Raw genomic sequence first — 72,089 nt, forward strand, 5'->3', positions numbered from 1 at the left:
CTGTTCAGTTGAGAATAATTATTTTTACAACTGGCTTCTGGCGACCTCTCGTGGATATAAATGTATGTCACACTTGTTTATATGCTCTGAAACACCGCTTTAGTCTCTGGAGACAGTGTTTTCAAATTTGGTCAACGTATACCGATTTCGGCTAAAGAAAAATCGGCACACGCTTGCCGAACTTTATGTGAGATCAGGCTGCTCACAACAACTCTCTCTCTCAGTAATGGTGGAGCAACCCCCCTAACGTAGCAGCCTGGACCCTGCTTTGTAACAACCAGAGCCCTTTAACCAAGGCGAGCCTACAAAGTTTGCAAAAAAAGCATAACGCAGTGATACCGTAGATCTTTTTATGGTGGTTCACTGGATAGGAGACAAGAGACAAGAATAATAATCTGTTTTTGTGAGGGAACAGCACATAACTTAATGAATTGGCTGCCTGTCCGCTAATGTTCAACATGTTTTACAATCAACAACCCTATTGGAGTGAACATAGTGTGGAGATTACTACGATTAAAAATGGCTGTTTTTAAGAGAAGTCACGGACGATTTTGCAACATGTTTACGGCTCTCCCCGTTCATATGGTGACGGAGATATTTTGAACCAAACCTGCAAATGCATCCTTCATTTGACAGCGATGAATAATGTCTTTATTAAGTTCAACACCTGCTGTGCAGCTTTTAAACAACTCAAGGTAAAGCCATTTTTCCAATCAAACAGGTATCAAAAAGTATCATTGCATGTTTTTTACATGTACATTGGAGTACTATGTAAATACCTTGGTGTACATCAATGCCACAGTAATACCATCTGATACCAGTGGTCCTGCCACAGCAGGCTATTTTTTTTAAAGGTAGCCGATTTTGAGAAACTTTAACTAGTGTATCTCTCTTGTATCAATACTTTGTAACCCATAGTTACATTAATTGCTACACAAGATATATACTTGTGAAAAGGTAAAAACGCTGCTCCTAAAGTCACCAGAATTAAAAGGTTACACTGTTTTGCTGTATCTGTGCTTCAGACAGTACTGTAAAAAGCTGAAAACAACCCTGAAAGTGTGTTGCCTGTTTTAATGAGGCTGCAGCATAGAGATTTAACTTCTGTTGCTCCCTCGTCAGTAATTAAGCACATCTTCAGCACCAGCAATCAAAATTCACTGGCGCTGCCCCTGGCAACTTGTGCTACCGGAAATTTAAATATTGTTTTAAAAAACCTTTATTTTTCAATCTAAAAAGTAGCCCATTAGCATTGTATTTTGAGGCAATCAACAAAACGAGTGGCCTTTTATTATAATCTTGAGCATGGCATCAATAATGCAACTAGTCTGACAGGACTTCTACGTTCACACCGCAGCTGACTGTGGCTCAAATCTGATTTTCTGGTCAAATCACATTTTTTTGTTAGGTTGTTCACACAACATTTTAAATGTAAGATCATACCAAACACTGGTCTGAACAGCCGACACTGGTTAACTGACCCGTATGCGTATAACAAACCCAAACATGTAACATATGTATAATTAACTATCAAATAAAATATCAGCAAGAGATGGTAGACCAGAAAAATAAAGTCATAAAGTAATTTTAAATAGTTATTTGCAGTCATGTGGTGGAATTGAATAACCAGTTGAAGCTCAAGCATGTAATATTATAAGCGAGACATCGTAAAATCGAAGGACAGCAGGAAAAATTGCATTATAGATGTGTAAGTTAAGAGTTATCTGTAAATATTTCATTGACGTGCTTGCATTTGTGTTTTGAAACAGTTTGAGAAATATGAAAGCTGTTTTCTACTCGAGTGACATGAGCAAAGAGTGGCGTTACATAGGCCAAATCTACCTCTGCATTAACTAGAAAAGATTTAACTTGCAATTAATCTTTTTAAACCACAACAGGCATATTACGCTGTAAATCAAGCATGAAAGAGACGAATATTGAGTTAATACATTCACATCAAATCTGACCTGGCTGTTCAGACTGAAGGCAGGCGCATCGAGAAAAAAACCAGATACGTATCCGATTTATTTCCACATATGAAGGTGGCCCAGATCAGATTTGAAAATGTCAGAATCAAAGAATTTGTGGCTGTTCACACTCTCATCCAATGAACAGATCTGTGTCACATGTGAGTGAAAAAATCAGATTTGGGCCACATTCAGCTGCGGTGTGAATGTGAACCAAGGGTCTCTAGACCGTTTTAAGATAAGTGTTAAGGCTATTTTGCTCCAATTTCCCAACTTTTTTTTAAATAATAGCATGTTTGAATTGTTTTGCAAAACTTCTAGATATTACTTTAAGTGTGTGTGTTTATATTAGATGCTGCTCTGATAGGGTTCTTCAACAGATTACACACACACACCATCAAAATTATCTTTAAGATTAGGATGAGACGTCCGTCCTTCGGATGAGATGTTAAACCGAGGTCCTGACTCTCTGTGGTCATTAAAAATCCCAAAGAGTAGGGGTGTAACCCCGGTGTCCTGGCCAAATTCCCCCCATTGGCCCTTGTCAATCATGGCCTCCTAATAATCCCCATCCATTAACTGGCTCTATGACTCTACTCTCTCCTCCACCAATAGCTGGTGTGTGGTGAGCGTACAGGTGCACTATGGCTGCTGTCACATCATCCAGGTTGATGCTGCACACTGGTGGTGGTTGAGGAGAGTCCCCTGTTCACTGTGTAAAGCGCTTTGAGTGTAGTGTCTGAAAAGAGCTATATAAATGTAACATTCATTCATTCATTCATTCATTCATTTAATTGACAAAAATAAATGTAGTTTTATGAAGAATATACTGTACATCTAATTGTATGAATGTGTGTGAGCAGTGCTGGGAAGTTTACTTTGGAATTGTAATCTGGTACTGTAGAATGTAATCAGTTATGTAATCTCTTGAATTACTAATCTAATCTGATTACTTTCAGATTACCTCTGACCTAATTTTTGTTCATTTGAAGTCACATGCATTTGAGTAGGATAATCTGGTACCATTTTTGCAATGTTGCTAAAATGCATTTAAGAAAACTTAATTAATGAATCAAAATATGAGTATTGATATGATTTTTGTCTGTGTTTTACTAGATGTTTTCTTGTAATGAGTGAAAAAGCAAAAGCACTTAAAGGGTCATGAAACAAAAAATAACACATTTTAACTGATAAGAATAATTCACACCATCAACATATCTATTTAGAAGAAGATTAACATGCGTTTCATCTGAAGAGTTTCTAGAATTATGGACTAGGTTATCCAGGGCTCGTTTAACAAATGTGGTCTTACTCCAGCATTTTGGGTTTGGGAATGCCATCCATGTGAGGTAACACATGTGAGGTTATCCATTCTGCATAATGTGGCGGCCCATTTCAGCTTATGCCCATTCGGCCCAATTTTGTGGCCAGCCCTTCGGGAAAAGTCCCGGTTCTCCCGATGGCCAGTCCGCCCTTGACTTGGTGGTATTTGGATGTTCTGATTTGATCAAAGGTGGTGCTTGGCCTGAAAAGTTTGAGAACCCCTGATGGTTCTCCAACCATAACACTGGCAGTTTTTCACTACATGTACCACACTGATGTAGAGAACAATACAAATAAACTAATCAGTTATTAAATCTACAGCAGATAAATGGTGAGGTGTCCAAAACCACTCTATCCATGAAAGTGGAGGGTAACTGATCCACGATAATCCATCTCATTGATATGAGTTGGTTACATGATCAAATTAAGACCATCTCATCCATAGAGTGCATGGGTTACATGTCCCCAGTTGGTATTGATTGATAACCCTGCAATTAAAAAGGGAAATTGTGAAATAAACATTAATTTGCATTTCACTGTAAATTTGCATGTGCCAAATCATATACCCGCTCAACTACTCATTTGTTAAGCACATTTCAAGTCCAAAGGGAAACATTGGCCTAATTTTTTTAAATACAGCTGCCAAGCATGGCAATCAATTTCCCTGTTATCCTCATGAGGTTCCATCATTATTACAGCCTTGAGTATAAATCAGTTTAATAAAGAACATATATATTATGATTAATAATTAGAGCATAAAAATATCTAATACAATTACAGGCCTGCTTTTATTCTCTTCCTCTGTCCCTAGAATTCATTTTATAAACTTCCATAAGCCGCCTCATTTTGTACATTTATTGCGACTTACAGATATTTTATTATTCATAGCTGTGAAATAAAAATGTTAAGGAATATTCCGGGTTCAATACAAGTTAAGATCAATCGACAGCATTTGTAGCATAATGTTGACTACCACAAAAAACTCATTTCGACTCATCCCTCACTGTCTTTAAAAAAAAGCAAAAATCGAGGTTCCAGTGAGGCACTTACAATGGAAGTGAATGGGGCCAATTTTTGGAAGGTTTACAGGCAGAAATGTGAATCTTATCATTTTATTAAAGCATTTACATTAATATTTCTGTTAAAACTTGTGTATTATTTCAGCTGTAAAGTTGTTTAAATTGTAATTTTTACAGTCATTTTAGGGTTTACGGTTTGTTGACATTACATCGTCACGGCAATGAAGTAGTAAAATTGTCTATAACTTACCACAGATGCTGTTAGTAAGTGATTTTATCACACTAAAATCATGTTAACACATATTGTTTATGTCTTGTGTTTATATTTTTGAAACAGTGAATTTGTTTATGGATTGGCCCCATTGACTCCCATTGTAAATGCCTCACTGTAACCCAGATTTTTACTTTTAAAGAAAGGAGGGGCGAGTCAAAATGCATGTTTGTGGTAATCAACATTATGCCACAAATGCTGTTGGTTGAGCTTGAACCAGGAATATTCCTTGAAAGTATTGATTACAAGTGCTTTAAAAACATGGTGATGCCTCATGTCCAACAGATGGAGCTATTTCCTAATCCCATCACACCTAAGCAGGTCACATGTCTAGACACTCCTGATATGAATATGACACTTTAGTGTAACCATATGTTGTCTACAAAGAACAGCACTAACTCATTTTCTGTGATGGCACAGATCTAATATCTTAGTACAATATTGATGTAGGACAGTAATATTAAATAGATTCAACATTTTCCTGATTTTTAACACTTACCTGTCTCTTCATCCATATTTGATTCCACAGTGCTGTTAGAGGTGAGATTACCCACTCTTCCTCTCCAGATATCTTTCAGTTCCTCTTCCTCCTGTTGGAAAAGCCAGTGACCCGGCTGAAGGACCGCCTCCAGGTTGATGTCAGGCTTCTCTGCACAGGTTACTCTCATCTCTTCATTCTCTTTCACTGTGTCATTGAAACACACTGCACAGTCTCTCACACCACAGTTTATGACTCGGACGCTCTTACGATAGCCAGAGGCCTCCTGACCATTTGACAAGGTGTGCGACGGGGAGCTCATCTTCTTGTGTTTGAATGCATGGTATAAGTGACCATTCAGGTCGTGTATTTTTGTGTAAACACTGAGGCATTTATGACCACAGGTTGATGAAGAAGGGCTGGCAGCAGTGTTGACTTTGTGATGGCTGGAGGAATCATTACAGCTGTTCAGAGCTGGTTTCTGGTTGTCAGGCCCACTGTGTTGCAACGGGGGGTGTTCAACTGGTGTGGCGACCCTCGCTTGCATCAACACAGGTTCTGTTTTTTCACAAGTTCGGTTATGTACATCCTCAACATCATTGATTGTTTCTTCCAAGTCTTCCAAAGTCAAGTCTTCACAAACCTCATTAGGGTGCAGTTCAGTTTGTTTAGTGTAAATCACTGGTTCTAGCTCCACTGGAGTTTGAGATGAGCACAATGGTTGATTCTTTGAGTCAGATGGGTTGTCATAAATAAGGGCAGGTCCAATATTCTCTTTGTTCTCCAAGTCTGAGACTCTGTTGTGAAATCTCTTGGGAAGACTGAAGCTAAGTGTGGATCCCAGAGACAGATAAGAGCAGATGTTTTTAACTGGTCTGCTTGGAGTCTTGATAGTTTTAGGCAAATTGTCACCTGGAAAAGTGGTAGGCTTGTCATAATTGACAGAATACACCGGTAGCATACTCTCTTTAATGAGCACCTGAGGTCTGGAGTTCACTTGACTTTCCTGACTTCTCCTCTCCCCTTCTGGCCAAGTGTTACACCTCTGCCTGAAAATGTTTGAAGGTTCGCCAGATCTTTCCGATCTTATGTTGCCAAGCGTGGAGTGCCTTCGACGCTCACCCTTCTTGCTTCTGATCGGCTCTTTCAGCGAGAACACAGAACTGGCCTTGAATCTCTTGTGGTTGCAGACAGTCCCTCCGTCAGTTGTGACATTTTGCGAGTGTAAGGAGGACGAATGAGTGGAAGAAAGGGACACTGATGGAGAACATAAGGCAGAGGTTGTTATACCCTCCCCGGCAGCATGTGATGGGGATTTGTAATTGTCTGAGACATGCAAATACGTGAACACCTGCCAGAGACAGAGACAAACGCAAACATTTAGCTAGATAGGTCAAGCGTTCCTGCTGGGATGCAACTTACAGTCTCATAAAAACAAACCCATATTGCATAGCCAGCTAATAAAGGCCCACACACATTCTGAGGACTTTAAAATAACGTATGGATCTCGAATGCATACGTAACCAGCAGCTGTGATGGCAATAGCCGAAGCACGACTAATTTGATTGCATGCCAAGTTAATAAATCCCATGCTTTGGGATTGGCGGGCTTAACAGTGCATTCTTACACTTGCACACCACCAGGGGGCATTTCAAAGTGGGAGACGCCATGGAAACTTAATCATGAGATCATTCTTATACCATATGGGACAGGATGTACAGAGCAGGGAGAATAATAAGCACATGCATGCCTGGTTTGTTAGCAATCTTTGAGCTAAGTTTGGTATGAGCTTGAAACTGTACACACTGTTTTTTGGGCTGTCAGTCGATTAAAATGTTTTAGTACAACACAAATGTGTTAACGCATTCAGTTCCGAGAAAACTAACAAAATTAGGCCAGTGTTAAATTATTTGGTGCGTCAATTTGTGTGGATGCTGCACATAACGTTGATTTGTGCAACAGCGCTCTTTAGGCCAGAGACCTACTTTACGCAAGTACGCATATGCAGATTTAAGCACTTGGCCAACGCATTGCATTGATAGAGTTACCTTCAAAAGTCTGTGCCATTTAACTGGATGTGTTATGATTGAGGTAGGTTGCTATAAATATATTAACTTTAACTTAATTGCTCAGCAATATTCTTGACAAACTGTTGCTTCACTGTGACTGTAGCTGGCTTGAAAGAGAAAACTCACTGTAGAATTGGACAGTTCACACTAACGTCTCCAATAGCGCCCCTTGTGGGAACGTTGAGAATGCAGTACATACTTGTGTTGTGAAAAGCGGTCCAACACATTTTAGATCACAAAAACGCACTAAATTGAGCTGGCATAGCTAAAAGCGTATGAGAGTATGTTTCGACATTTACTTGTTTCACTTTCACTAGGTTGCAACAACTTAATACACGGTTCTCTTAAATACTCGATTCTGATTGGTCAATGGCACCATCCAGCGGTCCGACATTGCTCTGGACAATCGCACATCCACGTATCAGACGGCTCATCTGGGTACTGTGAGCCATGTCTCCTGCTTCTCGATTTCCAAGTAAGCTAATAAAATAATTTCAACTCAAATCAATGTTTCATGTACATTTATTTGATTATTTGGCAAGTAGTCTTGTAATAAGCTGAATAATGCACAGTCAAGTGGTTATCGCAAAATAAACCCCTTCAGGGTGATACGAGAGTCCTCCGCTGTGCGTCAGGACTCTCAGACAGAGGACTTGGCTCACTTAAAGTCATTATGCATTTCTATGAATGGTGATGTTTCGCTCGTGGGTGATATTTTACTTCTTAAGCTTCTTGATGATTAAATTCCACCATACAAGAATGCACGACCTTATTTTTATTAAACGTCACATCTAAGATGATTTATTAATAAATGACCCGTAAAGAGGGTGAGGATTTAGAAATCGCAAAATTTTAGCATGTTTACATGGACAGTCTTACACGAATTTGCTAAATATGCCGACAACGTGTGTAGTCATGAAAACGACTTATACGGTTTTCCTTTAATCGGTGTACGGTCATAAACGGTTTAAGCATAAACCAATTGACACAGGTCAATTTTTGGCCATTACCTCGATTTAGCGCTGCATGTAAACACCTATAAAGGCATTATTTCTAGCTTATTCAATGTGCGCAAGAGTTGTGCACATGTCTGTTTATGTTTTGATGTTAAGAGAATAACCCAATGATTTCAAATCTCATGTAGACGCGGTTTTCATGCATTGTTGCATTTTTTGAATAAACTGATTTTTGGTAGTAATCAGCGTACTGCTGTGCATGAAAATGAGCTAACTTATGCTTAATAAACTGACAACGAATAAGGTCATACAAACACCTTCAACAGTTTTCCCTTATCAGGGTATGGTCATAAACTGTTTAAGCATAAACCGATTGACACGGGTAGATTTTTGCCCATTACCCTGATTTGGCTCTTCATTTAAACACCTGAACAGCAATTGAACCGGCATATTCATAATGTTGTGAGCATGCCTGTTTATGTTTTGACTTCAAAATTAGACAATAATCAGATGATTTCAAATCTAATGTAAAGACGTTTCCTTGCGTTGTCAGATTTTTTGGAAAAAAATATTTATGGTAGTTATCAGTATTGCTGTGCATGTAAACATACTCGGTGACACAGTATGAAACTGTTATAATGTCAAAATTAATAAATGTGTTAACAGCGTGAAATATTGAATCATTTGCTTGCGTTAGAGCATTAAATTCGACTTGTAATTTGAAGTCATACTTACTCTATGAGTGACTTCAGCTGGCTCTTCCTGATGCAGGAGGTCATTGCTATGGTTCTCTAAGACTTGAAGTTTATCTGATGGCGTTTTGTTTGTTGCTCGATCGCTGTGCGATTGTTTTGTCCACTCTTTGTTGTATCTTGGTAACTGTTGGTTTTGCACTTGATGCATGACTGATAGCTCTGGATTTTGTATCTGATCCATGCTTGGTGAGAGTTGCAAGGGCATTTGGTTATTGACAGGTGATCGCAGATCTTCTGCAAGAGGGTTGCAAAAGGATGGTTGAATATTACATGGGGACGATTGGCTTGGTGACTGGACTGGTTGCCCTTGATTGGTGTTGTTTGTTGACTTATGCTCCTGTGCTATAAATCCACAAGATGACTTGTGCTCTGTCTCTTCACTGATGCTTGATACATTTGGAAGCATCTCTAGTGTCTGTTGCATTTGCATTGGGTTGTTGTCTTGTAACTGCTGTGTGTGCACATGAATGTTGCTTGTGGACTCTTCTATTTGTTCCTTTTTCGGGGTTGATAATGTAATGTCATTTGTGATGCAGTGTACTTCATTATTGTTAGGTGACCATTGCTTTGTCACTTGGTTGATCTCTGAGGACTGCTCATCAAAGCTCAAAATGAGACAGATGCTTGAGCCAAGGGATGTCTTTGCAAGGCAGGACTCCTGACTTACAACACTGGACACATCTTGACTCCCAGTCTTTTGTTTGCAGTTGTTTTGAGAGGGTTCTGTTTTAATAGTGCCTCCTATTCCCTCTCTGTTTACAATGCACAGACTATCTGACGGCATTTTTTTGAGAAGCATAGTCTACACAAGGAAAAATATAAGCAATCATTTAGACATGAAAGATGCATGCTGCATTATTTCAAATTATTATTTGGCTCTCTGGAATGCTTGATTCTGATTGCATTGTTAGTTGTACTATCCAGTCAAATATTTCTGAATAATGAATGCACGTTCAGGGATTAAGTGATATCAGATCAGTCATCCAGGTATTGCAAGTTCATGTCCATTTATTTATTTGGCAAGTAGTCGTGTAAAAAGCAGAACAATGAGCAGTCAGACGTAATTTTGGAAAAATAAAACGCCAACAGAACTCTTGACGCAAACCAGACTTGGAATTCAGCTGTTTCTGGAGACTCTATGGTCTCTTTCTTCTCACATAAAGACAATATTTAATCTCAAATCATTATTTAGTGACTATTAAAGGAAAATCAGTGTTCAGTATGAGTTAAGCTCAATCGACAGCAATTGTTGCATAATGTTGATTACCACAAAATCATTTCAAATCGCCCCTCCTTTAAAAAAAATAAAAATCTGGGTTACAGTGAGGCACTTACAATGGAAGTGAATGGGGGCCAATCCGTATACATTAAAATACTCACTGTTTCAAAAGTATAGCCACAAGACATAAACAATATGTGTGTAAACATGATTTTAGTGTGATAAAATCACTTACTAAATTTTCTGTGTAAAATTCTATCCAACACCGTTGCCATGATGACGTAACACTGTAAACCCAAAAACGACTGTAAAAACGATGATTTAAACAACTTTACAAATCAAATAATACATCAAATGTTATTAACAGAAGAATAAAATTAAGTGCTTTTATAAAATTATACGCTTCACATTTCTGCCTTTAAACACTCCAAAAATTGGCCCCATTCACTTCCATTTTAAGTGCCTCACTGTAACCTAAATTTTTGCTATTTTTTTCTTTATTCTTTTTTTGGAAGAAAAGGAGGGATGAGTCGAAATTTGTTTTTGTGGTAATCAACACTATGGCACAAATGCTGTCGACTGAGCCTGACTTGTATTGAACCCTTTAAAATATTTATTTGGTAAGTAACCAGATAATTAGTGGAATAATGTACAGTCAGCCAGTCATTATCTCAAAATAAACCCATTCAGAGTGATAAAAGACCCCTTCGATTCATGTCGGGGTCCTGACCACTCAGTCAGCGTTTATTTTGAGATAATGACATACTGACTGTACATTATTTTCATTATTTTGTTATTATTAGTAATGTGAGTCATGTAAAAAATAAAATCTAAAAACCTTCTGTTGGACAAGATCATTTGTTCTCTCTGGTCTCTCATTCTGTTCCCCTTTAAGTTGCTCTCTTTGAGTCCGCCAATTGACCTGGATCCATCTTAGCATGCTTTGCAACTCATCTGTCCTCTCCTTGATCTGGAGGCAGAACAATTATTATCAAAAACACATCACAATGGACATCCTGCCGATGGACACATATGGACACCATATATTTAGTGAGTAAATCTAGCACAAACTCACAATGTCTTTAAACTGAGTCTCCTCTTGTATAAGTGTTTGTCCAGCTGCAGCCAGTTTGTTAAACTCATCCAGCTTTGTTTCAATCCTGCAATGCATTTCTGCAACTTCACTCTCTCTCCGGGCAGCAGTGCCATGGAGGACATACGTTCTTGTGTTTTCTGTCCACGTACTACAGTAAACAAGCAGGGAGACAGTGTCGAAATATCAAATAAGTTAATTAATATAACATATTTTATTAATGATGCAAATAAAAACTGTGCAGGCTACAAGCTTTCACTACTTACATCATGGCAAGATGGTTTTTGAAAAAGTCCTGAATGTGGTGGAACTTCAGGAAAAACAGGCGGCCTCTGTTTTCGGCCATGTTGCGGCCTACTTCCTCCCAAGCCTGCAGAATCGCCTGAACCTCTTCCCTGAGCAGGTCTCTCTGTTCTGGGGGAGGAACCTGCAGTTGACTGGCTAGTCTCTCCATGTCCCGTACCTCTTCCTCAATGTTGTGATAGTGAGCCTTTATGAGAAAGAATTGTTGTTAAACAACATGACAACACTACTGTAAAGACCAGCTCAGACCTGCATTCCAATGCAGGTCCAGGCTGGTTTATTCTGGTTTGGTGCTGGCGGACCAGCAGGCTACAGCTATGCTGTTCATTAGTAGAACTTTGCTGGTGAAGCTGGTCGGCCAGCATGGACTTTCTAATGATGCTGGTTAACCAAGGACGTCTTGCTGGTTAATAAGTTAGTCAAGAAGCCTTGCTGGGACACAAGCACACCAGCGTTCCATAGACCATATTCACGTTAGCGTCATCTTTGATTTTTTAATGGGAATGACAACGAGGCTGTGAGGGATAGACTTACCATCTCTTCAATGGCATGATTGGAATAAAGTTGTATAAAGCTCTTAGATCACATCTGATTTTCCACAACTCATGTTGTCTGGAGTTTTGTGTCCACTGAATGTTCTCAGAAAGATATTTTTTTAAATGTTTTGTCCACGGAACAATCCAAAAACACTTTAAACTGCAGTACAGCCCATTGAAGAGACTGTAAGTCTATCCCTACCATTCACATTCTCATTGTCATTCCCATTAAAAATCAAAGATGGCGCTGCTGTGAATAAGGTCTATGCAGGGGCCAGCATCCAAAACACAATAAATGCTGGTCTTTTCAACAGGGAACCCACTAACAACTGGGTCAAAATGTTGGGTTTATTACCTTAAAATAAAAGTGAAATATCTTTTTAATTGAACCCAATTTAGGCTGTATTGGGAAGAATCGAAATCCAAAAATCCCTTTTAAGGCAAACTAAAAATATTTTAATATTGCGTTTAAACTCAGCAAGTATTTAAAAGTGAAGAATTCGGGGGGCCTGGGTAGCTCAGTGAGTATTGACACTGACTACCACCCCTGGAGTCATGCGTTCGAAGCCAGGGTGTGCTGAGTGACTCCAGCCAGGTCTCCTTAGCAACCATATTGGCCCGGTTGCTAGGGAGGGTAGAGTCACATGGGGTAACCTCCTCGTGGTCGTGATTAGTGGTTCTCGCTCTCAATGGGGCACGTGATGAGGGGGTGGATTGCGGAGAGTAGCATGAGCCTCCACGTGCTGTGAGTCTCTGCGGTGTCATGCACAACGAGCCACGTGATAAGATGCGCGGATTGACGATCTCAGAAGCAGAGGCAACTGAGACTTGTCCTCCGCCACCCGGATTGAGGTGAGTAACCGCGGCACCACGAGGACCTACTAAGTAGTGGGAATTGGGCATTCCAAATTGGGATTAAAAAAAAAAAAAGAAAAAAAAAGGTGAAGAAGTCCCATCATGAAACTACTACAAATATAGGTTAGTTACTGTTCTGAGGTTATTCAATTAGTGATTAACATTAGGGCTGCAACTAATTTATTTTGATAATCGATTAATCATCGATTATTTCTTCGATTAATCGTATAAAAAACAGCAAATTTCCTATATTTTGTTAAAAAGCATATGATTGTATCAACCTAGTCTCATAGAATGAACGTTACTTTAAGGACATTTTTGAAAACCGAGCTTTACGTGCCGCGCTCTGTTTCGCTGCAGTTTCCTGGTGAAATGAACACTAGAGGTGCTACAGCAACTGTGCGTTTAATTCACTTTCACTCAAATCATGAGTACAACAGCTGATTATGAATTTATAAACACTAATTTTTCACACTATTACTCACACACTGCTATGTTATAATATCGAAACACTTTTACTATAACGCATCAGTTGAAAAACAATACATTTTAATGCTTGTATTACAGACTCACCTGCATTTACACACTTATTCCAATGTGATTAGCTTCTGCGGTAGCTCACCTAATAGAGTGTTAGATTTTGGATTCTGAAGTATGCGGTTCAAGTCCAGGCAAGCACGCAAGTTGTCATGAGAGACGAAGTGCTATAGAAGCCACACGAAATGATGTAGTTGCTTCAAAAAATTTGCTTTTTATGTCGCATTTCCTTTTCTTGGCAGCAATCAGTTAAGGTTTAGGTGTTGATTAAGGGTAAGAAAGTCTGTTTTCTTCACCTCTCCTTTATCTTTTAGGACACTTTTGGTCAGGTTTAGGTTTAAGTTTTTGGTTAGGGAGGTACGTTTTACTCATTAAAACCTCCATCTAATATTCACCCTAAAAACCTTATCTGATTACGACACCATCATTTTTAGCGCCCCCTGCTGGACATTTCATTGGGAAACTGCGGCAAAATGTGTCTTGAGGCACATAATTTAATTTGCAAAAATGTTGCTATGGTAGCATAATTTTCATGAGATCAGGCTGGATTGTTTGCTATATGTTGTGTAAAGAAAGGTTTAAAATGTACATGTTACAATATAATGTACATGTAGTTAACCTTTTTGTCCTTAGTTTGGAAGCAGCAGAACATTTTAAACTACTCAATTAAAAATGCTAATAAAGAAAAAAAATAGCACAATCTAAGTGTTAGCTGGTAAGAGGTAGAATGTTGTAATGTCTTCATTTTAGATATACTGTATAAGGGACTCTTTAAAGTTACTGTACTTCTAAAATATTATTTATTGCACTATATACTGAATAGGATTTCGATTACGGTAATTTTTTTTCTCCCCTTTTCTTCCCAATTTGGAATGCCCAATTCCCAATGCACTCTAAGTCCTTGTGGTGGCGTAGTGACTCGCCTCAATCCGGGTGGCGGAGGACGAATCTCAGTTGCCTCCGCGTCTGAGACCATAAATCCGCGCATCTTATCACGTGGCTTGTTGAGCGCGTTACCGCAGAGATGTAGCGCGTGTGGAGGCTTCACGTTATTCTCCACAGCATCCATGCACAACTCACCACGAGCCCCACCGAGAGCAAGAACCACATTATAGCGACCACGAGGAGGTTACCCCATGTGACTCTACCCTCCCTTAGCAACCGGGCCAATTTGGTTGATTAGGAGACCTGGCTGGAGTCACTCAGCACACCCTGGATGCGAACTCACGACTCCAGTTGTTGTAGTCAGCGTTAATACTCGCTGAGCTACCCACGCCCCTAATTACAGTTAAATTGAAACCTAAATGTGATGTCCAAATCCAGTGTTTATCAAACAGCACATTTTGATCAGAATGATTGTGCACCCTGTCTCTGTTGCAGTTGTTTTGATTGACACAGTCAGTTTTGCGAAATGGAAATACGTGTCTAATTTCGAATTTTCATTTATACATTATAAAATGTGGAAAATAAAAGTTAAATACAAGTTATGGACAACTCTCAAGTGCATCAAATGGCGCAATCACCGGCAGCTGGCCCACATTAAACTGTATGCTTTAAGTGTTTAACGTAAAGTGCTCCAGTGCACAACTTGCATTGTTGTTGGGTTTTTTTTTAAGCAACAACTTGTCTACGCCATTTTTCAAACAAGTTTTATCATGCAAATGCATTATTCACTACTGTAAAGTGACGTTACTGATGGAGTTTCTCTGTGCATGCCACATATTTCAGAATAATCAATAATTAAACTTGTTGCCGATTAATTTCTTTAGCAATTATTATTGATTTTATCGATAAGTTGTTGCAGCACTAATTAACATCTATTAACATTTATTTAGTGATCTGATCATCTGACCTCTAGGTCATCTTGCTGCTCTCGTAGCCCCTCCAGTCCACTGAGGTCAGAGTCACAGAGCACAGCCATGTCTGTCTCAATGTCCAGGAGGTCCATACTGAGTTCAGCACAGCGGGAGAGATGCTGGTTGATCCGTAATGTTAAAGTAGACAGCTAAGAAAACAAACATTTACTTTAAACATCACCTGATATGTGGTTGAAATAGTGTCATAGTGTCCCTAAAAACATAGCGTCCCTAAAAAGTATTTGGACATGTACACACAACTTCACATTTCTGAGCCACTTTTAATTTACCAACTGGCATTAAATGTGATTTTTAGTGGATGTATGAAGTCAGTTCCACTCAAATTCACACAGGTGTCTTAAAAGAGTGACAGGGCCGTTTCTAGCTATAAGTGGTATAAGCGGCAGCTTAGGGCCCCCTGAGCCACCAGTTTTTTTAATTAATTGATTTATTTTTTTCTAAATATACGAAAAGCTGCGACTAAGACCTAGGCAGCTGTTATGGCTCAATTAGACAGTTATAGGGGGCCCCCTTGTGGCCCGATAGGGAAGAGAGAATGTAACTGCAAGGAGAGAGTTGTAGCTAGATGTGACAGGGGTCTCCAAGTAGAATTTCACTTAGGGCCCCCATATGCTCAGAAACACATTAACTGTGAACAACATGTTCGGCAACCAAAAAAAATTTTTTTTTTGCTTGTAGAATCACGTTACTATACCTACATTTTTGCAGAATAATTTTTACGTGGCTTGTTGTACGCATTGCAGCAGTTTCCTGGTGAAATGAACACTAGATTCCCTTTTATTTTCTCTCACACAAATCATGAGTAAAATGTCAGGTTATTGGTTCATAATTCTAACTCTAACTCTTTGCATTTTAACATTTGCATTACATAACTGACTACATTTACAAGCTATGAATAAATTGCACAGTAGCTCGACTGATGGAGCATTGCACTTGCGATGCAAAGGACCAGGGTACGAGTTCTGAAGAGCAAGCAAGTCGATATGTGAGCCGTAAGTGTCATCGAAGCACCACAAAATGACGAGGTTTTGTTTTTGATCTCACATATATATTTTTTTGACACTTTCGGTAAGGTTTAGGTTTAAGGTTTAGGAAAGGGAGGTCGGTTTTGTTGATTTAAAACTCGATAGAATATTAACCTTAAAAACCTCATCTGTTTAGGAGAACAGTTCACTCACTTTTAGCGCCACACAGTGGACATTTCACCTCGAAACTGTCACAATACAGGTAATGAACCACGTAATATCATTTTGCTACAAAGTGACATGCATGTGCTGTCTTTCATTCAAGAAATGGCACTTGTTTTGATATTTTGTTACCTACTCAATGACTACCATACATTTTTACATGTCTTAAGTGTCCAAAAAATATTTGGGGGTCAATCTATACATATAGATCAAGAAAAGTCCATTAGCAGCGTTCAAAGCCTTGTAATGGCCTTCGCTATTAGTGAAATATCATGCATTTCATTCATTCATCTCAAGAAATCAGGTAGATGTTGGACGCAACCAACAGAGCTTTACCGAGCTCTGTAGCTCCTCTGTGGTTTGGTCATGCTTCTGTAAGCTCTTCTGATCAGTTCGATCTCCTTGTAGATCCAGTGATATTTCTCCAGCCTCAGCCATTTCTGGGCTATTCTGAAGTCCAGGAACATCCTAAAGCAGATTCACAACTGTGTAAGTGGTATTGTGTCCTTTAATTTGTGTCCTAATTTGCTAAAATTGTGCACAAATGCAGCATGACTCTTCTACATTTCTCCTTTTTTTCTTTGGCAATCATGTTTGTGAATGATTAAACAGATCTATCATAAACTATACTCACTTAAAACTAAAACGGAGGTCATGATATTTGCTCTACCTGACTCATTTTGTCATAACCCCTGGGATCCAGAAGTTCAAGAAATTTTGCAAGCATTCCAGAACCGCCCTCCTCTGCGTTTTGTGGGAGATGGTTAGAAAGTGGGAGTTCTGGCATCATCTGTGCAGCTTTATCTCCAGATAGTTCTTTTTCAGTCGGTTTGGTCTCATCGTTCTCTCCATATTTCTTCTGCAGAGCATCCCAAAGCACCTCCACCTGGCTTAGGAGTTCTTCTATTTTGAGGTCTTGATTTGGCTTTAAGCAGTCATGCTCTTCTGTAATGGTCAGATTTGTGTTGTCCTTCAACCACAGTGGAGTCTTTGTTCATTTCCAAAGAGAGATGAAAAGAGACAAGAGATGTGTAAGACTGAGCTGTCATTCAGACATCAGATTATTGAGCAGAATGATGACATAAACTGAAATTGTATTACCACTTCAATGGATGTCAATGACTCCTTCAACAGCTTATTAGGAATGAGACATTCTTGAGAGGGAATATCAGTTGTTTGAACCATCTGGCCGATACAGCTGGGAAACATAAATGGTTATTCAAACTTTACACAACAACTTTCCATTGAATTAAACCACAAACATTAATGCATTATTTAGTTCAGCAGTCTTCCATAGATTTATTGTGAAGTGAAGACTTTCTGCACCTCTTCCTATACATGTCTTGCTTCTCAGAGATGTTGTCCTGGTTGGAGCAGCTGCTTTCCGATAGTGAGCCTTGACTCCCTGCAGAACATTCCTCAACCGGACTCCACATCCTCCACAGGCCTTGAGAGCACTGCAGAAAAGTTTAGGTGAATTTGCAGGCATAGATTAAGTTTAATCATGGACTGTTCTCAATGTAAGTCAAGAGTAATTTCCTTTTTAGATTGGCCCATCAAAAAAACACAACATTGAATGCGGCAATCTCAGATAGTGATTGTTCTACACTGCAATGCTGAATTAACTGTATTGGGTTTATTAGTACTGTAGTGCTTCATCAGGAAAGGATAACTATTAATATTGCTAGGGTTAGGGATTTGGTAATAACTTCGGCACATACTCGTCCTGCATCATTGACACCATAGGTATACTATCACTTTTTAAAGTGATCAGACTTGGCGGACGATAAAATGGATGAAAAAATCCTATAGACATACATTGATGAAGGGTCCCAAGTCATGTCTACAGACCAGGGAATGGGTGCACCAGCTGTGCATAAGGTCTAACTTAAAGGGATAGTTCACCCAAAAATGAAAATGCTCTCATTATTTACTCACGCTCATGATATCCCAGGTGTGTATGACTTTCTTTCTTCAGCAGAACACATTTGAAGAAAAATAGAAAAATATCTCAGCTCAGTCGGTCCTTAAAATGCAAGTGAATGGTGATCAGACTTTTGAAGCTCCAAAAATCACAGACAGTCAGCATAAACGTCATCCATACAACTGTAGCGTTTAAATGAATGTCTTCTAAAGCGATATGATCCCTTTTGGTGCGAAAAAGATCAATATTGATGTACTTTTTAACTATAACCCATTGTTTCCGGTCAGCAGCAGCATGCGCATGCTAAGTGATTCATATATGCGGGGAATGGCAGCCGGTGGAGTTATTAATAATAATAATAATAATGACCCATGACTTATAAAAAATATAATTATTTTTATTTCTTCGGTTATTTATGAATTTATGATAATCTTAAAGGAAATTTCTTTGATTTTTGTTTGTAATTAGATATTTATGCGGTATATTCCAAATTTTCTTCTAAATAACACCATCAACTCGACTATTCCAAAAGGTTAACACAGCTGGACTAGAAACAATATCTTTCTTTAAAAGGGCCCGAACACATCTATTATTACTCTTATTAGAGCAAGAAGAAACAGATCCGACCAACTGGTGTTTTAAAAGGATCTAACGGGTGTAAAGAAAGCGGAGAAAAGACATTATTTCTAAGAAGCATTTTAATCCAAGAAGGGATTATTTCTTTGATTATTTATCTTTATCTTATTTATGTATACATCTGTGTTGGATTATATGTATTTTTTATTTTTATTATTATTATTATTATTTACTTTATTTTAATTATTTATTTATTTTCCTATCCACAGTTTCAGCACAATGTGTGGACTTTTCAGACGGTCCCTTACCACACCATCCACAGTATTAGCATGTTTCAGCACAATGTGTGGACTTTTCAGACAGTCCCTTACCACACCATCCACAGTATTAGCATGTTTCAGCACAATGTGTGGACTTTTCAGATGGTCCCTTACCACACCATCCACAGTATTCGCATGTTTCGGCACAATGTGTGGACTTTTCAGACGGTCCCTTACCACACCATCCACAGTATTAGCATGTTTCGGCACAATGTGTGGACTTTTCAGACGGTCCCTTACCACACCATCCACAGTATTACCACGTTTCAGCACAATGTGTGGACTTTTCAGACGGTCCCTTACCACACCATCCACAGTATTAGCTGTTTCAGCACAATGTGTGGACTTTTCAGACGGTCCCTTACCACACCATCCACAGTATTCGCATGTTTCGGCACAATGTGTGGACTTTTCAGACGGTCCCTTACCACACCATCCACAGTATTCGCATGTTTCAGCACAATGTGTGGACTTTTCAGATGGTCCCTTACCACACCATCCACAGTATTACCACGTTTCAGCACAATGTGTGGACTTTTCAGACGGTCCCTTACCACACCATCCACAGTATTAGCACGTTTCAGCACAATGTGTGGACTTTTCAGATGGTCCCTTACCACACCATCCACAGTATTCGCATGTTTCGGCACAATGTGTGGACTTTTGAGACGACCCCTTACCCACCGTATGAAAAATGTCCAACTTATATTAACATTAAATTAACAATCTGGAACGATTTCGCAGTGTTGTCATCTGACCAGTTTACGGGACAAATCGCGCCCCGTATTGGTTCGATACGTGTTGCATCATTTCATAGTTAAATACGGGACGATCCCGTATGCAAAGTGTGGATGTGGACAATCGTGAGTTTATCAAGAGAAATTGTAAATCGCGAGTACAGCGGGAGGAGGGGTGGAAAAACGGTAACCTGATAAAATCGCCAGTGTTGGCAGGTATGTATAAGTCAGCATAAAAGTAATCCATAAGATTCCAGTGGTTAAATCTATATATTCAGAAGTGATTTGACAGGTGTGGGTGAGAAACAGATTACTTTCACATTCTTCTTCTTGTATTTTTGGTGATTCACATTCTTCATGCATATCGCCCCCACTGGGCAGGGAGGAGAACGTCTAGCAAAAAAAGGACTTAAACATTGATCTCTTTCTTGCCCACACCTATCATATCACTTCTGAAAATATGGATTAAAACACATGAGTCATCTGAATTATGACATTTTATGCTGCCTGTATGTGCTTTTTGGAGCATCATCATTTTGGCACCCATTTACTTGCAGTGTATGGATCTACAGAGCTGAAATATTCTAAAAATCATAATTTCTGTTCTGCAGAAGAAAGAAAGTCATCAAAATTAAAGTTTCAGTAAAAATGAAAGTGAATGGGCCCAATTTTTGGAGGGTTTAAAGGCCGAAATGAAAAGCTTACAATTGTATAAATTCACATTGTTTCTTCTGTTAAAACTTGTGTATTATTTGAGCTGTAAAGTTGTTTAAACCAGGGGTTTTCAAACTGGGGTCTGTGGAAAATGTCAGAGAAGAAAATGTATACAAATTTAAGGATTGGGGCCTGGGTAGCTCAGCGAGTATTGATGCTGTCTACCACCCCTGGAGTCGCGAGTTCGAATCCAGGGTGTGCTGAGTGACTCCAGCCAGGTCTCCTAAGCAACCAAATTGGCCTGGTTGCTAGGGAGGGTAGAGTCACATGGGGTAACCTCCTCGTGGTCGCGATTAGGGGTTCTCGCTCTCAATAGGCCGCGTGGTAAGTTGTGCGTGGATCGTGGAGAGTAGCATGAGCCTCCACATGCTGTGAGTCTCCGCAGTGTCATGCACAACGAGTCACGTGATAAGATGTGTGGATTGACGGTCTCAGAAGCGGAGGCAACTGAGACTTGTCCTCCACCACCCAGACTGAGGTGAGTAACCGCGTCACCACGAGGACCTACTAAGTAGTCGGAATCAGGCATTCCAAATTGAAAGAAAAGGGGATAAAAAGAAAAAATATCTAAAAATACTAAATTTGACATTCTGTTTTCTCAATTTAATTGAAATCCAATAATTTTATAAGATACAATAATAATTTTTTTTCAGAACAACATATTGTCTTTATAATAGGGTACAATGGGGCTGAAGGCACCTCTTAAAGATTTTTGTTTCTGGATGCATAGTGTATCAAGATTGAAAAATAAATGTCTTTTTATAATATAGATAACTGCTTATTGGATAATTAAAGGTAAACGTCATGCAACTATGCATTTCTTTAGGAAGAGCTTGGGACCTACTAGTTTGGTTTTGCGTTAAGAACAGGTGGTGCAACCAAATTAAACACTGACAATCTAGTAGTTACGTCCCAAGTTAAGTGAGAACTTACGCATTGCTGGTGCAGTACCCAGCATATTTAGGGATTTTTTTGAATCGGGCAAGCAAGCAACCAACTAGCAATACCCTAGCAACCATCCAAAACACATTTACAACTGCATGGCAACCACCCACAACACACTAGCATTGAGGCCGTGAGTTTTGCAAAGGCAAGCACCGCTCATATTTCCTTCAGAAAAAAGCCTTGAGAGCACTGCTCACAGATGTACGTTTTCTTCAATGCTTTAATGCATTGCTTGGGTCTTGATATTTTGAGTTATTCACATATTTTCATGAATCAACATTTTCAGTTGGATTTGCTGGATGTCATCGTTTTCATGCATAATTTAAACTTTCCCCTCCCAATTATCAGCGTCCAAAGAAGGCTGTCCATCCAGTGAGATACTAAGTTTAAGCCAAATCCGCTGTTATATGTGGTCATGTCTGGCCATCACATGCTTACAGATGTTTTTTGTCGGCAGTACTGCTAACCTCAAATCCTCGGAGACGATTTTGCTCTTCCTTGACATCTTTTCCCATTACATTGTGACCCTCGTTTCTAGCAAAGCTGTGTGAGTCAGGGCATGTGGTTAGAGGATCTGCTGCTGAAGTTGACTGGCATTTTGAAGGCACATCTGTCTTCTGGTTCCTGTAGTAGTGGAACAAAATGATACCCTTAATGTCACCATCAGGGCGTCATTACTTCAGATGTCCACAAACATGTTTGCCAAGTTTCAAATGTATCGTGCAGTTTACACCACTAAGTCATTAGACTCTTGAAGATAAATCATTAATGCTAACAGCTTGCTGATTGGGAATTCAAATGCACAAATATTGAAACCCACAGATCAGTAACGTAATATCTTGAGTTGAGAACATATTACTTTTGGCAGGATATGCAGGCAGTGATATCACCTCCCTTTTGTCTGGTTAGCTCATGGTGTCAGGAAAGGTGTGTTTGCAGAGCTGGTGATAGAGGACTCATTGAGAGAACCAAAAAGAAGTGTCGGCCTACGATGTGAGTTTTCAACCAGCTTTGTGTACAAAGAAGACAAGGCCATGATTGGCCGCACCTCACCAAACTGATCATTATCTTCAAGAACAGCGCCTTTCTGAAAATGAAACATGCTGACATTGGTCCTTAGATCTAAAAGGACGCATATGATGATCATTTAATCACCTTAGTTGTTATTTCTTTGTTAAACCTCAATGAATCTGAATAGGCTGCATTAGAAGTGAGAGTTATGGCAGCTAGCAGACATTGTTCTTTATCAGTTTCTCCCTCACTGTATGTGCACATTCCACAGACATGTTTTTAGAGAGTACCTGTCTCCCATCATATCCTCATACCATTCGCATGAGCTATTCCCGCTCACATCTGCACCAGAGTAGAGGCTATTTCAGATCTCTTTTCAAATGGTCTGCCTTTTTTCATCAATAACCACTGTGTACTTTTTTTGCTATTCCTTTCTCTCATGCATTCCCTCTCTGTCTCTCTGTTCCAACTATTTCACAACTCAAACAACTGCATGGAGGTCATGCTTAAATCAGAGAAGTTCCATAATGCTGCGAGTATTCGTGGAATTTGGCGTCTGAAGCGGTTGTAGCTGCTCCATGATGTTTTGCATAATATAACTTCATTTAATGGCATGGCCAGTGCATTACACTATTAAATAGTAAGGGTGTAATGATTCACTTATATCACGATTCGGTTCAGTTCACAATAAAAAAAAGAAAGAAAAAGTCCCATCTCCACTCTGTACACCGTCTCATTTTTGAACCACGATTTATTGTGCCACGATAAACCGTTACACCCCTATTAAATAGTGCACGTTTTATTAATCTAAAATTATATGAATTATATGTCACTAGTATGCCATAGAATATTTTGATTAGCCTTTCAGAAAAACATAATTTTTGGCGAGTAACTAACTAGAAGTAGCGATGCTACAACAGGCAACTTCACTATATTTTCAGTAGCGTGACCGTTGCTCAGCTGTCATCACAATAGTGTATATTTTCAGTAACAAGCAACATTTTCCAGTGAGTAGTGGTATCCACCCTTTTCCTGAATGCTGAAATGTTCCATGATTCATAACGGAAGCCTGTTGTTGATTCGCATCATCTTTATTTCTGGCTAATTTGATGTTTAGTGTATTAAATTTGTTAAAAATGGTCAAAAAGGGGGCCTGGGCAGCTCAGTGAGTAAAGACACTGACTACCATCCCTGGAGTTGCGAGTTTGAATCCAGGGCGTGCTGAGTGACTCCAGCCAGGTCTCCTAAGCAACCAAATTGTCCTGGTTGCTAGGGAGGGTAGAGTCACACGGGGTAACCTCCTCGTGGTCGCTATAATGTGGTTCTCGCTCTCGGTGGGGAGCGTGGTGAGTTGTGCGTAGATGTCGCGGAGAATAGCGTGAAACCTCCACACGCACTACGTCTCTGCGGTAACACGCTCAGCAAGCCACGTGATAAGATGCGTGGATTGACGGCTCAGATGCGGAGGCAACTGAGATTCGTCCTCCGCCACCCAGATTGAGGCGAGTCATTACGCCACCACGAGGACCTAGAGCGCATTGGGAATTGGGCATTCCAAATTGGGGAGTAAAAAAACTCCTTGTGGCTCCGTATTGCCGATAGTTTAGAGAGTCGAGATCAGTAAAACTGTGGAGCAATGAGGGAGTAATGAAACACGCTTACCTAAATGGTTCTCATGTAACGCTTGAAAATCGGAATCATTTAAGTGAATCGTTTTTTTCAGATAGTTACTGGTTCAAATAAACAATTTTTATATTGAGTTTTGGGAACGCCTATTCATTTTAGCATGTCGGTTCAGTCAGATGGTTCATGTACAGTAAATAAACTAGTTCATACAAATGATTCACTGATTCACTTGAGCCCCGCACAGTCTTTGAGTGACTTTGCTTTCTTTTTTTAAGCGAAATATTTAGTAAATTGTAATGCTGATATATCAATATATATCTATAAAACCATAACATGACATCACCTGTCCACAAGTCTATTCAACGCTTGCATGTTTACAATAATAACTCCAGTTAAGTATTATGTAATATTCTAAACCAACCACAAAACTGTACTACTTGCAACTTCTTTGTCTGCTAGATTTTTGTTCACATGAGGGCAGCAGGAGTAAGGAGACCCTCATTTACCGGAAAAGCTCCTGGAAAAGTGCCCAGTTCTCCTTCACCTCGGCCTGTTTGCACGAAACTCTTCTGGCCAGGGTTGGGTGGAGATTTGACAGGCGAGACGCAGACTCATGCAGCATCTGGAAAGAGAGTTGTCCAGGGAGGGGTGGGGTCGTGGAAGGAAATGACATCATTCATTTGGAGTTCATTTGCTACAGTCCGAAGAAAAAGAAATGTGCATGAGACTAATACAAGTGGCCAGTGTTTGGTTTGGTGGAACATTGTGATATGGTGCTCTTCTAGTGTCTGAAGGGAAAATGGCAATTATATACTTCCTGAGTGGGATGATGGATTTAAAGACTTACATTGATCTGGAAGGAAATTTCTCTTGTCTCTTTGTCTTGATTACTTTTTTGCAAGTCGGTCACCAATACACGGTTCATCTGCAATGGAATAAATACTGCATCAGGACTTGTAGACATATACATCATTTAAAAAGCCTTCTCTAAATGCCAAAACCATGCAAAACCTGTTTTCTCAACCTTGCAGTTAATGGCGCTGATGATGTTGTCAGCTTGTTGGTAAAACGATGACACGTCCAGAGCCAACATGAGATCCTGATGATAGTCTCTCAGGAGCAACCTCAATTTCAACCACCTACAATTTGAAATGCAAAGAAAATGTAACTGTAACAGAAGTAAAAATAATCTGGTTAAAAATAAAAAAGTTGCATTTTCCATAGTTTTTGACTAAATGAATACATGGAAGAATTATATATTTAATCATTTTAATTTATATGCACCAATATACAACAATATATTATGCATTGTAATAAAAACAAGCCTACATTTGGGTGTGCAAAATCTATAACTTCACTCAATTATTTTTTGGAACCCAGTTGAATAATATTATGATGCATAATTACTAGTGTGGGACTCATTTTGAGGATTAGATTTGTCTTATAGAATAGTGATATATTTCTGACATATTTAATTCACCTTCACTGAAAGTGCGTATGTGTTTGACAGTTTAATGTGTAGTGTTTGACGATGCCATCTCCTGCTTTTCTGTGATATCATGTTGTGTTTTTAGATTTGTATAATAACTTATAGCAGTTACAAGTGTTTGGAATTGTGCGAATGAGTGAATTTGCTGCACTTTGCTTTCACAATGCTCTCTAACTGCTCTAAAAATGCTAAAAACAGTATATCATGAGCCCTGCACATGCACATGGAACAGTGGGTCACCCCTTCACACGGAAGCACACACAAACCATGTATTAATTGAATTCAATAACAGACGTTTGCAGTTTAATAATCCCATATGACCATATCACCATTCTGTGATATTGATTAGTTGTGCAGCCCTGAAGGATGGTGAAATTAGTCTAATGATGCACTCTCTAGGAAATGTATTGACCAAATAAAAAGTGCATTAAAACCATTGTGATTGAATAATTGATGTATAGCCCAGCCATAGCTTATATTGCTTACAAAAGCACATTTAAACCCCGTTACGTGCTGTTCTGTTGAAATGTGCCAGCGAATCTTACGATTTGTCAGTGTGGTCCCCTGGACTTCTTCTAAGCATCTCCAGTCCTAGATCTACAGCGTATGTGTTCTTCTGATGAGGACTTTCTGGTTTATCCTGGTTCAGGAGATGCATTGAGAGCTAATGAGGTAATGTTTCAATAAGAAATGTTAATAAAACTGTAACCACTTAACAATAGGATCTTTTTGTCTGTCAGGATGTTGGATGAGTCAGAGTCACCTGTGTCAAGTCCAGACTTGTTGTCAGTTGGATGAGAGAGTTCTCAAAGTCTTTGAGGTCTCTCCTCTGGCTGTGAGACGCGTCCTCTGGTTCATCATGTGGGAATTCTGGCATGTTAAAATCATAATGGTTCTTTAACTTCCATCCTTTCTTCAATGGCTTAGACTGTAAAGAAAAAGAGCAATAAGATACATTCAGGACTTTGTGCATTCTAGAATGTATTTTTAAATACTAGCTTAAGCTGATTTGCTGGTCTCAGCTGATTTAGTATGATATAGCTGGCCAGCCTGGGCAGCTGAAAAGTGCCCAGAACGACGGTCAAATTATGGTCAGCAATGACCTCAGACTATTGACTGACAGATGAATTTGTAATGTATCTCTTCCAAAATCTATTACATCATTCTTAAGACTTCGTCTTACGAGCCAAGTTCTGTTTGTTTTGCCATGTCTTAGTTGTTAGGTAATAAAACCACATTGTTTGTTTGGGTACATGAAGTACAGATTAAAGACTAAATCCATTTTTAGGACTGCTTAAGAGTATATGCCCAAACATTAATTGAAAACAAGCTTTTTCTGCAAACACATTAACCTTCTTCTGAGGTATCAGATGTCTTCATAATAAACTCCTTGTGAGTATGCACCTGTGTTTAGTACACACAGGAGGTTTAAATTATGTGTTTTGGAATGTAAAGCACAATAATATCAGGATTTGTGCCTGTTGGCCTTGCAGCAAGAAGTGGTGCTGCCAAATAATGATTTCATTCTGTATGAGTTGTGCTTTATGTTGCAGAGCTTGTGTTCCTGCTCTTGCCCTTCTGCACCCTCAGTGCTTGCTCTTAAGACTTTTTAACAATGGGCAATCCACTCGTCCTCCCCTATGTTATTTATAGTGTGGTGCAAGTAGATTTTACAACTCACATTTAGGGATGCCGGGGCAAGCTGTCACAGCGTTATCTCAGTAACTATGAGATTTTGTCTCAGAAGTACGCTTGTTCTTTGTAGCAGCGGTGGATGTTGGTTTCACTAATTCAAAACTCTCTTAAAGAAGAATATTTTATGTGAATTTTGCTTTAGCTATTGGGTAAACATGTGAACACAATGAAACCACACTGACATACAGGTATGTTAAGGCAAGGGACAGTAATGTATAAGGTAGATTTTAGGCTCAATGACGTACCGCTTGTTTTTTGTCCAGATCTATTGAATAATTCAAAAACACATTACAAATGCAATGAACACAAAACTATTACTTGAACACACCTCTTCTGTGATGAACATGTTTTCAAGTACTGAGTCAATTTGATAATTTTTCTAGGGCTTAAAGTCAAAAATGTCATGTGGTGTACCCGTCCAGAGATGGAGGAGGGGTCTTGTTAAAAGCTTAAAGATGAGATGTGCAGAATAATATTACTGTATTATTGGTTCGTCGTCTGTTGTTTTACCTTTTTTGTTTTTTGTTTTTTACATAATTGCATTTTGCATAAATGGCAGGTTCCATTGTGCCTTATCAGGTGCCTGTCTATAGAGAATTTGGCTTTCAAAAAAACAAAAAAGAAAAGAAACTACCCTGAGAAATATTCACTAGAATAAAAAGTGTGACAACTTGCCCCGGTCTCCCCTATATATAATAATCCAGCATTAAGGAATGCATCATCTGGCACCTCTTTAGACATAATCAACCAACAGTTCAACCCGTTTTCCTAAATGATGATACATTAAAACTCTCTCTGGCATCATTAGTGCCGATGTGCCATGTTTGATTACCAGTTTGATCTTAGATCTTTCCTTCTGCGTTTGCTGTTTGGATCTAGTTCCTGCTTCTTCTTCTTTCTTTTTTTTTTTTGGTGGAAATTACCAGTTCATCTCGGCTGTGGGTTTGTGTAATGAGGGGGCTGGTTATGATCTCATACCAATGAGCACAGTGTGCAAAACTGTAATAATCCACACAGGTCTTTTTTTCAATGTTCTTGTTGTTATCATTCGTGGCTGTTTAAAGAAATTGCATTTGTAGTTTTGCAGTAGGAAAAACTGGTGGAAAACGTTGGTCTGTGAAGCCTGAATGTCATATGTTGTTATGAACTAACTATGTAAATACCATTGTTGTTAAGTTTAGTTTTTCTTTATATTATGAGTCTAATATTTCATTCAGTATGTGTGACACAGAAAATTTAAGTGGGTTCTTACAACATAACATATATCCAGCTAAGACCAACACATAGTGTCCAACACATATCCAAAGAAAATAAGTCTCGCTCACCTCCAGCTGTGAAGCAGACCAGTCACTCAACCTTTCCTCGACAGGTAACAACATTTCCGACGAGGTGTTTGTCTTGGTTGTCGTTTTAAAGTTAGTAACATGACAGTTCTTCTGGCTCTCAGAGTTCCCACACATAGCAATCTTCCTGATAGATCTGGAGGACGCTGGTGGAGACACAGAGTCCCTGTCTTCTTCCTCTTTAATGTCTTCATTAACGTCATCTGAATGTCCCTCCGCAGGTGCAGAATAGTGAGATGTGGACACTCTGTCTTGATGGAAAGGAGAAATGTCATCGCTTGGGTCATTTCTGAGTTCACAGCAGTCCAGAGCCAGGACAGGAAGGATGGTGCCTACATAATGCGGACATTTCGTCTCAGAGGGGACTGACAACTTGGTCCCGATGGTGAATGGTTGGATCCTTTTCATTGCTCTTCTTGCTTTAATCATCTGAAGAGGAACATGCAAACCTAACAACCCTAAAAAACAAAGTACATGTTGTTTAAATCCTTCTTCTGGTGAAACCTGAAGTCAAGAAAACCCTGAAAACCAGGCTGCAGGATCTGTGGATAACGTGACTCTTGCACAGACTGTGAGAAAGCGAGAGGGATAGAGGAAAGGAGAGTTGAGTAGAAACAGGGTGAGGTCATCACACTCAGTCACAGCCCCGTCTGGAGGCAAGTAAAGGCAAGATGTAAAAGCGTCCTCCCAAATAAGAAGTTGTGGGCAGATAAGCACCAGAAACGCAGAGTTTATCCCTCTATGAGGCCTTGCGCTGCATTCAGATGGGCAATGATGTAATGCTTTTACAGCACACATACAAAACTTCTCCTCAGCTCTTCTCTTTCTCCTTCTTTCTCTTTTTTTCAGACTTTTTGTCTGTCATATCAGATCTTACCTCAAAGAGACCCAACAGCAAGAACCATTACAAATGAGACCTCTTTAAAATCTCAATTTCTCCTAAACTGCAAAGAGATTAAATGGAGACTTTAGCGGAGGTCTCCTGCTTGTCAGATTTGTCTCCTGAGAAGAAAGAAAAACCCTAGAAACCTTGACACGTGTCTACTCTAGAGTTTCAGAAGAGATCTCAACAAGGTCTCACAGTATGCGTGGATTTACCAAAATACCAACGTCTAAAATTCTCCTCTTCTTCCAAAACCAAATGATGCCATTCACATTTATTTTTAGGAATGGGACATTACTGATTCTTCACCCACATAGAGTCATTCATTCAATATCGGACTACACTGGTCAAGCTGTTCGCACTGAAGATTCAAAAGATCTGACTCATTAGAATCATTCATTTGGGAATCAGTCTACACAGGTCACACTGTATGTTTCGCTCTGTAGATTCAAAAGAGCCAACTCATAAGAATCATTAATTTGGGAAACAGTCTACACAGGTCACGCTGTATGTTACGCGTTGCAGATTCAAAAGAGCCGACTCATTAGAATCATTCATTTGGGAATCAGTCTACACAGGTCACGCTGTATGTTTCGCTCTGTAGATTCAAAAGAGCCGACTCAACTGAATCATTTTTTTGGGAATCAGTCTACACAGGTCACGCTGTATGTTTCACTCTGTAGATTCAAAAGACCCGACTCAATTGAATCATTCATTTGGGAATCAGTCTACTCAGGTCACACTGTATGTTTCACTCTGTAGATTCAAAAGAGCCGACTCAATTGAATCATTTATTTGGGAATCACTCTACACAGGTCACGCTGTATGATTCACTCTGTAGATTCAAAAGAGCCGACTCAATTGAATCATTTATTTGGGAATCAGTCTACACAGGTCACGCTGTATGTTTCACTCTGTAGATTCAAAAGAGCCGACTCATTAGAATCATTCATTTGGAAATCAGTCTACACAGGTCACGCTGTATGTTTCGCTCTGTAGATTCAAAAGAGCCGACTCAATTGAATCATTTATTTGGGAATCACTCTACACAGGTCATGCTGTATGTTTCGCTCTGTAGATTCAAAAGAGCCGACTCAAATGAATCATTTATTTGGGAATCACTCTACACAGGTCATGCTGTATGTTTCGCTCTGTAGATTCAAATGAGCCGACTCAATTGAATCATTTATTTGGGAATCAGTCTACTCAGGTCACACTGTATGTTTCACTCTGTAGATTCAAAAGAGCCGACTCAATTGAATCATTTATTTGGGAATCAGTCTACACAGGTCACGCTGTATGTTTCACTCTGTAGATTCAAAAGAGCCGACTCATTAGAATCATTCATTTGGAAATCAGTCTACACAGGTCATGCTGTATGTTTCGCTCTGTAGATTCAAAAGAGCCGACTCAATTGAATCATTTATTTGGGAATCAGTCTACACAGGTCACGCTGTATGTTTCACTCTGTAGATTCAAAAGAGCCGACTCATTAGAATCATTCATTTGGAAATCAGTCTACACAGGTCACGCTGTATGTTTCGCTCTGTAGATTCAAAAGAGCCGACTCAATTGAATCATTTATTTGGGAATCACTCTACACAGGTCACGCTGTATGTTTCGCTCTGTAGATTCAAAAGAGCCGACTCAATTGAATCATTTATTTGGGAATCAGTCTACACAGGTCACGCTGTATGTTTCACTCTGTAGATTCAAAAGAGCCGACTCATTAGAATCATTCATTTGGAAATCAGTCTACACAGGTCACGCTGTATGTTTCGCTCTGTAGATTAAAAAGAGCCGACTCAATTGAATCATTTATTTGGGAATCACTCTACACAGGTCACGCTGTATGTTTCGCTCTGTAGATTCAAAAGAGCCGACTCAATTGAATCATTTATTTGGGAATCAGTCTACACAGGTCACACTATGTGTTTCAAAAGAACCAACTCATAAGTGTCATTTTTTAGGGAATCGGACTACACTGGTTGCATTATATGTTTCTAATTGCTGAATCATTAGAACCGGTTCTGAATGAGACGCACATTACACTTTGGTATTTTCCACAATTAAATAAACAGATAAGTGAGTGGATTCAGAGAAAGCTGCGAATGGTTGACTTATGTAGTGTTTGTGACTGTGGTAGTCTCATACTATTATCTAAATGTTTACAGAGCAGCAACAGGGGAAAACATTGCACATTCTGGCTGTGGCTCCGCTCTGATTTAAACCAGGTGTTCTGTGCATTGTGTTGGAACAAGCTACTGTATAGCACTCGACTGTAAGGATCAGTGGTATCTCATAATGTTGATTTGATATTCCAAATACTCTAATCAGAGTCTCCCAAAAATGTCAAAACTTAATTCATAGATGGTTATTAAGGAGACCTGTATTTTTCCTCAATTATGTCAGGTGCATAATTAGAAAGAGGAGATTCCCAGCACATCTGGACAATTATTGAGTTCTCATTAAACAGCTTTGCTTTAGTTTTAGTGTCACATGCCTCAGGACAAACATGGTGGCTAAAAAATACCATAAAGTCTACTCCTACAGAGCTACAACAACCCTGTTTCACGCTTTGGTGAAAATCTGTGCAGCAATATGATCTTGGATTCCTCTCGATGTGGCTCATCCTTTCGCTTGTCTTTTCTTGAAGAGGTTAAAAGTGTGAACAAAGACTTTAGTCACAGAGGCTCCCTGTAGATCTCATTTTCTTTGGCTCACACTGGACTATTTTCTGAGTTCTCCTCTCAGTACATAAAGTCAGAGATCCATGGATTATTATGCACACATAACCACAGGAGAGGTCACATGTGAAACTGAATATTTTGATTGGTAAATGTGTTTTCTAATCCTTTGATTGTACAGTAGTTATCTGAAATATGAGATGGTGATGAGTGACTTCTGAAGGTCTGACTGTATAACATCTACAATGATCAGTTGGACCATTTCAGTCGGTTTTAACGGCAGTTTCGTTAGGACTAGTGAATATTATAGTAACATAGTGGAAAGATGGGGTGTGTGTGACTCTTGCAAGCCTGCTAAACAGCAAGTGGGAAGGAGTGTGATAGAGGGAAGGAGAACGGGAGAGTTTAAGTAAATAAAAAAAATAAAAAAGTCGAGGTCATCATGCTCACTCACGGCCCCAGTTGTAAAAAGTCTCCTCCCATAATATAAGTAACACACACTGCATTTTGATACAGCCTATATCAAAATCAACATTGTTTGCAAATGTTTGCACTTTTTAATTAACAATTATATACAGTGTATGGGTCAATGGGTTAATGATGTGATGCTCCTTTTTTTTTTTTTTCATGGATCTTTTAATTTATTCAAAAATGCATGCACAACAATAACTTGAATACACCTCTTTTTTTTTTGATAAACGTTTTTTTTTTTTTTTTTTTTTTTTTTTTTTCAATTTCTGAGTTTAAAGTCATTTTGATATTTTTCTGGGGCTTAAAGTAAAAAAATACAAAAAGTCATCTGGTATAAATGTCTGTAGACAGTAAAAGTCATCAAAGTCTCATTAAAAGCTGATTTAAAAAAAAATAATAATAAAAAAGAAATGTTGGCATGAGTAGTGCAGAATAATGTTTTTTAATTATGTCTTTAAACAAATATTATTAATATTTGAAAAACATTTATCCATCAAATTTTGTTGTCATGCAACAATAAATAAATACATTATTTAATTAATTAATAAACAGAGAGGACCCCTTTAGACCCTCACGACTGTTTAAAAAAAGTAATTAATTAATATCAGATATTTTGAAATGGAGGAACCCTGAGAAAACATATATAAATATATATATATAAATATATATATATATATATATATATATATATATATATATATATATATATGTTCGGGTAACAATGTCGCCTTCTGGTGGATAATAGAGGACATTAAAGAAGTGCAGTTGGGATTGCGGTTTGTTGAAAACATATATTGAAAATTTATTTTAAATATGTAATGAGCTTTTAATTACTCTAATAAAAAAATGGGGGTTAGTGTAATCCTCTCCAGTTCTGTGTGTTGTTGATTCATTTTATGATAAATGACTTTTATAAAGGGACTTTTATTTTGGCAATAAGTCACATGTCATAACACGAACCTCTGAGGTCACGTGATTATAGTTTAATATTCATCATGGCTGATCTCCATCTGTGTCTGCTGCTGTTTATCATTCCCCACAGCTCGAGACTCCATCTGTGGTTATAAGGTGAGTTTACAGTAAATGAGTGAATTTGTCAAATGTCGTATCTGTAAGAGACTCGTAAGAGAGATTTGTTTAAAAATAAATGTTGGTCATAATAAATGTTGGTTGGACATGGTAATACCTTGTTTTGTTAATATATATATAAAATGTGGGTACACTCTTTAAAATAATAATTATAATAATTGTTATAATAATAATAATAATAATAATAATTATTATTATTATTATTATTATAAAGACAGTACCCACATTATTATTATTATTATTATTATCATTATTATTATTATTATTATTATTATTATTATTATAAAGAATGTACCCACATTATTATTATTATAAAGAGTGTACTCACATTATTATTATTATTATTATTATTATAAAGAGTGTACTCACATTATTATTATTATTATTATTATTATTATTATTATTATAAAGAGTGTACCCACATTATTATTATTATTATTATTATTATTATTATTATAAAGAGTGTACCCACATTATTATTATTATTATTATTATTATTATTATTATTATAAAGAGTGTACCCACATTATTATTATTATTATTATTATTATAAAGAGTGTACCCACATTATTATTATTATTATTATTATTATTATTATTATTATTATTATAAAGAGTGTACCCACATTATTATTATTATTATTATTATTATTATTATAAAGAGTGTACCCACATTATTATTATTATTATTATTATTATTATTATTATTATTATTATAAAGAGTGTACCCACATTATTATTATTATTATTATTATTATTATTATAAAGAGTGTACTCACATTATTATTATTATTATTATTATTATTATTATTATAAAGAGTGTACCCACATTATTATTATTATTATTATTATTATTATTATAAAGAGTGTACCCACATTATTATTATTATTATTATTATTATTATTATTATTATTATTATAAGAGTGTACCCACATTATTATTATTATTATTTTATAGTTGTTGTGATAATAATTTAATAATAGCCATACAATAATAATGATAATAGTAATAACTCGGTAAATAAGGAGTAGAAATTCATAGATAAGATTTGAATACAGTATTAAGGTTTTTCAAGTACAGAAATAAATGACACATGTACACATTTTTTTTAACTATTTGTTTTTGAGATTTAACAAGTTAGGACAGTATATTACAGCAACATTATCAATAATCAAATCTCCTTTTTATATACACAAAAATAAATTAAAAGCGCACACAAAAAACTACAATAACCATTGGCACAGGCAAATTTAGCAAAAAGATAAATTACAGTAAAAAGAGTAAGTGATGTAAGTCATGCATACAGAGGGTCTTTCTGCTTTCTTCCAGAACAGAGCTATCAAACGTTTTGCTTTAAGGGTACATGTGTCAATTCCTTTGTGGGTATTGCTTCCCATGACAAAACATCCTCAGGAATGATTCCCAAAATAACAATTTCTGGCTTCATCGGTAGGTTTATACAACTGTACAACTTTCCATTGGAAATGGCTGACGTCCAGTCTGTCGTCTGTTGCATGCAGTGAAAAGGCGGTTAAACTCTGATGCCTCTCCTGTGTTTTGTATTCAGGTGGGTTATGATGATTTCTTCTTCGGCCGTTTGGACTATCAGGACAAGACTCGCCGGAGGAAGACCAAAGAGATGGAGATGCTCTGGAGGGCCAGTGAAAGCCTGACGCCTCCTCTCGCTGATCTATTTACAGGTGCAAATCTGTAAACGTGCTTGACATTAATTATAATCAGACAGCAATAGTTTTCCAAACTGTCCATGTAGTTTTCCAGTGCAGCACAACACTTCTTATGCATTTCTATGACCATGTGTTTTAGATTTTATTCTTCAAGTTGATATCAATATTTATCAGTATCACAGCGTCATGATGCATCCTGCATGAATGCATAATGTTGAATATGTGTATATTTGGTATGTGGAAATGTGAATGTTAATTACTTGCAATGCAATTAAATTATTTGAGCTTTCATTTCTACAGGTGTTCTTGAATGCTTCCCATACGCAGGTAAGTAAACAGCATTGGAGCGATACTCGATATATGTATATTAAGTACACACCTTGATAAGAACCACTGGTTTGTTTCTACTTAACAAGTAGTTCCTAATAATAAAGCAACAACACTCTTAAGGCCTATTCACACTAAATTCATGATGAATTTGCAAGATGAAGAAAATGAAAAACAATTTCACCCCAACAAGTGGCGCTGTTCTACAAAGATACGTATATTCTGATTTACTGCATGGATCTTAGGCATTCAGCTGTCAGTGCATGAGATAATATATTTAATGCTGTTAAGGCATTTATTTATGTTCTTTCTGTATTTTTAATGCATTTAAAGGAATATAGAATCAGTGTTTTTTGTGTGTGAGTGAGATGAGTAAAGAGCGCTGTTGCATACGGCCCCTGTCTGTTGTCTTTACATTTATCCGTGGATTTTCCATTTACAAGTATATTCCAAACGAACCCAGCTTCCCAGCTTTTGAATGCTTGGATAATATAACACAAGATGCAGTGATATAAATACACGTGGAATAATGTACATTAAGTAAAAACGGGTATAGTTAAAAATGTGAAAAAATATATTGAAGAAATTAAAATTTTTAAGCAGTTTTAATTATTGCATATTTGTATTGAATTCAGGGTTTCTTGTGCGTGGTGAGTAAAGGGGCACCATTACAGGAATATTTTATGTGTTATATATTATCCATGCAATAAAAAATACCAGTGAGGTTCTGCAATTCGTTTGTCTTCACTCTAGGTAAAATATTGCATGTAAAGAGTCTTTTTATGTAATATTTTACTACAAGCTTCGTGCAAATAAATTGACGAACCTCACTGGTATTTTTAATGCCATGATGAAATAGCAGGCTTGGTAATGTGCATATTATTGTACATTAAAGAGCATCTATTATGGTTTTTAAACATGCCTAATTTTGTTTTAAAGGTCTCATACAATAGATTTACATGCATCCAAGGTCAAAAAAACACTTTAAATTGCAGCATTATCTTTTTTCCCCAGTGTCAAAAACGACTCGTTCAATGATCCGTTCTAAAGGATTCATTCTAAACTCCTCCTTTCAGACAGCCTACTCTGCTCTGATTGGTCAGATGTCCCAGTCTGTTGTGATTAGTCTAGCTCTTAGTGTAGTGTTTGAGGGCGGGTCAAAGCTGTTCGCGAGCAGCCAATGAAGACCAGAGGCGGGTTTTTTGTTACTAAATTACGTAGGTTTGTACAGGAAGTAAGTCTGGAATTACTAACGACTCGTTTCAGGTGTTCAGAATCGGTTCTTTCTTTTGGGAGTCAATAACTCCATTTGTCGTGCACTTTGATTTTTGAAACTTTGCAGACTTTTTTACATTCACAAACAGCTATATAACACACTACATGAAAGGTAATATTTGAAAAACCATAATAGGTGCTCTTTAAGACAAAAAACAGGTATATTATATAATAAGAAGTATCAGCAGATTACATAAATATTCTTATATTCTTAAAAAATAAAGAATTTATTTACAGCTTCTATATCATTACTGCATATTTGCATTGAATTTAGAGTTTTTGTTTGTGAGACGAGTAAAACAACAGTTCCTGTGTTTGCCAGTTGATTAGCGCCACCAATGCATGGGATTATTACACAGCAGGGTGCATTGGTGGCGTTAATCAACTGGCAAACACAGGTACTGTTGTTTTACTCGTCTCATGCACAAAAACTCTAGATGTTTCAGGGATTGACTTGATTTACATTTGACATTGCTATTTGACGAAGAAGCAACATGGAAGTAAACTATAGCAAATATAACACATGGCTATTGTCATTTGGGTGTACTACTGAAATTCTGAAAGTTGTGTGTCTATTTAATACTTTTGTGTAGCTTAGGTGTGATGTATAGCTCAATGTAAAGTTGCATCATCTTTTTAATATATGGAAAATAAAACATCAGAATGTTACAGAATATACAATATATTACAGTATATATGAGTTCTAATTTTTTTGAAAATGCTTTGAAAATTTTGCACTACCTAAGCATTGTGTAGATCCATTTGTGATATGTGCTGGGTCACTAAAGACCCATGCGTTTACTGTAAGGACTGCTCAAAGCATCAAAATAAAATAAGGTCCCAGTAAACATTCAAGAAGACATGAGCAAACATAAAGGACTCTTTCTCTCTCTCTAGGTTCTGGTTTCAGAATTCTCAGATGTTCTGAAGCTCCACGTGTGTTCTGTGAGAACCTCAACATGAGTGTGTGTCCCCTTACAGAAAGCAGCCTTGAGGTACAACACACACAGACCATGTTTCAATAAATAAACACACATGATACAGCAGGCGCACAAAAACTTACACTCGCTATTGAATCATTTTTCTTATTCTCTCAGTTCTCTATGAATGTATACAATCCTCTGGCCAGGACTGGCCCATTTGTTTGCCCATCAATGGTTCTCTATACAGTGTCACTGATGCAAACGGGAAAGCCGTGGACAGCCAGGTCAGAAAATGTTTTGTGATATGCATTCCCTCCTCGTTCTGTCTCGCCACCTCTCTTGCTGTCTCTCAGGTGGTTGCGCTGTCAACACAGGAAGTGAGGCAGAACAGGGGTTAGGCTAAAGGTGAGCTGGTCTTCCAGGTTGAAGCTCCTCCCCTTGGCTACAGCACGTATGTCATCTCCTTGCTTAGGGATGACCCTCCAGCTGCCAGGCCCAAACCCAGAGCCCCTCGCTCCATTCAGAACAAGGTACACAGAGCATGTTATTTAATTCTGCAAGTTCTGATTGTAGAATTATAGGAATATTCCGGGTTCAATACAAGTTATGACCAATCGACAGCATTTGTGTCATAACGTTGATTACCACAAACATTCATTTCAACTCATCCCTCCTTTTCTTTAAAAAAATAGCAAAAGTTGAGGTTACAATGGAAGTGAATGGGGCCAATGTTTGGAGGGTTTAAAGGTGGAAACATGAAGCTTATGTAAGGGATAATGTACAGTCGGCCGGATGTTATTGCAGATTAAACCCTGATAAGGTGATCAGGACCCCAACACAAAGCCTCTTAAACAAGACTCTTGTTTAACCCTGAAGGGGTTTATTTTGCAATAACAACCGACTAACTGTACATTATCCTGATTATTACACGGCTACTAACCAAATAAATAAATACATGGACATAAAAGATTGATTTGTGTTGAAATGATGTAATTATGTGAGAAATAATTATGGTAGATACTATTTGCGCCCATATTTAAATAGTAATATACAGTATATGGGCATCACTGTGCCATGTTTATTGTTTATGTAGAGTCCCAAAGACACCTTACAACAACCCCTAAACCTAACCTTAACCTTCCCTTGGAAAAAATTATTTTGGTTTTACTACAGTACCCATAGTTTCACCATGGTGTTTTGTAGTCAAATTATAGTCACCACAAAATTAAACATTGTTACTGTATTTCCACCATATTACTGTAGTATCACCATGGTTAATTGCATTAAAACTATTGTTTCTGCCAAAAAACATGTTTACTACAATATTACTATAGTAATACAGTAATGAAATCTATACACAAGAGGAAAGGAACGAGTACGATCGACAGACCCCGCCTCCGGATAAAGGCACCTTTCTCTGCACTCCCCGACATTCACCGTGACCAAATCACTGTGATGACATCAACATTTATATTAATTTGATTTATTATTGTAAGTAGTATTAAAGGAAATATTAAGAGTGGAAACAGGAAATCGGATGGTAAAAAAAATGTGGGACAAAATGCGGATTCGAACCGCGGTCACTAGGACAACAGTACACTTTCACACTGTCTTTACTCCCCACGCCACCGCAGCGGCACCTATTGTCTAGTTTGTCGTATATTTCTGTGGTTTCACTAGACTATTGGGGTGCAAATAGCTGCACTGTGTGGCAGATGCTATTTACACCGGGGTGCAAATAGTCATTCCGAATAATAGATATGTCCCACGTATGCATGCTGCAGAATGAAACTTACAGTAAATAAGCAAATCTGCACGAACCTGGAAAAAATTTTGGTAAGAGAAAATTTAATTTACGTTAAATAAAGCTATTTAGCCTGCTTTGGTCATGACAAATGCTGTTGTCTGATGTACGTTCGTTAATGAGAACAATCACTCCATATTGTCTTCATTGGCTCCTTGTTCAAGTTCATGAGAGTAGCAGCATTTCTCCATGTGTACACGTTCACTACAAAAGAAAGAAAACCAAGCAGCTTTGTAAGGTGAGAACTGAAAAGTGCTTCTATATGAATTTTTCCACAGATGTTGAATTGGAGTGAACATACCTTTCGGAATTTCTTGCAGGGGAAGTTCTTGAGTTGCGAGGAGTCTGTGATCTGATGTTTTCTTTTACCCTGAAACTGTTTTCTTTTGTCCTCCAGCTCAGATGAGATTCCCCCACTAATTATGAGAAAAACAAAATGATATGCAGATTTAAATGAGTTCAAGGATTTGTATGCATTTGTTTTACTGAGAGAACAGAAGTAGTGCGACTCACCCAGCTTTGGCTCATGCTTTGGGTCCCCAGTTGGCCCGTGGTTCTCCTGGAAACATGTGAGGTGGCGTTTCCGTGACTGAAAACAGGCCTGGAGACTCAATGAGATCACATTGAGATATCACAACACTGCACTGGAGACAGAGTTAAAGTATCTACACTAACAAAAAAGTACTATGGTACTACCATGTTTCTGTTTGGTTTTTGGCTGGATAACATAGTAATAGTATGTTTTTTTGTTTTTGTTTTTTGGACAAGAATCAGGTAAAGAAGTACCTTAGAATAACAAATACTGTGGTACACAAATATGGTAATCATTTAGCATCTGGTACCATTACAGGGTACAGCAATATTTTTTGGAGTTTTGATTTTGCAGTCAATATAACACATTAAATGTTAATATAATTTATCACAAATATATAACAAGTTTTCTTCCAGGATAACCTTGTACGTGGCTTGATTTATGCCCTTGATTCATGATTCATGTTGGTGCCAGATCATGCCACGGTCCAAATCACTGAAATCACATTTTGGTTGATGTGAACATTAACTGAAGCTTCTGACCCGTATCTGCATGATTTTATGCACTGCACTGCTGCCACACGATTGGCTGATTAGATAATCGCATGGATGATTGTTGGTGCCAGATGGGCTGGTTTGAGTATTTCTGTAACTGCTGATCTCCTGGGATTTTCACAAACAACAGTCTCTAGAATTTACTCCGAATGGTGCCAAAAACAAAAAACATCCAGTGAGCGGCAGTTCTGTGGACGGAAACGCCTTGTTGATGAGAGAGGTCAACAGAGAATGACCAGACTGTTTCAACCTGACAAAGTCTACGGTAACTCAGATAACCGCTCTGAACAATTGTGGTGAGAAGAATATCATGTCTGAATACTATTCTGAGATGCGGGTTGGCGCTGTTTTGGCTCAAGGGGACCTACACTATATTAGGCAGGTGGTTTTAATGTTGTGGCTGATCAGTGTATATAGCTTAGCTCTCTGGATTTACTATTTATAGGTATGCGTTTTCCAATTAACATTTTTATTGATTCATAAATATATATACATATAAAAAACATATACTGTATACACTGAATCAACATTTAACATTTAACCACCCCTAATACCCCTCCCCAATCACCAAACCCACCCCAACCCCCAACGAACACCCCTGTGGTTACAAATAGATACACACACAAAAAACAACAACAACAACAAAAACATATGAAACACCAAGTAATTACCCCACTTCCTGTCGAACAAATTCTGAACCCCCAGCCTTCTGCTTGCCATCCCTTCAAAAGCAGCCACTCTCCCCATCTCCACACACCACTCCTGAAATGAGGGCGCCCTATCCGACTTCCATCCCCTTAAAATAATTTGCCTGCCCACCATAATGCTGGTCAGAACCCAGTTTTTTATGTGTTTATCCCCAAAATACAGAGTCTGGGGTAGAGAGAAAATCGAGTGCCTAAAACGTCACACTTTCAACCAAAATTCCTGGATCTTAACACACCCCCAAAAAGCATTGGTTGTGTCTCCGTCTTCAGACTGGCATCGCCAATAGGTAGGTGTGTTAAGACCAAGCCTATACAATCTAGAGGGGGTCCAATAGAAACTATTTAAAATCTTAAATTGCATAAGGCGCACCCTTGCATCTCTAGATGCAGACTTGACATTTTTTAGAATCCTAGCCCACACTCCCAAATTTAAATCTTTCTCCCATAATCTCTTGAAAGAAGTTGAAGCTCCGTCCCCCAGACTCTGAATTAGCAGGGAGTAATACACTGATGCCTCATGACCTTTTCCAAAAGCAGTAATCACCTCTCCCAGAGTATCTGCCGCTTTAGGGGTGTGTATGCCACTCCCAAAAACAATACAGAGCAGGTGGCGCAGCTGTAAATACCTATAGAACTTAGATCTGGGAATCCCAAAATGTTGAACCAAATTATCAAAAGATCTCAACACTCCACTCTCATATAGGTCACCGAATGTATTAACCTCTCTCACAATCCACTCTGACCAGCAGAAAGGGGACTTATTAATGTGTCATTTTGGGTTCAGCCATATGCTCAAGGCAACATTTAAATAAATGTCCGAATTAAACACTCTGGACACTTTTGTCCATACCGAGTACAAATGCGAGATAGCAGGGTGTAATTTAACTTTTCTGACTAGTTTGATAGATAGGCTTTGCAATGGCAAAATAGGGGCAAGAACTTCCTGTTCAATACAGAACCAGGGAGGGGCTCTCTCAGGTGGAAGCGACCAGTGAGCCAAATGTCTGAGACTGAATGCATACTAATAAAACAAAATCTTGGGTAGGCCTAGCCCACCTTTGTCAATTGGTTTATGTAATTTATTAAAACGTAATCTAGGACGTTTACCATTCCAAATGAAGGACTTCGCTATGCTATCAAATTGCTTGAAGTAAGAGAGGGGGACATCTACAGGAAGAGACTGTAGCAGGTAGTTAAATTTTGGAATACAATTCGTTTTAATAACATTAACCTTCGCAATCATCGATAAATGTAATGAAGTCCACCTGTCCACATCGGTTGAAAACCTTTTTATTGAGGGGTCAAAATTAACTCTTAACTAAATCAGACAGATTTGCTGGGAATAAAATGCTCAAATACTTAATGCCCTGTTTGGGCCACTGGAAGGCACCTGGCTGGAAAGCCGTTACTGGGCAGTATGCTAAGTATGCTAAATGAGTCAAAGCTTCAGATTTAGACCAATTGACTCCCGAGAATTTAGAAAAGGAATTAATAATTCTTTGGAGGCAAGGCATAGATCTAGTGGGGTTGGAGATGAATAAAAAAAATCATCTGCATAAAGCAAAAGCTTATACGCCACACTTCCCGCCATCACCCCTGGAAAATCATCCTCCTTTCTTATCGTGGCTGCTAATGGTTCCAGGGCAAGACAGAACAATAATGGGGAAAGAGGGAAATCCTGCCGTGTGCCCCTATCCAAAGTAAAATAATCTGAAATTAATCCATTTGTTTGTACCGTCACTACCGGGTGTCTATAAAGTAAATTGATCCATCCAATAAAAGTAATCCCGAACCCATATATTTCCAAAATCTTAAAAAGATAATCCCATTCTACCATATCAAATGCCTTTTCGGCATCAAGTGAGATGGCAGTGACCAGAGTCCGATCATTCGCCACTGACCACATGATATTGATAAAACGCCTAATGTTATCAGAAGAGCTGCGGCTCCGAATAAACCCCACCTGATCTATATGTATAAGAGACGTCATAACTTTACTTAATCGGTCGGCCAGGATTTTTGCCAATATTTTTACGTCTAGCTGGATCAGGGGAATTGGATGGTAACTCTTAGACTCGCTTGGATCTTTATCCTTTTTAAGAATCAGACTGATCCGGGCTTGTGTCATGGTTGGCGGAAGCTTTCCATACTTTAATGATTCCGTATAAACTTGAAAACTGGAGCCAGTTCTGTAGCATAAGATCTAAACAATTCAGCAGCAAAGCCGTCTGGCCCCGGAGACTTGCCTGTAGTCAAGGCCTTAATTACCTCGCCAAGCTCCTCCAAGGTTATCTCAGAATCAAGAGAATTTTTTTGCTCAGTCGTCAGTTTAGGGAGTTCTAATGGTTCCACAAAGTTTCTAATATCTTCATCAGTAAACAAAGACGTGGAACTCTAAAAATCAAGATAGAATTCTTTAAAAGCATTATTAATATCAATGGCCGAAGTAAAAATTTAATCCCAAGCAGATTTCACTGAGGGAATGGTAGAAAAAGACTCTCTCTGCTTTATATATCTAGCCAAAAGCTTCCCTGCTTTGTCCCCCAACTCATAGTATGACTGTCTTGCCTTGAATAGCCAAAACTCCACCTTCCGTGACAAAATAGTATTATATCTGTATTTCAATCATGTCAATTCTCTGAGACCATCAGACGACATTCAGTGCTTCAGCTCTGCCTCTGCACTTTTAATATTCCCTTCCAACTCCATGAGTTCTCGTGCTTTGGATTTTTTGGTGAATGAGGCATACTGTATGATCCAATCCCTAAGAATTGCCTTAACTGCCTCCCAAGCCATGCCCACAGAGGAAACTGTGGACCAGTTAGTCTCCATATAGACATTGATTTCAGCCTTTAACATTTGTTGGAAATCAGGATTTTGCAAAAAGGACACATTAAGGCGCCAACTATATGATTTCTTTTTCTCTATATGTGGCAAACCCTCTAAACTCACCAGGGCGTGATCTGAGACTAAGATGAATCCAATTGAGCAATCAACAACAGATGAAATGAGGGACTTAGATATATATATATATATATATATATATATATATATATATATATATATATATATATATATATAAAATAAAATAAAAAAAAATCTATTCTAGAATAAATCTTATGGACTGATGAAAAAACATTTATAGTCCCTACCAGATGGGTTCAAAAGTCTCCAAATATCTTTAAGACCAAGATTTTTACATATCCTGTGAAGTTTCAACATTGCTCTAGGGGGCTTACACACTTTTGCTTCACTATGATCAAGGACTGAATCCATCAAAAGATTAAAGTCTCCTCCCAATATTATATCATGAGGGGAGCCAACGGCTTACAACATCCCTTCAAGATCTATAAAAAAGGTCAAAGATCAGCGTTAGGTGCATAAATATTAGCCAAAACCAACCTTTACCCCTGAATTTCTGCTAAAACAATAATGACTCTTCCTAATTTATCTTTAATCTGTTTGAGACATTTGAATTGTAGATGTTTACTTATCAATGTAATGACTCCCCTGCTCTTACTTGAGCCACTAAAGAAAACATGTCCACCCCATATCTTCGCAAATTTTCCAGCTTCCTGCGGGGAAAGATGCGTTTCTTGAAGAAACACTATATCATATTTCTTATGTTTAATAAAAGAAATATCCTTTCTTCTCTTTATGGGGTGCCCCAACCCATTCCCATTCCACGTGGAGAGAGACAATCCACTCATATTAACATTTGACATTGTGACATATTAGAAAAAATAGATTGTGTGTCAAAAATAAAATTATAAAGACCACATTCCCCGTTAGTGCAACAATCAAACCACGAACTTCCCCTGGAACAAAACAAAAAACAGAAAAAAGAAAAACGTGTGCATTAACCCTGCGCACGACAGCGCCAACTGGCGTCCATCTCTCTAAACTCAAACAGTCCATGTACACCTACGAGAGCCCCCGCGACAACTTTGTCATCAGATTGCTCAAGTCTGGTTTTCTATAAAAATTTTGTGAGACAGAATTACACAGCAAAAAATAGTCTATAAAACAAACTCCAGCCCATAAACTGAATAAGCACATTATATTCAACCTAGCGGAACCAGCAAAAGATAAATAAAAATAAATAAATAAAATAAATAAAGGGGCTGTTCAATTCTTCGGGCAGTCATACGAATGTTCAGTAAGCCGGCCCATTCGGCCGATACATGAGTGCAACAAAAGACCCAATCACTCCAATGTCCTGCAAGAGATATTCCACAAAACAAACTCCAGGCCACAGGAGGCATAAGCACCAAAAATGAGCAGATGTATCCACAAGCTGTCCCGAAGAAATTATATTACACAAAACAAACTCCAGCAGCTAGGCGGAACCAGCACAAAAATAAACGAAAAAGGCACCCCGCTTCCTCGGGCAGTCGAGTGTATGTTCAGAGAGTCGGTTCACTAAGCAGCAACATGAAAATCACCAAATGGCTTACTCACTCCAATGTCTTTACGAAAGACAATGCTTGCTGTGGGCATGTAAATTCTCTACGTCCATCCTTAGCATCTATTCTCAATTTGGCCGGGAACATCAGTGCAAAAGCGATCTTCCGTTGATGTAAGAGATTCTTGCATTCCTTGAATCGATCACGTTTCTCTCTTGTCGAATTCGCAAGGTCTGGAAACAAGAAAATGCTGCAGTTCTTCCAAGAAAGCTTTCCTTTACTCCTCGCCTGGCGTAACACAAGATTTTTATCGGATGATCTCAGAAATTTGGTAACAAATAGTAATAAAACTAGCAAAGTGCGCAGAGCTCGTCGTTCACATGTCCGCTTGTATCACACGTATTTGCAAAAAGATGTTTTTTGTCATATTATTTTATAAAAAAGCATTAAAAAATAACATTTCTCAGCGAATAATCAGAGTATTGGCAAGTAGCATGTAAACTGGATTGAAGTGGTTGGCCCAAATCATGTAAACATCTTAATCTAATTATTCCTTATACTCTGATTATTGCAATAATCAGAGTATTGGTGTACATGTAAACATAGCCAGTGTTGATGTCATTTGTGGCTGATGATCTAAAGAAAACAAAGTTTTCAATGAGGAGTAGAGACAGTCTGATATGCAATGGAAAACGGTAACAACCATTGATTAATGTGCATGCTCAATAAAAAGTAATAGACTTTACGCCCCATTAGAGCAACATAATGGTCATATTTAGATGGAGGCTTTTATTGCAATTTTTCCCCCAGTCTGCCATGCAGAGTTCAGTTGGCATGATATGACCCTCCAGGTGTTCACCTGTTTGTGTCAGAGTTTAGACTCTCTTATGCAGCTCATTTTATCTCCTCTGTCGGACATGCAGCCACGCACCACCACGACGTCTCGTGCACAGAGCTCACGCGGAGTGCAATGGGTGCATGACATGCATAAAGGTTCAAAGGTGCTCCAGACAAGGCACTGTTTGTTTGCGTGTGATCGGTGACTCTGTGCTCTACCTGCGTCCCAAAAGAGGTGAAAAAAAAAATATGATGCACCCCTCGATAATTCTGTGCTCGGGCGTCTCGCCTGTGTATTCTCAATGAATGGCTGCCAGTAGCGAGAGATCGACGGACAGAAAGAAAAGAGTCTGACTCCCCCAAACACTTTCCAGTATATTGTAAGCGAGGAGGTGAGTGTTTCATGCATGCACGAGTGGTTAACGCGCCACTTTGAGCGGGGTAAAAAAGCACCCATGCACTGGGGTTACATCAGTGCGGGGCAGTTAGTGTTGAGTGAAAGGGGGTAATTGTTTGTGTGTGTGTGTGTGTGTGTGTGTGTGAGAGAGAGTGAGTGAAGGTGTGCGATTGCTTTAGATGGGGGATGGGCTTTGCAAAACTTTTAACCACTTCAGTGACTTGCTGCTGAGAGCTCGCTTTATGTTGCATGCATCCTAACATATTTTCCCAACTTTTTAGCCATGCATAATATCACTTGCAATGGTGGCACGTGTTTCTGGACGTTTGTTGATTTTAAACGGGAAGAGTAAGGTCATGTGCATTGCTCTCAGACGTCAAGCGGTTCATGGTGTCTTGTCTTGCGGATCAGTCTGGCTCGCCCCCACCCCCAGTTGCTGCATTTGTCCCGGGATGACCTGTTGATGTCGGGAAAAGATGGAGATGAGCCCCCCTTCCCTCCCTTTCTTTTCCACCAAAACGGTGTAGAATTTAACCACAGAATATTTTCTGTAAAATCCAGTGATTGCACCGCGTGCTACAAATATGAACACTTCTAAAGAAGCCACTTTGCATGCGATTTGCACATCTGCGGTGGGAGAATAATAATAAAAATAATAATAATGCATGCATGTGTGTGTTGCTGAGCGAATCGGAGCGTTTTGGGTTTTGATATCCCGGTGTGTGCAGGCCGTGGTGTGTAACTCAACCCGACATTTCATTGCATTGGCACCGAGGGGGCTAGAGGAACGGATGTGGGCTCCTAAATAATTCATCTATCAGACTATTTTGGTGACAGCATTCACTTTTAGCTCTTGGGTCGCTGCATCAGGTGTGGAAATAAGACAATCGGGTATTATTTCCGGAGTTTTTTCCCTCCCCGGGGCCCGTGCCAACCCGGAGCTCGTGTCCTGCTGGGCAGCGGTGCGGGCACACACTCTCACCGGCCACCGCAGCTCCACCGCGGCACCAGATCACAGAGGCACCGGCGTCACAGCAGACCGACTCTTACCGTGAGATTTAACACTATCCATAATTATCATCTTGTGCTGTTGTGATAATAAAATAGTGTTGTTCCAGTGATGAAAATTAAACCGTGTGGATGATCTGTTTTAACGCGGCACTTTCTCTGTAATTCTCCTGAACTGTAATCAATAACCGATAATCATAAGTACTGGGTTAATCTTTTTTATGCCTAGTTTATAAGCATCATGTTATCACTGATCTGTTTGTTTATAATGCTTGTAGCTAAAGCACTACCTTTAACCCTTTAAAGTGACAATATGATACAAATGGGCATGAATATTTGTGATCATTTACTTTGTACACTTGCTATTTTTTTATTTAAGTTTGTATTAACCCTTGTGCGACCTTCGGGACATTTTTGTTTTTTCGATCATTTTGGCTGTGTTAATGCCAACGGCATACATTTTGCCAAAGGTTGTATTTTTGGGGGAATTTTGATATTTCAGCCTCAGTTCTTATAATACACTGTGTACACAATATAGTTCCACTCAGGACCTTCAGGACAAAAATGTCCCCATTGAAACCCATTAAAACTACAATATTTGATCCCAGTGCCATTAAAGCATAAAATCATGAATACTATGATATTTTGCTTTCATTCCGGAGCCCTGGCTTCAAAATGTAATTCTTTTTATATTTTCCACCAGATGGCGCCATTTTCCTCATGTTTAGCCTATGGAGCAAATACATGCTTTTCCCCTATTTTCTGTTTGCTGTATAATAGAGCACTGCTGGCCAATTGAATAAATGATGCAGCTAAAATTGTGTGGGTGTGTTGGTATGGATGTCAGAGTGTGTTTTGTATATGTGTATTGAGAATTTGTGTGTGTGTGTGTGTGTGTGTGTGTGTGTGTGTAAAAAAGCAACAGTGGCATTATGTAAACAAATTGGCATTTAAAGGGTTAAAATCCTGAAAATGAATGAATATTTGGTAGTTATGATCAGGACTGATGTTGGTTAAAAAAATTAACTCATTGAAAGTGGAAAATAATATTAACATGTAATATTATGGCAGTTTTTTGACGTGGACATTTTTGTCCTCTGAGTAACTTTCAATTGATGCAAAGGGTTAAATAATTTTACTGATGTTAAAATGGTGCTTTTTATAGAAGCAGAGGGTTTGTAACTTTGATCTGCTCTTTGACCTAATAATCAACCTTTGTACAGAGACAGAACAAGAGGTAACCCTTACTGCTAATTTGATTGAACGGTACTAGAAGGTACCTGGAATCAAATTTTGTTGCAAAATAAGACAATCCTTATGATGGTGGAATTGTTGATGGTAAGTTAACACAGTTTCTGAGTAAAACCAGAGAGTATTTAGCAGAGATGGGCCACTTCTATTAAAATGAGTGGGAGAAATTGGAATGGTCAACGGATGTAGAAAGAAAGTCCAGCCTTTTAGGTAAAAGAGTACATCGCCTGTCAATCAACTCGAGAATGCACATTAGCTATACAAGCCGGAAAATTGCATGTTTTAGCGTAATATGAGGTAAATAAGAAAATCTATGATTCCAATATTATCAGATTTTATTGCTGATTTGAAATATGTTCTTTGATAGTAATCTTGACCAACCGTTTTTGAGATTTCGGTGTCCTCCCATTCAAGTAGATAGCAGATACACTGGCATGACTGGAAATAGCCTTCTGGGATCATTCCAAAAATTGCCGACAGTGGACTGACTTGCTAGAAAGACTTTGATCAAACATAACCGCAACAAAAACTACTACAGCACTTTCTTAAAATACCTATTTGTCACAATGCATTGCAAAATTTTACAGATCCATGAGATGATTGTGTAATGTCAAGGTTTAATTTTCATCTGGTCAAATGCTCCTCCGGTGCTATTCTTTTAGTCTTTTTTTTTCTTCTGATTTTCTTCCTTTTTCTCCCCAATTTTAAATGCCCAATTCCCAATGCGCTCTAGGTCCTCATGGTGGTGTGGTGACTCGCCTCAATCCGGGTGGCGGAGGACGAATCTCAGTTGCCTCCACGTCTGAGACCGTCAATCCACGCATCTTATCACGTGGCTTGTTGAGCGCGTTACCGCGGAGACAGAGCGCATGTGGAGGCTTCACGCTATTCTCCGCGGCATCCACGCACTACTCACCATGTGCCCCACCGAGAGCGAGAACCATATTATAGCGACCATGAGGAGGTTACCCCATGTGACTCTACCCTCCCTAGCAACCGGGCCAATTTGGTTGCTTAGGAGACCTGGCTGGAGTCAGTCAGCACGCCCTGGATTCAAACTAGTGACTCCAGGGGTGGTAGTCAGTGTCAATACTCACTGAGCTACCCAGGCCTCCTGTCATATTCCATTGTTAAGTGGAACTTCAAGCACTAAACTATTTGATAGTTGAAAGCAAAATAATTAATAAATGAACATGCAAGCAGTGGGGGAGTTTTGCAGAAATCTTAAGAGCTTAATACTGAATTCTGTTGGTGCAGATACCATGAGGACCTACCCATTGGTCAGCATTATGTGCAATTATTTAAGGTTGAAATTAATAACAAGGTTACATAATTTTATAATTGAGCAGTGGTTTGTGTTTCATATTTCCACAGACCCTGTAGTTCTGGGCATTGCGATATGGCTCAGATGCTGCAGATGGCGATTCCCAACTTTGGCAACAATGTTTTGGAGTGTCTTAATGAGCAGCGGCTTCAGGGTCTGTACTGTGATGTGTCAGTGGTGGTGAAGGGGCACACATTTAAAGCCCACCGGGCAGTGTTGGCTGCCAGCAGCTCCTACTTTCGAGATTTGTTCAACTCTGGAAGCAAGAGTTCTGTCGTGGAGTTGCCACCAGCAGTCCAACCACAGAGCTTCCAGCAGATTCTTTCCTTCTGTTATACCGGCCGACTTAGCATGAACTTGGGAGATCAGTTTCTCTTAATGTACACAGCGGGATTCCTGCAGATCCAGCAGATTATGGAAAAAGGCACCGAGTTCTTCCTAAAGGTAAGCTCCCCAAGTTGTGACTCACAGGGTCTTCACACAGAAGAAACCCTGCCCTCGGAACCCCAGAGCCCCGTTACTCAAACTGGGGGTGTGGTCGCCACGGCGGCAGCTCGACCCGCCTCCTGCCTCACACCCCTTCCGCTGGTGTCAAGGGTGAAAGCTGAGCAGCAACCTCAGGTCCAGCAGTCCCAACAAGATGCATCGTCATATTCGGTGGTGTGCACTCCAGTCGCAAAGCGTCTCTGGGAAGGGGGGAGCCGTGAAGGAGGTGGAGGATCAGGAGGAGGGGGAGGAATGAGGAAAGCAGCCCGCTACTCACAGGAGGCAGCACGGGGAGTGGGAGGGGCACCTCCTCAAAGTGCAACCTTAATGGCTGTAAGCGGGACTACTAACAGCAACAGCAACAACAATAATAACAACAACAACAACAACAGCACGCCGGAGGGTGCCAGCTCAGGCACACCCAGTGTCTACACCAGTGACTCGCCAAACTCTTACCATGACGATGATGAAGAGGAGGAGATTATAGATGAAATGGCAGAAGAGCAGTACAGACAAATCTGTAACATGTACACCATGTACAGCATGCTGAATGTAGGGGCAACAGGTGAGATGGGGCGTGACACTCAAAAATCGGTTTGTGATTGATTGATTCTCTTCGGCCAAATTGGCGGGATGGGTAGTTTTGAATGCAAAGCTCCAGAATCACTTTATTTTGTCAATGCATTATTCAAAATATGTGGCTATATAAATTACTATTCTAAGCTAATGTATGTAACACAACAACTTTGGGGTTATCGTTGAACCGTAAAAAAACAACAACGGTGTGAACAAAAAGTTAATTGAGACCCTAGCAAAAGTGGGCCAAAACACATTAACCATGTGAATGCCTTTTTTTTTCCCCTGGCCCACATAAAAATGTCTTTGCACATTTGTTCAATTTCATAAAGATTAAAGAAAAATACTAGGGAAAATTGGCATTCACCAGCCAAGTAAATTTCCCTCCCTGTTGATCTTAGTCAATTAAATTTATTGACTGACAATGCTCAATACAATGTAGCAGTAGACTTCATAACGAAGTGAAATTGAGTGTGTCTACTTGCACTTTAAATGTTCGATTTCTGTCGGACTAAAGCAATAATTTGTCGCTTTTAAAATGTTATGTAAACGCATTATTTTGACTGAAAACGTACCAATCCTGTTTTTGCGAAATCGAACTAACAGAACTAGATAATGCGATTGTACGTTGGCTTTGCACAGCATGTTTACACATTAAATGGATGACAACTGTCCTTCAAAAGACAGAGGTGATATGCAACATAAATTTAAAGGAATTTTTCAGGTTCAATAAAAGTCAAGTTCAGTTGACTGCATTTGCGGCTGCATGTTGATTACCAAAAAAATTAAAGCAAAAATCGAGATTACAGTGAGGCACTTACAATGGAAGTGAATGGGGCCAATTTTTATAGTGTTTAAAAGGCAGAAATGTAAAGCTTATAATTTTATAAAAACACTTACATTAATTCTTCTGTTAAAACTCATGCATCGAGATGTAAAGTTGTTTAAATCACTGTTTTTCGGGTCATTTTAGGGTTTGTGGCGTTACGTCGCCATGGCAATGAAATAGTTAAATTGTATGTAATTTATAAGGTTTGGAAGCAATTTATCACACGTCATGTTAACACATTGTTTATGTCTTGTGTTTATACTTTTGAAACAGTGAGTATTTTAGTGTTTATGGATTGGCCCCATTCGCTTCCATTTTAAGTGCTTCACTGGAAACTCGATTTTTGACTTTTTAAAGAAGAGGAGGGATGTTTTTTTTGTTGTTGTTGTTGTTTTTAATCCCCTTTTCTCCCAATTTGTAATGCCCAATTCCCACTACTTACTAGGTCCTCATGGTGGCGCAGTTACTCGCCTCAGTCTGGGTGGTGGAGGACAAGTCTCAGTTGCCTCCGTTTCTGAGACTGTCAATCCGTGCATCTTATCACGTGACTCGTTGTGCATGACACCACGGAGACTCACAGCATGTGGAGGCTCATGCTACACTCTGCGATCCACGCACAACTTACCACGCGCCCCATTGAGAGCGAGAACCACTAATCGCGACCACGAGGAGGTTACCACATGTGACTCTACCCTCCCTAGCAACCGGGCCAATTTAGTTGCTTAGGAGACCTGGCTGGAGTCACTCAGCACGCCCTGGATTCGAACTCGTGACTCCAGGGGTGGTAATCAGCGTCAATACTCGCTGAGCTAGGGATGAGTCAAACTAAATTTTGTGGTAATCATCATTATGCCACAAATGCTGTCGATTGAGCTTGACTTTACTTGAACCAGAATATTCCTTTAACACTTCCTAAGCTGATGTTCTTCATTCAAATATTTAATTATGCATTGTTACATATGCACTTGGACGGACAGATGAAGACTGTTGCTCATTTACATAAAAACCCACCGTAGCTCGATTTATAAATGTGCATGTAAATGTACGAACTGAGGAATCCCATGAATCGTATTATTGTAAAGTAACCTCATGTAGACATGAAACCAAAGAAAATACAGTATTTGTTTAATGTAGGCTGTTGAAATACTCAAAATATATCTCCTCTTTGTGTTCCTGGTTTAGCCAGCGAACGAGTGGAATCCCTACCAGACCACCTCACAGTTGAATCAAGAGGAAGGGGAGTTCGAGTGCGGCAAGAACTGGCCTCTCTTCCCACTGAGCTCATTGCACAAATCGGAAACCGCTGTCATCCTAAACTCTATGAAGAAGGTGACCCTGCTGAGAAACTGGAGCTAGTAACAGGCACCAGTGTCTTCATTTCACGCGCTCAGCTGATGAACTGCCACGTCAGTGCGGGCACACGCCATAAAGTACTGCTCAGGCGGCTCCTCGCGGCCTTTTTTGACCGGTGAGTGAAGATGCCAACCCTGGTGGAAATTGAGCCAAACACTCCATAAACGAAGAGTTGATAAAGTATATTATAGTTGATATAAGCTATTAATGGAAACAAAACTCTTAATTGTTTTAAGAGTTAGGCTTTAGAAAGGTGAATATATGAATTGCCGGGTGTGTGTTTGTGTCATTTCTCTTATCAAAGAAGTGAGACATTTTTCGACCAGAATATCTGATTTTGTGGAACAGTATTTGTACTGACTTAAGCCCAAAGTATTCTTTGATTTTGACTCGAGCGCTCAGCGTTGAACGCGAGCCTGTCAAAGTGTACTTCAATTGACGGTACACGCATACGCAGATGGTTGGCGCAAGTACGCTACGACTGCTATAAGATACCGGACTATTTATCTTCAGGAGTTTAGACCCATAAAGATGTCTTTATAGTCCTTCAGACTCGAGTTATACAAATGCAGGTATCTCCAGACCTCACACACATGCTCTTGATGTGCATATCTGCTGTTGTTGTTTTTACCTTCGTCTCCTGACGTTAACTGGCGATTACATCTTCTAGCGTTTCTTCATGACAGCAATGGCTCAAAAGTGAGTATTGCCACCTTGTGGATCCACTAATTCGTGCAAATAATCCCAGGCACATGCACATTCTGCGCATTCAAAGATGCACGGTTAGAAAAAGGGCTGCACGCGTTCAGTGCTCGAGTACTCTGCTGATGACGAGATTTGAGCCATGCATCCTGTACGCGGACGCCCAGCGTTCGCATCTGACCGAAATATACTTTGGGCTTTACAGGTAAGGTTTTAATGTGTTCTGAAAGTGTACTCTGAATTGTTTTCTCTTCTTCCTGTAGAAGCACTCTTGCAAACAGCTGCGGGACAGGCATTCGGTCCTCCACAAATGACCCCAACCGCAAACCACTGGACAGTCGAGTTCTTCACGCTGTTAAGTGTAAGTTCTCGGTGCTGATTACGTACAGAACAGCAACATACTACAAACTCAGGGAAAGGAAAATCTAGGGGGGCAGTGCCCCTTCTAGTCCCACCTTAAACCCAGCCATGCTACTTATAGCTGTCTCTGGATATTAAGCTGGGTTATAAAAAGGATTTTAACTAGAGGGCGACCAGACATTGGTTTTGACAATTAATCTGCATCGATAACTGATTGTTCCGAACAGTCAGCTATCGGTGGAAATCAACAACGATAGTTCACTGATAGTTTTTGTTTACCGGGGGTGACATTGGAGGGTTCGGAGTGCAGCCTCTGGAGGTGAAATATAAACAATCACTGACACTTTGTGCGGATCTGCTGTATCCTATATCTATATCTGTCGTAATGGACAATATTCATCCCTATTTTATTCTAACTTTAATGTATATATTTTTATTTTTATTAGATAATCGAGTGTTCTAAACCGAAGCGAGAGCATGCAAAGAAAAGTGCAAGTATAATGTATGGAAATGTGCGCTTCCAAACTTATCTAGTAAATAATAATAATAAAAAACATGGTTGGTATGTTTTAAAATAGACATAGGCCTATGAAGCATAGACATTATTGAACGTTTATTTATATAACTTTTGTTGAGTTTGTGTAGATTTTCATTGAGGGTGTACCCAGAGAACAGGAAAGTATTTTTTTTATTTATTTATTTTTTTATCCCCTTTTCTCCCAATTTGGAATGCCCAATTCCCACTACTTAGTGGGTCCTCGTGGTGGCGCGGTTACTCACCTCAATCCGGATGGTGGAGGACAAGTCTCAGTTGCCTCCGCTTCTGAGACCGTCAATCCGTGCATCTTATCACGTGACTCTTTGCGCATGACACCGCGGAGACTCACAGCATGTGGAGGCTCATGCTACTCTCCGCAATCCACGCACAACCATGCGCCCCATTGAGAGCGAGAACCCTTAATCGCGACCACGAGGAGGTTACCCCATGTGACTCTACCCTCCCTAGCAACTGGGCCAATTTGGTTGCTTAGGAGACCTGGCTGGAGTCACTCAGCACAACCTGGATTTGAACTCGTGACTCCAGGGGTAGTAGTCAGCATCAATACTCGCTGAGCTATCCAGGCCCCCGAAAAAATTTTTTTTTAATAAATCCGGAATACCAAAAATGTATGACAAGCAATTACTGATGATCTGCTGTTGATAAATTGCTGCTCATATATGTATGATACTGTATGACAATGCTTACTTCATAGTGTTTATATTGAAATACTGTACATTAGGGGGAATAAGTATATAGAAGCACATTTCAAAATAAGAGTCCCCGGTATTTCTGGCTAGTTTATAGTTACAAGTCTTGCATTATGCATAAAATCTTTTAATTTTTTCTTCTTCTTGTAATTATTGGAATTTTTGTTGCTAAATAAATTACATCTGAAATTTAATTCAACTTGGATTCCTGTAACCTATACCGTATGTGTAACACCATCACAGAAAAAAACTATCTTTTTTTTAACACATTCAATTTATCGGTTTCATAAAATATTGGCCGATTAATCGGTTATCGGCTTTCTTCTAAAACCTTATTTATCGTATTGTCAAAATCCAATAGCAGTCGACCTCTAATTTCAGCTTTGAAAAAACTACACACTAGTGATAAAACAATATATCGGTCGATATTTGGCCATTTTGCAATTATCTGTATCTGCCAACAACCATGTTCGCTTGGCCGATTAACAGAAGTGTTAACTTTCTTGTGTCAATTTCAAAATCTACCAATACATTTCTCATTGGATAGTCAACACTTTCTGTTTTCAAAGTTTTTTTTCTTTTTAAATGTATATAAATTTGAGTAAATATTGCATAAATTAAGTGTTTTTCACTTTAGAAATTTTGTGTACATCTGACGTGCTGTTGTTGAATTGCATTATGGTCATTGGCATTCATATCGTTCATATATTTATATAAGGCTATGACAGCTAGATTATATTTGCATTGCCGTTGGTTTTTACAAAGATGTGTTTTTTTTTTTTTCTATCTCCAGTTTACTGCCAGAACTTTGCTCCTAGTTTCAAAGAGAGCGAAATGAACGCGATCGCTGCGGACATGTGCACTAACGCACGACGCGTGGTACGTAAGAGCTGGATCCCCAAACTGAAGCTCCTGATGGCAGAAAGTGATGCTTATGCCAACTTCCTTCCGGACGCTGCCAAAATGGAATCTGACGGCTTGGGGGTGGAGCCTTCCTTTGAAACAGGATCTCTGGAGGGTGGTACGGCCTCTGAATCTGGTCAATCGTCTACGGATGCCCTGCAAGGGGTGAGCGGGGATAGTAGCAGTTTGTTTTATTGAGCAAGGCTACCATGGTGACACCACCAGCTATTCTTTACCTTCCACTCCTCCAATTTATCCCATGTTTCATGGTGTCACCTTGGCCGTTGGTGTCCTCCTGTAATAGGGAGGAGAGTGGAAAAGATAAAGTGTATGTTTATGAAGACTGTTGTTTCATCCCGCTTCCAAAGTCTTTGGTTGTAGTGTTCCAAGTGGCCCTTCCTCTCCATCTTGCTTGGAAACACATTCCCAAAACGGAGGGGCCTCTTGGGAACATTGGGGTGGGCAGAACGGGAAATGGGTACTGAGGATACTGTCCTGACTCTGAATGTATGTTTTTGGAGAATCCAGAAAGTTAATATCACTAGACATAAGATTGTATTCATCTGTTAATATTTAGCAGCAGTATATCTGCTCTCGGGACCCCCATTTCTTCTTCTTACCCAACTCCCCAAGACCCGGAGAAAGACTCTATCGCTCATTTATTTTCTTTCATCTTTTAAATGTGTTTGTTTGATTTTGTTTGTAATTGCTTGTATTTTTCTTGCCAAGTATGCCACTTTTTTGACTTGCCAAGTGTCCCAAGAGAGGCAGTTTGTTACAGATGATTGTTATGAATTTGTAAGTGGCCGATGAACATGTTAGATTTGAAACTACTGTTGGGTTTTGACAACTATTGAATTCTCACCTTTTAATTTAATGAATTGAGAAATTGTCCACTTGAACATTTTAAGGAGAAACAAGACATATTTTTGCATTAGCAAAGTCCAAAAATATTTTAGATATATTATTTTGGTATATTACCAAGGTTTAATGTCGAGCTTTAGTTTAATCAGACTGGCAGAGGTTTTTTGTGTCAAATATTGGGCTGCACGGTATTGATGAAAATGCGATACAATATTGCTATGATGACGTCATAGAAGCATGCAGAATATCGGAACCCCCACCGCCAAAGTAAACTGAAGTGTATCGGAATAAAAAAAGGAACATCTATCCAAGGGACTTTTATTTTGTACAAATGTTGACACCAGATGTCCAAAAGCGCTTGCCGTAGCCATTTGCTTTCTACTTTGGTTTTGCTTGTTGTCAGTCCGCGCTGAACTTCAGACTGTTCACGGGACAATCCATTAATAGAAACCCACACACACAGATCAGCAGCCAATAAACAAGCCAAATTTGACTTTATAAACCGGCATCTGGTCTCATTTTTATCTGCACACACTTAAAGCAGATTGGAAGCACAGAACAGCACCAGTTATAGCAACATATCCACAAATGTGACATGCATCCAGCATGAAAAAATAACAGGCTTCTCTCATGCTAATCACCCAGTCTGTTAATGTTGAAATGACAATGTAGAAAATGAATGGGGAAAATCTTGAGCCCTGAAGCACTCACGGGATCAGCGCCTTTGCACACTACACACATGCACAGTCGCGCGCCCTGTCTATTGTCTGCTATCTGCGCCGCTTTGAATGTTACTATATTAATATCATTACGTTATCGCAAGCCTTTACGATATGCATATCGAGATATGTACATTTGCGAAATTTCGATATATCGTGCAGCCCTAGTCAGATATCTGTAAAATTATTCATCCCAAGAAACTCCCAAACATGGTCCCAAATGTCTAAACCACAAGTTAAATATCATTAAAGGGATAGTTCACCCAAAAATAAAAAATTCTGTCATTTCCTGACACTCATTTGGTCCCAAACCTGTGTGACTTTCTATTTTCTGTGGAACACAAAAATGATATTTTAGGCAGAACGTAAGCCTCCGTCACTTTGATTGCATCTTTTTCCATACAATGAAAGTGAATGATGACTGAAGCTAACATTCTGCCAAACATCTCCTTTTGTGTTAAACGGAAAAAGAAAGTCATACAGGTTTGGAAAAACGTGAGGGTAAATGATGACTTTTTTTTTTTTTTTTTTTTTTTGGTGTACTATCCCTTTAAGTCCTTCCAAATGTCCTATTATGTGCTTAAAGTAGATCAGGACTGGTGTGTGTGTGTGTGTGTGTGTGGCGGAATCTCACAGCTGACTGCTTCAAGCACCTATCACATATGTGTGGTGCATGCTGCTGCATGGTGCATTCTGACATGCTATGCCACAGTGCGTTCAGCAGTGATGCACCAAACCCTCTGATGAAGTGTGTCGAGTGCAGTATTAGAAACTGGCACTGAATGGGCATCAGTGCTGCAGCTACAGCAGTTCCAAACCACTGTTTTGTTGGTCACTTTTTAGGCTGATTTGAAAAGTCTTTTTTTTTTTTTTTTAAATTTTTATTGTTTTTTATGGTTTTGTGTCTGTTTTCAGAAAAAGAATTTCTTGAAGTACTTGATCACCATAAAAGGGTGTTCAACTGATATGGGTTTCTAATACTGATAGCAGGGTGGCCAATGGCTGATATAATGCCAATATATAATGCAATGTAATGCTAGCAAATTGCTTAATTTATATAAACAATTCGCTTAAAAATATTTGAAAGCAGAACATGTGCACTATCCACTGACCATGCAACTGGCAACAGAAGTGGTCATTCTGCCTACTGTCAATCAGACACCGGTATCTGTTCATAATCTGAAAATGGCCAAATATTTGCCAGTTAAAAGGAATATTTCGGGTTCAATACAAGTTAAGCTCAATCAACAGCATTACCACAAAAAAGTAAAATAATAATAATAATTTCGACTCGTCTCTCCTTTTCTTTTAAAAAGACAAAAATCTGGGTTACAGTGAGACACTTACAATGGAAGTCAATGGGGCCAATCTGTAAACATTAAAATACTCACTATCTCAAAAGTATAGACACAAGATGACAATACAGTATGTGTGTTAACATGATTTTACTGTGAGAAAATGGCTTGCTAACCTTTTCTGTGTGAAGTTATACTGTAGCTAATTTTACAACTTCGTGGCCATGATGACATAACACTGTAAAACCCTCAAACGACAGTAAAAATGTCTGTTTTAACAACTTTACAGCTCAAATAAGTTTTAATAGTAGAATTAATGTTAGTGCTTTTATAAAATTATAAGCTTCACATTTCTGCTTTAAACCCTCCAAAAAAATGACTCCATTGACTTCTATTGTAAGTGTCTCTCTGTAACCTTGATTTTTGCTTTTTTTTTTTTTTTTTTTTTTAAAGGAGGGGCAAGTCGTAATTATTTGTTGTGGTAAATCAAGATTATGCCACGAAGGCTGTCAAATGAGGTTAACTTGTACTGAACCTGGAATATTTCTTTAACCACTAGTGGTTTGGTAAAAAGAGAAGGTGATCATGACATTGACCAAGTACAATCATTAAGAGAATATTTAAGAGTATGTTTAGATTTGAGACCATTAAGATTACTAACGTATGACCTGCATGGCCAGGTGTTTTAAGCACATTTACTGTGTCTTTTAAAGTAATGTCAGAGAATATTATTTGTGTTTTTATTTAGGGCTGAGAAACGCTGTGGTTTATACATGTGTGAGCTGATCTTGTTCACACCTCCGCATAGTCTCTATCGCTCCACACACCGTCTGATTGTTATGACTCTCGTTACATCATGTATACTCAAAATTGTGTTTGCATGTTTATTTGTTGTTGAATTTGTTTTTACATTAGTTTGAAGCATCTTTGTCCTTTCTGTGTCTAACTGTAAAGTGAGTCAGAATTACTACCGTAATGACTCTTGAAAATGAGCACCTTAATATTTATTCACGTAACTCGTACACATTTTTAAAACAAACCGGCATATTCATCTGAATTGCAGCATGCCTTTAAGTTTAAATTCACGATTGCTAGGGGGCCTGGCTAGCCACCCCTGGAGTCGTGAGTTTGAATCCAGGGCGTGCTGACTGACTCCAGCCAGGTCTCCTAAGCAACCAAATTGGCCCGGTTGCTAGGGAGGGTAGAGCCACATGGGGTAACCTCCTCGTGGTCGCTGTAATGTGGTTCTCGCTCTCGGTGGGGCACGTGGTGAGTTGTGCGTGGATGCCACGGAGAATAGCGTGAAGCCTCCACACACGCTCTGTCTCCGTGGTAACGCGCTCAACAAGCCACGTGATAAGATGCGCGGACGGTCTCAGACGCGGAGGCAACTGAGATTCGTCCTCCGCCACCCGGATTGAGGTGAGTCACTACGCCACCACGAGGACTTGGAGCGCATTGGGAATTGGGCATTCCAAGTTGGGGAGAAAATCAAAAAAATAAAAATGTTCGCGATTGCTTAGATATTTGCCAATAACTCATCCTCCAGTGGCTGCAATTTCATACTTCGAGGGCTGAGCGAGTAGCAGTAAATGTGTGATTTCGTGCATGATGCAATTAAAAAAAGATCCTGAATCAAGGCTCGTTTGCCCATCACAGATTTAAGACGAAGATCGGCTGATTTAGATTGGTGACCAATCCTAATAATTTACAGTGTTTCCGCAACATTGGCAAAACAAGTTTTATTATCATGTAATGTTGGAACTTTGACTCATTGATGTATATTAATTCATAAAAGTGAATGTTTATCAATAACTCTGTAAATCTCCTTGGGTGCCGTCATGTTTGCGTAACGTCCCGCAGTCGGAGTTGTAGGTTTCCACACAAGTTTCCAAGTTGGAAGTCCCAGCCTCAGGTGCCGTTCCATTGCACTTTATCCAAGTTGAACATACGCAGCATTAGTGACGTCATATCTATGAACCATGATTTGCTACTTGCTAGTTGGTTGCAGGCCGGGTTAAGTGAAGGGGCATTCTCATTCTAGAGTGCATTTGATCGGACAAACATTCTGTGATGTGCAAGATGAGTCATCGATATTCTTGGTCCATTTCCTGCACGAAAAAGGCTGTACATTTTAAATACGCTTAAAATGTGCTGAAAGTTCATTTGATCTACTGTTAGGGCTACACTAGCATATAGATGGCCTCAAAGCTAATAAACATGGAATAAAAGCCACAAAATGTAACCTAAAAAATGAAATCATTGGCACAGGGTCTTGTTAGTTGTGGGTTTTAAACTTTTTTTGTTTTTTAATCTTTATTTTAGCAGTTTTTTTGTAAGACACTACCGATACATTTCAGCCACATGGTGCGATCCTTAGAGACTGCAGCAAGTCATAATCACAGTAAGATAGGGTGAGAAATTTGCAAAGAAACCTGAAGTGTTCAGCACTGCCTTAAAGAATGGAAGTTTGTTACTGAAAAGAAAGTGAACGCTTGGATGAGTCTGTGTATGCATGCATGTGTGCTGGTGCGCTCCGCTACTGTTTTTTTTTTTTTTTTTTTTGTTTTGTTTTTAGAGTTTGAGCCTTTTTCGTTTCCATTTTTGGAGACAAGCGTGCTAATGTGTGTGTGTTCATGCGAAGAGGAAAGAGAGAGTGTGTGCCAAAGGCATGCTCTTTGTGTGTGCATTTGTTTATTTAAACGTGCATATCTGTGGGAGACAGTGCTTGTGTGTCAGGTTTTATATGCTGATATACAGTATGTGTGTGTTTGTGTGTATATGTCTGGTTTTTGTTTGCCAAATGCATGTCTGAGTGTGTACGTGGGTGTTGTTGGTGTGTGACTGTGTAATGGGAGTGTGGGTGGTTGGTATGTGTGTCTGACTCACAGTGAGACATGCAGTGCAGACGCAAACAGAGAGGGGAGGGATTTCATTGGTGAGGAGACACGCACACCGCTGGCGCAGTGAACCATTGCCCAAATGGAGTCATCAAACAGCAACGCCTTGACTAAACAAACCATCAAATCTCATTGAAGTCTTAATCTGATTTGGCTGCTTCAGTTTCAATGGAATCTTCACTTTAAAGTCAATATGAAATCAAAATTGAGCCTATTTACTTTCTTAATATGCGTTACTGGCCATACTGTGCACAGTTCATCAGTGCATGTTGTTCCAAAAAATGTCTTTGTAATCTTACATCAGAATGTAATCGCTTGCTTCGCCTCTGAATACGACTTCAAACGCTGTATGTTTTGATTCACTAAAAAGAGCCAGCTCAAAAGAGTCAACTGCTTGGGAATCGGACTACACTGCTCAAAAGAGTCAACTGTCGGGAATCAGACTACACTGGACACGCTGTATGTTTTGATTCACTAAAAAGAACCGGCTCAAAAGAATCATTTGTTCGTGAATCAGACTACACATGTCACGCTGTACATTTTGATTCCCTAAAAAGAGCTGGCTCAAAAGAGTCAATTGTTTGGGATTCACTAAATTGGACACATTGTGTTTTGATTCACTAAAAAGAGCCAGCTCAAAAGAGTCAACTGTTTGGGAATCGGACTACACTGCTCAAAAGAGTCAACTGTTCGGGAATCGGACTACACTGGACACGCTGTATGTTTTGATTCACTAAAAAGATCCGGCTCAAAAGAATCATTTGTTCGTGAATCAGACTACATATGTCACGCTGTACATTTTGATCGCCTAAAAAGAGCTGGCTCAAAAGAGTCAATTGTTTGGGAATCACTAAATTGGACACATTGTGTTTGGATTCACTAAAAAGAATCAGCTCATAAGAGTAATTTGTTCAGGAATCGGACACACATGTCACACTGTATGTTTTGATTCACTAAAAAGAGCCAGCTCAGAGTCAACTGTTTGGGAATCGGACTGCATCGGTCACACTGTGTTTTGATTAAAAAAAAAAGAACCGGCTCAAAAGAGTCATTTGTTCAGGAATCGAACTACACTGGTCATGCTGTACGTTTTGATTCACTAAAAAGAACCGGAGCAAAAGAGTCATTTTTTGGGAATCGGACTACAACAGGCTAACTGTGTGATTCACGCTATTCATTCAGTTGCAGGGCAGCACAGCACTTAATTGCGCTGCAGGAAACTCTGACCGATTATTTTAGTATGGTGTTCCATCCGCATCGTCAGAAAATAGCACGTTTGGGAACGTTAATGAAAATCATGGCTCTGATCTTTTTTTTAAAAATGGAACTGATTCTGAGCAAGAACCTGGTTCCCAACCCTAATGAAAACTACCAAAAATCTGCTTATTCAAAAAACCGTCAGACTTGAAATCATCGGATAATTCTCAGTTTTTGACATCAAAACAAACAAGCACATGCACAACACTTGTGTACACTGGATAAGCCAGTAAGAACAATGGTAAAGATGTTTACATGCATCACGAAATAGGAGTAATGGGCAAAAATCTACCTGTGTCAAACGGTTTATGATAAAACTGTTTATGAACTTAAGCCAATAAAGGAAAGCCATTTAAGATGTTTCCATGACCGCGTATGTTGTCGGTTTATTAAGCATAATCGATGTAACATTGCGCATGTAAGCACGCTTAATGTTAACCAATAGCCAAATGGCTAGTTATGCATTGTTTTAGGCTACTGTTGTAGTAATGCAGCCTTTCTAAAATATTGCCAGTAGTTAAGGCAGTAATTTAATTTAATGGCCAAAACAGCCAATAACTATAGATTTGATTAAGCATATCAATTGGAAGACATCAAGATGCTATCGAGGGTGAAGTTGACCTTCAGTTTCCATGTTCTGGTCACCATCTTCCCAGCAAGTAGAAGTTTAAATAAATATTTACCAAATCGACTGCAACCTCGCATTCAAGCTCCATTCTGGAATGGAACGCCCACTTTTCCTGATCCAATCAATTGGTCCCATACCCAATTCAGTTTGTTTCTCATTGAATATTCCATTTCACTCTGAAATATGTCACATTGCAGAAATAAAATGTCTTGCGAATGCCATTTCATGTTGACTTTAAGACCAATTCGGGATTGGTTGTTAATCACAAAGTGAATAGAGCTACATGTGAATGCAAACATAGTCATGTGTTGGTGTGTGTGTGAAAAATGGATTGATGGTGACTGCATGAATCTGGCTTTGTGTTAGATGGTTCCACACAGAGCTGATGGTGTTGGTCTGTTTTTAAGCACCTTTTATAATAGAGCAAGACAGAAAAAGACAACAGTGATCATTTCTTCATCCCCATTGGAATGTACATATATGGAGTTGGATCCTGTGACGTACAGCTTGATAAGACTTCGTTTTCTAGCCAGGAAACAGTGAGTGACCAGGGTGATTCTTGGACGCAGCCAGCATGCATGTTCATGAGGGCTGGATCTGTGATGTGTTCAACTCATTAAATTCATTTCACTTCTCTTAACATGTTCCACTCAGTGATGCATTAGCGAGATTGAATTAGGTACAGAATGTGCACTCGTCATATGAGCTTGAACTGAAGTGAAATTATTCCATATAGGGGTTCATGGTCTCTCATTCAAGATCCTTTAATTCAGAGACTGCAGCAAGAGTTAAGCCATCTTGGGTAATGCTTGTCTAGAGAACCATGCATGTCAAGCAGAACCTGGAGGTTGTGCTTGGAATTAAGACATAAGCAAAAATGAACAAATAAAGTGAGGAATAAAAACTCTTAATATTAGCTATGGATATATTTAGTTTTTCTACTTTAGAGTAGTGCTTGGCCATTGAGAGATGTTACTAATTTTTTAACAGATTTTTAGAGTGTTTTTGTACATGAACAACATGTGTACAGTACCGTGGAGAAAGAGAACTGCCATATTTTTGCATTGTACATGAATGAAGTGCTGGGAAGAGATGGAGACGGTTTTAAACTAGCTATTTGCTGGGCTAAAGTGAAATGTCAAAGGGATAAATATATTTTAAAGTTGTAGACATGGGAAGGAAATAAAGGAAAAATGAAGAGGAAAAGTGGGGGGTCTTTATGCACTGCAAGCTGTATGCTTGCATCTTTAAGGAATATACTTTTTAAGTTAAAATGCTAAAATCTTTAAATGATGGTAGAACTGCCTCTCATACTGTTATGGGACACCAACTGCGTCACCTGGTGTGACACTTCACAAATGCTTCCGGTAAAAGTAAGTATGTATAGCTGCAGACCGGAGACCTCTGAATGGGAGGGGCTTATACTGCAAGTGGGTGGGCACCTCTGATATATATGCCATTTAATTTGATTTAGAACAAGAATAAATTGTTTCTTCTAATGTTTGCCAAATGCAACAATCAAATCAATCAATATTTGATACAAAACTTTATTAACAGCCACCATTATGGAGATTTGCAAGCAGATATTAGCATCCAAGTTCATGCTTTGCTCAGAATGTGACACTTTGCTAATAGTTTTAGAGCTCTACTTGATAATTAAGATCCCTTTACTCATGATTGACCTATTGAATGAACAGATGTTCGAGATCAATGTGGAGCCCTGCCAATTATTGGGCCCAAATGGGATCTGCAACATTTGTAATCCAACGTTTCTACAGCATTTTTGTGTGAATATCTGCAGAACTCAGTTGAATGGATTTAAACATGGTCAAATGTGTGTAAACGGAGCTGAGAGCAGCCTACTGCACTCTTATTGATGGATGAAGTCCTTATCAAATTAGCCAAAATATTTAATGAACGAAAATGCAATATGGTTCTGTCTCTCTTCTTACATGTCTCGATTGTTTTTTGGATATCTGTTGCCTGTCCCAAGTGCTGACCTTTTTTTTTTTTTCCCCATAAACTGAAATTGAAAGCACCTTTGGGTGGGTGTTTATAGTTTAAATGTCTGTGAACCATGACTTTGGCACCTTGCGCTCCCACTCTCTCCTTCAATGATTGTTTGATTGGGACTGGGGAGTTTTTTTTTATATTATACTACTATAATGTTGAGTATTATGGTGATAAGTTCACTCTAAACCACACAGCCAAATATGTTGCTTAAAGGTGAAGTGTGTCATTTTTTTTTTTTGTAATAAATTAAAAAATATTCTCAAAGTAAGTTCTGTAGCTCTGTGGCGCAAGCAAAACATTGCTGTGTTTGTTTGAGCAGCCTAAACGTAGTGAAATTGGCTCAGCCAGTGCTGTGAGTTTTGGGCGGGGCTATCTGTTTGGCCAGCCAGTTGTAGACGGGGGAGTGTTTTGGGGAAGCCTGTTTGAAAACGGGTTATTTTAACAATTTGGTTTGGTAGAAAAAATACACACATCACCTTTAAATTTTAAGACTTATGGAGAAAAGAACAAAATATTCCTCATATCTCTCCAGAGCTGATGCATTGTGACCTTTTTTTAGCAAACAGGAAATGGAATTTTTTTTTTTTATATAAGTGTCTATCAGCTTGTTAATCATCCACCTAGACCTGTTTCATCTTTCTACCTTTCTCCAATTTACACCTCCCTGTGCTGCGACCTGTTCTACGTATGCTTCCTGGATCCTCGTTTGTGCGCCTCTGCACTGCCGGCAACCTCAAAGACTTCTTACAGATATCAAACATAATATATTACTCTTTGTGCATCCCTGCCCACCAGAGACAAATGCACGTCGTATACACACACACACACACACACACACACAGGTAGTTGTGTGGATCTACCTCCCTAGACTTCAGCCATACCTCCCCCTGACCCTGTGCCCTCTTACAGCACATGTATGCGGTAGGAGACCTGTTGAGCTGATGGTGCTGTTTGAACAAACAGGAAATGGACATTATAAAGGGGGGCAATTTAGAAATTGGAATGTGGTATTCATACCTCACCAGGGACTGGGGAGTTCCATCACTGTGGCAAAGGAGAGCACGTCTCTGTTGTGGTCGCAGGGATTATTTTTGTCCACTACAGATATATGAATTTACATGTATAAATACATACTGTACATTGTACACAGTAACACTAATGAAGTTTGATTGTAAGTTGTGCACTCACAGCATGAGATGTTATTCCCCAGAAACAGCTTTTTTAGAAATAAATGCAGTAGCCTCTAATGTTGTCAGAACCTTTCATCGCACCCTAAGTACATGCAAGTGTTTCATCTGTGTTCTAAGTGCCAATAACTTTGTGAATTCCTTTACTGTGACCCAACAATAAAGAAAATTGCACATTAACTGCTGTAAAACCATAAAACATCTTAAATCTTACAAAAATCTTAATAAAGATGGTTTGTAACAAAGCTTCCTAATGTGCAATTCACTAATTTGAAGGTGCTGTTAGCAAGGGCGTAGCCAGGAAATTACTTTTGGGTGTGCCTCTATAAAAATGGATGGGCCAAGTTTTCGCCCACATTTATTTTTTTTTACCAAATTTTTCTTAACTACAGAGAGGTGCCGCATTCAAAAGTTCTTTCACGCTTTCAGAAATCAGAATTTATGCATTTATGTAAGTTCTGAAGCTATTTTATAAATGTATATTTGAAGTCAAAAAATAATCTGTAATATTCTGAGTGGGCCTGGGACTAATTTGGGTTAGCCCAGGCCCACCCTTGGCTAGGCAACTGGCTGCAAGTGATTTTTATTAAAGAAATGACACGCAGATAAATGTCCCTTTGGACCTTATTCACAGTAGCACCATCTTTAAATTTTGACGGGAATGAAAACGAGGCTGTGAGGCAGTGGCGGCGTTTCACAAAAACGTAGGGTATGGCAAAAAACCCTTGCAGAGACATTTATAATTATGTTCTATTTAAATATAACCAAAATATACAATGTGACCATGATACTTTAATTTTTTAAGTCTGAATAAAGTGCATAAAGACATTTACTGTATTAAACTGTATGTGGTGTAATTTCGCGATTGTTGCGTAGGTGTCTGCATAAGTCAGATACTCCAGAACACTTGATTTATGACCATTTTCAATTTAGTTGGTGAAAAACTAAGAAAATTAGATGTGATCTATGATTCTTCATTTATCCTATCAAAAGATTTTGAAACACTCCCTGCCTGGCAATCATTCTGCGTGTTCACAGGGAAGCCCATATATGGGCAAAAGGAAGCTGAGAGTGTCGGTTTAAGAACACTATTTTGCTACCAATGTTTCTGACAACTAGCGGGTACTAGTGTACAAGGACAGTGTAACTGTCTTGGGTTTGCTTGAGATCAAATTACACATTTGTTTTCTAACCTGTGAGACAGATGCTCTCCTGTCCTGCTCCATCTTTGATTGTAAGAGGGGGAGTGTCTAATTGCTAATGGTGCGTTAATGTCATGCCGGAATTACTGTAATTACAAGATTACGACTTGTTTTTTTGTTGTTTTTGTTTTCAATTTGGAATGCCCAATTCCCAAGTCCTCATGGTGGCGTAGTGACTCACCTCAGTCCGGGTGGTGGAGGACGAATCTCAGTTGCCTCCGCGTCTGAGACCGTCAATCCGCGCATCTTATCACGTGGCTTGTTGAGCGTGTTACCGCGGAGACATAGCGCGTGTGGAGGCTTCACGCTATTCTCCGCGGCATCCACGCACAACTCACCACATGCCCCACCGAGAGCGAGAACCACATTATAGTGACCACGAGGAGGTTACCCCACCCTCCCTAGCAACCGGGCCAATTTGGTTGCTTAGGAGACCTGGCTGGAGTCACTCGGCACGCCCTGGATTTTAACTCACAACTCCAGGGGTGATAGTCAACGTCAATACTCACTGAGATACCCAGGCCCCCCAAGAATACGACTTGTAAAAAAGTGTTCGCGTCGTCTTAAAGGAATATTCCGGGTTCAATACAAGTTGAGCTCAATCGCCAGCATTTGTGGCCTAAAATTAATTTTGACTCGTCCTTTCTTTAAAACAAGCAAAAATCTGCGTTATAATTGTTGCCATAGAAACAAATAACTTTCGAGGTCTGAGGACGTGAATGCGACTCACATTGCAAACAGCACCTTTAAAGTTTACTGCATGCCATTTGAATACACACAAAAAACAAAATTTATTTAATAACAAAATTCCATAAAACTGAATTGTCATCTAAAAAAAAAAAAAAAACATTTGTTTTATTCTTTAATTTTTTTTTATATTACACATTTTAATTTGAATGTGTAAATCTTAATATATATATATTTTATTTTTATTTATTTATTTTTTTTTTTTTTTGAGTGCATGATCTGAAAAATAAAATAAAACTGTGTTGTAAATGTTTTAATAATGACAACCAAGTCAAAGGCATAAACTTTATTCAGGAACCCATGTGGATTCCACATGATGCCAAAATAAAGGCATTTTATATAATACAATCTTAGGAAAATGCTTACAAAAACAAGTGACATGGGCATTAGATTTTTGAAATGCAATCATGTATACATAGGCAGCACTGACATGACATCACAGTTGTTGCTTTGCAAATTAAAATTAGATCATAATTTTGTTTGTGCACATTTTTAATTGACTGTAAGTACTGACAGTCATTAAGGCTTACAGAAGAGGATTCAATCTTACGCTTGGAGTGTTTGAAGACCTAATTTTCAGTTAATTAATGTTTATTATACTTATAAGTTGTAGAGTAAGCTTAAAATAGACAAAACATTACTGAAACCTGTCACAAATTATGTAAATGTAAGGATTTAATACGGGCTTCATACTAAAAATAATACATTCACTGACAGACACGTAGTGTCCTGACTCCCTGGAAACAACTCATTGGCACATTATACAAGTACAAAATGCACATCAGCACGCCCACAGACGGGAGGAACATTATAGGATCTGAGCACTTGCAACAAGACGAGAAAACATCAAAATGAAGTAATATATGATCATAATTGTGGGGTCCTATCAGCTCTGTCAGGGATACAGTCAGTTACTAGAGCTGCATTTCAGAACATACATTATGTACTAGGAGGCTTTCCTTTTAATATAACAAACATTCATTTTATTTTGGAGTAATATAGGTATGAAGTATGCACTTGCAATGACGGTTTAGGCCACACTGTTAAATAAACCAAAGTGTTAAGACTAATTACTCCATACTCTTCAATGCAACATGAAACTTTAGTCGGATTTACAGTAATCTCAAAAGTAATGCATAAAATAATACCCTGATTTACATATTGTGCTTCTAATTGTTGATTCTGCTTACTCACACAAAGAAACCGTTTAGATGACATTATTTGCAAACTAACCACTACTGCAATTATTTATGGTCTTAATAAGTTCCTACAAGGGTATACATATTTTACTCTTCTGTACTGCCATTAAAATCCCAAATAAAAAAATATATATAATAAGGCCATTTCAAATTTCTCAACACCACAACAAAATAAAAAGGGTATTTTTCCCCGATAAAAAGTTCCATCTCAACCTCAGTGGTGCTCCAAAATCGACTTTGCAGAGGATAATGAGCCCAATTCAGCAGTAAATGATAAAGAGAGAGAAATGGACATTTGGCTTAGATGATGACACAAAGACAAGGAACGACTATAAAAATAACTGATCTCTTTCTCACAAAGAAAATGGAAGCTGATGTGGAAGAACCCTTGCTGTCTTCATCAATAAAACGGGAGGCTTTTGGCACGATGGAAGGCCAAACCAGAGAAAAGCCGGATTTAAATTGCAAAGAACAGGATGAGCACCACAATCAGTATGATTACAAGAACTCCGATAGCACACCACTGTCTCCGACCTGTAAAATACAAAGCAAATGAATGAAGCCAAAACCTCCAAACCTACAGGTAAGAAAAAAAAACAATGTTCCGTTTTAATAAACTTGATTATGCCCTCATTT

The 72,089-nt window shown here is 38.9% G+C and overlaps 4 protein-coding genes across 4 annotated transcripts in view; 1 reads left to right on the plus strand and 3 right to left on the minus strand.

Moving 5' to 3' along the window:
• Positions 1–3,075: 3,075 nt before the first annotated feature.
• On the minus strand, positions 3,076–16,908 carry LOC127427820 (uncharacterized). Its single transcript, XM_051675627.1, has 8 exons — positions 16,782–16,908; positions 15,234–15,386; positions 11,417–11,640; positions 11,133–11,301; positions 10,896–11,027; positions 8,819–9,640; positions 5,080–6,409; positions 3,076–3,778 (listed from the first exon to the last, which is right to left on the minus strand). The coding sequence occupies exons 1-8, from the start codon at positions 16,881–16,883 to the stop codon at positions 3,726–3,728; spliced, it is 2,985 nt and encodes a 994-aa protein (XP_051531587.1). The 5' UTR covers positions 16,884–16,908; the 3' UTR covers positions 3,076–3,725.
• A 189-nt stretch (positions 16,909–17,097) lies between these two features.
• On the minus strand, positions 17,098–25,428 carry LOC127427754 (uncharacterized). The gene is made up of 6 exons (XM_051675545.1): positions 25,146–25,428; positions 24,805–24,920; positions 22,129–22,285; positions 17,772–17,902; positions 17,547–17,643; positions 17,098–17,433 (listed from the first exon to the last, which is right to left on the minus strand). Exons 1-6 carry the CDS (start codon positions 25,269–25,271, stop codon positions 17,098–17,100), a joined length of 963 nt encoding a protein of 320 aa, XP_051531505.1. The 5' UTR covers positions 25,272–25,428.
• Positions 25,429–37,686: 12,258 nt separating this feature from the next.
• LOC127427821 (nucleus accumbens-associated protein 1-like) lies at positions 37,687–59,253 on the plus strand. The gene is made up of 6 exons (XM_051675628.1): positions 37,687–38,237; positions 38,519–38,695; positions 51,036–52,036; positions 54,059–54,344; positions 55,195–55,292; positions 57,333–59,253. Exons 2-6 carry the CDS (start codon positions 38,619–38,621, stop codon positions 57,638–57,640), a joined length of 1,770 nt encoding a protein of 589 aa, XP_051531588.1. The 5' UTR covers positions 37,687–38,237; positions 38,519–38,618; the 3' UTR covers positions 57,641–59,253.
• An 11,272-nt stretch (positions 59,254–70,525) lies between these two features.
• The window catches only part of LOC127427822 (syntaxin-6-like), a 9,972-nt gene continuing 8,408 nt past the window's right edge, over positions 70,526–72,089 (minus strand). The window contains exon 8 of the mRNA XM_051675630.1: positions 70,526–71,987. Within this exon, the coding sequence (XP_051531590.1) occupies positions 71,911–71,987 (77 nt within the window). The 3' untranslated portion in view covers positions 70,526–71,910. The remainder of the gene's footprint in view (positions 71,988–72,089) is intronic.

This window comes from Myxocyprinus asiaticus, chromosome 37, assembly GCF_019703515.2.
Source record: "Myxocyprinus asiaticus isolate MX2 ecotype Aquarium Trade chromosome 37, UBuf_Myxa_2, whole genome shotgun sequence".
Taxonomy (NCBI): Eukaryota; Metazoa; Chordata; class Actinopteri; order Cypriniformes; family Catostomidae; genus Myxocyprinus; species Myxocyprinus asiaticus.

What these genes read in the sequence shown, in the direction of transcription:
- LOC127427820 (XM_051675627.1), bottom strand. Translation starts at nt 16,883, where the DNA reads ATGGCTGAGGCTGGAGAAATATCACTGGATCTACAAGGAGATCGAACT. An exon ending in AAAAACCATCTTGCCATGAT is followed by an intron (nt 11,302 to 11,416) that starts GTAAGTAGTGAA and finishes TGTTTACTGTAG; the next exon opens with TACGTGGACAGAAAACACAA. An exon ending in AAATATGGATGAAGAGACAG is followed by an intron (nt 3,779 to 5,079) that starts GTAAGTGTTAAA and finishes TTTTAATTGCAG; the next exon opens with GGTTATCAATCAATACCAAC.
- LOC127427754 (XM_051675545.1), bottom strand. Translation starts at nt 25,271, where the DNA reads ATGATGTATATGTCTACAAGTCCTGATGCAGTATTTATTCCATTGCAG. An exon ending in AAATTTCCTTCCAGATCAAT is followed by an intron (nt 24,921 to 25,145) that starts GTAAGTCTTTAA and finishes CTCTCTTTCCAG; the next exon opens with ATGCTGCATGAGTCTGCGTC. An exon ending in CAAGACATGTATAGGAAGAG is followed by an intron (nt 17,644 to 17,771) that starts GTGCAGAAAGTC and finishes TATGTTTCCCAG; the next exon opens with CTGTATCGGCCAGATGGTTC.
- LOC127427821 (XM_051675628.1), top strand. Translation starts at nt 38,619, where the DNA reads ATGTCATCTCCTTGCTTAGGGATGACCCTCCAGCTGCCAGGCCCAAAC. An exon ending in GCTGAATGTAGGGGCAACAG is followed by an intron (nt 52,037 to 54,058) that starts GTGAGATGGGGC and finishes TTCCTGGTTTAG; the next exon opens with CCAGCGAACGAGTGGAATCC. An exon ending in CTCGCGGCCTTTTTTGACCG is followed by an intron (nt 54,345 to 55,194) that starts GTGAGTGAAGAT and finishes TTCTTCCTGTAG; the next exon opens with AAGCACTCTTGCAAACAGCT.